This window comes from Azolla caroliniana, unplaced genomic scaffold (genome assembly GCF_043228905.1).
Source record: "Azolla caroliniana isolate FFs.n. ecotype wild unplaced genomic scaffold, voAzoCaro1.0.p SCAF_12, whole genome shotgun sequence".
In the NCBI taxonomy this organism is placed as follows: domain Eukaryota; kingdom Viridiplantae; phylum Streptophyta; class Polypodiopsida; order Salviniales; family Salviniaceae; genus Azolla; species Azolla caroliniana.
In genome coordinates, this window is record NW_028230447.1 from 20,233,974 (window position 1) to 20,294,921 (window position 60,948).

Consider the following 60,948-nt stretch of genomic DNA (forward strand, 5'->3'; position numbering starts at 1 on the left):
ATGGAATCATACATGGGAGCTAGTCCCACGGCCTCAACATCGACAAGTCATTGGACTGAAATGGATTTTCATGGTACACCTCTATTTGAAGTGCGCTTGCACTTGCTACTCGCAACAAATGGCCCATCTTTCAAATGGATGTCAAGTCAGCCTTCCTTAATGGTGACTTGAAAGAGGAGGTTTATGTTGGAGTCAGCCTTCCTTCCAAGGCAAGCCATTGATTGATCAGCTCCTTGGTCGACTCAATGTTGGACTGTCATTCTAGAGCTGGAGGAGGTGTCTTTCATCTTTATTATCTCTGTTCTACATTCTCTCTCTTCCTAGATTCTTCTCTCTCTAGAATCTGCAACACTTTAAATGTCTTTTCTCTCTTCCACCTTTTCCAAGATATTCCCTCTTATTCCTAGTTTATTGTACCTGTTTGGTAGTACAAGAGTCACTTGACTACCAAACAACCATTTCACCCACTTTCCCCAATTTTGTATAAATAGGCTATATCAACCCCTTTCGTAAAGACTTTTATTTTTGCTGCTACTTACAAACAAGTTCTACTCTTTGGTTGTGTCTCTACTCTTTGCAACCATTTTTTCTACTGCTGTCTAACAACCTTCTCACAGCTTGGTTGTGTCTATTTTGTTCCAACAATTGTTCTGTTGTTGCTATTAACAGCTTTTCTCACAGAGAATGGTCATGCTAGTGGAATCCCTAGAGAAGAAAGGATATACAGATTATGTCACATAGAGGTGGAGAATGAGTATCACTAGGTTGAGATAAGGGCAAAATACCAAGACATACTATACTAGGACCCTCTCCCACCCTCTTCAAACTATTAGATGCCCCAGATTTAAAACTACTAGGTAGATATATCTTAGAGCTCAAACAATATAGAGAGAATACGTTACAAAATGCTAACCATAACCTTTTTAATATTCACCAACATAACCAATGAATTTTTTCAAGTACTGGAGGGGACGATGAGCATACACACACCTGCACCACTCGGCCTCTCCTTCGTTGAAGCAAAAAACCAAAGAAGAACGAAATGCCCTTGGATGGTAAGCCTCAAAGTCACTTGTGTAGAACTAATTAAGAAGATAAGGGAACGTGAGTTACACCGCCTAGACACTATGTTCAAGGTACCTTTTACATTGGGACCACAAGCCACACCCACATTGAAACCCTTTGACCGCCCACTCCTTTTCGAGAGACTTGGATGGAAATGAAAATAGGCCTAGCACATAGCCATTTCGTTTATAGAATATGTTACACCATAACACCTTTTATACAATACTTGAACTCTTTTATAAAATAGGCTAGATAAGGATTCTCGTGCCCATGCTTTCCTCATGTTTAATATTAAACCGGGCATCGCTCGTCAATTTCAAGATACAAATGAAGAGACAGCCAATGAACTATGGACATCCATCAAAAAGAGGTACCATCGATCTAATCATGCTCAAATGATAGCTATTGAGAACCAACTAGCTAATCTCAAGATTCATGACACTCCCAACATCATGGATCAAATAACGCAATTTGTTACTCTCCTAAAGGAACTAGTTTCTTTGGGAAGCAAGTCAACTGAAGTTGAGTTTGTGCATCGTCTGATGATAAAGTTGCCTGAGTCATTCTCAGCATTTTGTGACACAATTTCTCTTCTTCCCAACACACCCGATATGAATACATTTCTTGGTATGTTACAAGATAGGGTAACAAGGAAGAAAAGCTCTCAAACTTCCAATGAGACACTTCTACATGCGAAAAGTAAAGGCAAGTGGAAGCAAAACGGTAACCCCTACAACAAACCCAATCCAAGACCACCAAACAACCCAACCTACGAGGAGCTGACCTGTCATTATTGTGGCTACAAAGGTGACATTCAGCCTGACTGTCGGAAAAAGAAAAGAGACAATGCCAAGAAATCTTCTTCTACCGACAGTCAACCTACAACAAAATCAAACTCGGTCCACTCAGCCAAAGAAACAGTTTTCCTTGGCATCGAGGAACATACTTCACATTTGGCTGGACCAACTACTTCAACCATCGATGAGTGGTTAGTAGATAGTGGTGCCACTTCACACATGACCTATGACAAATCCATTTTGCATGATGTGAAGCCTAGCTCTTCCCAAATCTCTATACGAGATGCCTCAAGCATTGAGGCTTCATGTGTGGGTAATGTGTTTCTTGACAATTCTTCAAGTGAAGAACCTGTCGTTCTTCAAGATGTGCTACATGTGCCTCGCATCTCTACCAACCTACTTTTGGTTTACAAAATCACCAAGCAAGGTTATGGAGTCTACTTTGATAGCTCAGTTTTGGAAGTGATTGACACCAACAGCCTACAAATTGTAGCTAGTGGCACACAAGAAGGGGGTTTATATCGCCTAAAAAGCTCCCATAGCCCCTTGGAAAACTCCAAATCTCATCTTCTTCAAGGCTCTCATGCCTTGGTGGCACAAGAAGATCCCACGTTGTGGCATGCTAGGTTTGGTCATCTCAACTATGACTCTCTTCAAAAGCTCTCCTCTTCCAACCTAGTTGAGGGTCTTCCTATTTTCGAATCTCCCAATACCCCATGTGTTGCTTGTCTTCATGGCAAGCAACATCGATAGCCTTTCCCTCATGAAGCCACTCACCGGGCAACATCTATCTTGGAGTTAGTGCACATGGATCTTTGTGGTCCCATGAAAACCACTACTCTTGGTGGTGCACACTACTTCATGCTTATAATTGATGACTTCTCTCGCAAGGTATGGGTTTATTTTCTTGTAGAAAAATCCCAAGCCTTCACAAAATTTCAAGAATGGTAGCTCTCGTGGAGAACGAGACATCGAAGAAAGTTCGAAAGATCAGGTCGAACAATGGTGGAGAGTTTATCTCCCAAGCTTTCCACCATTTCTACTCTCAACGAGGCATTGCTCGCCAATTTTCTACACCCAATACTCCTCAACAAAATGGAGTCGTGGAAAGGAAGAACCGGACAGTCCAAGAGATGGCTTGTACAATGCTATCTCAATCTGATCTCCCTCACTCATTTTGGGGTGAAGCTGTCAACACAACAGTCTACATCATCAACTGCTGCCCAACAAAAGCAGTTGCTGGAATGACGCCTACAAAAGCATTTACAGGTGTAAAGCCCTCAGTATCTCATTTTAAAGGCTTTGTTTGTGATGCTTATGTTCACATTTCAGATCATAAAAGGACGAAATTTGAGTCCAAAACCAAGAAATGCAAATTTCTTGGTTACAGCACACAATCTAAAGCGTACAAGTTATGGGATTTAGAGTCAAAGTCCCTAGTCATCTCTAAGGATGTTCATTTTGTGGAGTATCAGTCGGATGATTCTAGGATTTCACCTGAGTTCATGGTTGAAATCCCAGCTCCTCCTACTCAATCTCCTATTTTAGACGAAGATGCCTCATCTTCAAGCCCCCCATCTCCTCCTACTCAATCTCTAACTTCGCCAACAATTCAATCCTCTCCCTCAACTCCACTTGTTTCCCCTCCCTCTACAAACCAGCTTCCACCACTTCCCAAGTGGCTTCAAGCCACCATTCGATATTCTCATCTCTCCGATGTTGTACTTCATGAGTATATATCTGGTTCTCGAACACGTAAGTCACAACGGACTCCTCACTCATGCAACTTTGCCTTATTGTGCACTGTTGTGCAATCAAAAGAACCCACAACAACAAAAGAGGCCCTCGTTCTTCCAAAGTGGAAAGCAACAATGGAATTTGAACTTGATTCCATTGAGCGGAATCATACATGGGAGCTGGTCCCACGGCCTCTACATCGACAAGTAATTGGATTGAAATGGATTTTCAAGACCAAATACCATGTTGATAGTACTTTGGATAAGCACAAGGCACGTTTAGTGGTAAAAGACTACTCACAAGTCGAAGGAGTGGATTACGAGGAAACTTTTGCTCCAACAGCAAGGTACACCTCTATCCGATGTGTGCTTGCACTTGCTGCTCACAACAAATGGGCCATTTTTCAAATGGATGTCAAGTCAACTTGAGGAGGTTTATGTTGAACAGCCTCCAGGTTTCGAGATTTTAGAGCAGAAAAACACGGTCTAAAGATTACACAAAGCCTTGTATGGCTTAAAGCAAGCTCCCAAAGCTTGGCATGACAAAATTGATAGCTTCTTTCTCTCTCTTGGCTTTCAAAACTGTAATGCTGACAGCAATCTCTATGTTTTTTCCCAAGATAATTTGCTATGCTTGATCATATTATATGTTAGCGACCTTCTAATTACAGGGTCCCTTGCATCTAAAAATCGAGGAGGTTCGCACTGACCTGAAAACAACCTTTGAAATGACTGATCTAGGACTTCTCCATTATTTCATAGGTATGGAGGTCTACCAATCACATGGTGGTATCTTTCTCAGCCAACATAGGTATCTCAGGCAGCTCCTTGAGACCTATAGAATGTCAAATTGCAAGCCACTCTCCTGTCCAATGGATCCAAACTCAAAGTTATCTCGTGAAGACAATTCTCCCATATTTGAGGATATCACGAAATATAGAAGTTTAATTGGGTCCCTTCTTCACTTAACTTATACCAAGCCTCATTTGTCCTATAGCGTGAGTATTCTCAGCCAATTCTCAAGTGCTCCAAGACAAAGCCATTGGCAATCAGCTATTCGAGTTCTTCGGTATTTGGCCAACACACTCGACTATGGTTTGATTCTAGAAGGTCCACATCTGGCTATTGTTTTATGTTAGGTTCAGGCTTGATTTCTTGGAAATCGAAGAAGCAAAATTCAGTTTCTACTTCATCGATGGAAACAAAATATCGCGCCTACTTGGATACTTGCTGTGAGTTGCTATGGTTGATGCAATTGTTTTCTCACATTGGTGTTTTGCAAGACTCTCCTATTGCAGTTTTCACCGGCAGCCAAAGTGCACGTGCCTTGGCACATAGCTTAGCATTTCATGGTAGAACAAAACACATCGAAGTGCACTACCATTTTGTTCGTGACTTAATGAAATCACAAGTCATCAACTTGGCATATTGCCCTACTCAAGAAAATGTGGCTGAATTATTTACTAAACCACTTCCAAGGCAAGCCATTGATTAGCTCCCTGATCGACTCAATGTTGGACCGCCGTTCTGGAGCTGAGAGGAGGTGTTGGAGGGTGGCAGCTCCAGCCCTGCACTCTCTTTCATCTTTATTATCTTTGTACTATATTCTCTCCCTTCCCAGATTCTTCCCTCTCTAGAATCTGCAACTCTTTTAATGCCTTCTCTCTCTAGAATTTGTAATGCTTTAAATGCCTTTTTTCTCTTCTACTTTTTCCAAGATATTCCCTTTTATTCCTAGTTTTTTGTACCTGTTTGGTAGTACAAGAGCCACTTTCCTACCAAACAACCATTTCACCCACTTTCCCCAATTTTGCTTCAGATGTTCCATTTGCTTCAGCATGGACGGTGTGAAGAGATGAGTCTAGAGCTAACGCCCTTATTATATGCTTCATGGATATCGACAAGAAAAAAGCTTTCCTATCTAAAAGAATGGCATTCAAGGGTGAGAAAATATACTTAGATGACAATCTCACTCCAGCCCAAGAGGCACACTGCAACGAAAACATGTCACGAGTGGTTGACGCAAGAAAGGAAGGCAAATGGGTCGTATATAGAGTTGGTAAGGTCATTATTTCAAAGAAGAAACTTGCATGGCAATATATGGCCTATGAGACTATATGGAATTGCAACGGATCTCTACAGACAGATGTCGGATATTTTGAAGATACCTTCAAAAACACAGATATTGCTATGTATACTGAGACCCACCAATGCATGGCTAGCCAACTCCCTCATGTACAAGGATATAGATGGGAGTCAATATGTTGTCCCCAACATCAGACACTGGGAAGCACTGGAGGTTCAGGAGGAGTGGTTGTGTTATACAAAAAGGAGATCCATGATAGAGTGCATGTTTACATAAGGAGGTAGATCTACGATACATGCAAATACGAATCAAAAGATGGGATCTTAGGGAGCTATATATTGCAATTTGCTACTTTCCTCCTGCCTAGTATAGGTTTGCACCTCTCGGTGAATCACCATATCTACCATTATATGATGATATCATGAGATTTGTTACTATGGGGGACATAATACTATTAGAAGACTTTAATGCACGAACCAAGGATGAACAAACAACAATGTTTGACGCCAACGAGGCTGTTTATGGAGAAGTTATGGCAAAGGAGGTTGGTCTAAAGCGACAAGCTAAAGATATGATTGTTATAACTAAATATGGCAAACATTTTCTAGCCTTGGGAAGTGCGCATGGATTTGTGATATATAATGGATTGGCACAATGGCCTAGATCAGATGCTTTAACATGTCAGAACCCAAAAGGAGGTGCAAGCACAGTCAATTATCTAATGGGATCGCCATCTCTCATAACTGAAAGATAGTTCACTATATCTAGTAGACCTATTGGCTTGGCAACAGATCATGCATATCTACACTTCGAGATAAAGGATGGATGCACAAGGGATGTATATGAATAAGGAGAGTGGATTGGCTGAGTATCAATTTACTCGCGAGACAATTGATGTGTATAGTTGTGGAGTATACAATGGCATTCTAGATTTGGATCCTTTCGGACCCCTTGATGAACTTACCCAAGGACTGTCAAAATCATTGGATAAAGCAGTCATAAATGCCTTCTCCCCAAACTTGGTAGAGTAATACAAATTAGTTGGTATGATGCGGAATGTCGTGATACAAGGAGATGTTGGCAGCGTGAAGTAACTTGGGGCACTTATACGCACAAACAAGCGAGAGCAACCTTTCAATGCCACGTAAGGAAGAAGAAGAGATTGTATTTAGCTAAATTTGAAGATCATTTGTATCGCTTGTTTCTAGGACAAGAAAGTAAAAGAGCATGGAAAATGTTTAATGAGAGGAAACCTACCACACCAATGACCTCACATCAAGTGGCATGAATATGCAAAGGTCCTATATGATATCCCACAACAACCTCCTCTCCCCCAACCACATGGTTTTGGCCCACATGAATCCACCTTTCTTACTGCGCAAAATGTAAGGAATGACATTGATCGGTTACAATTTGGGAAGGCCCAAGATCATGATGGATTGGTCGGTGAACTCTTTATCTATGCCCATGACACCTTGCTCCCAATGCTAGCACACATCTTTAATAAAGCCATGTGTGAAGGTTTCCCTACTAGGTGGATAGAACATACCATTGTGTCGATCCTCAAGAGTGGAGACCCAATGATGCCAAGCAACTATAGGACAATCATGATTGGTCACTACTTGGCTAAACTATAAGGCTCGATTCTAGAATCAAAATTAAGTATATGGGCAAGGCAACTGCCGTTTTGCTAGACTGCCAGGCTTTCGGAAGGGTTTCACAACTTTGGACCACATATTCCCTCCAAGCCCTTATCGAAGAGGGCAAAGCCCATAATAAGAGGATTTATCGCTGCTTTCTAGATTTCCGAAAAGCCTTTGACATTGCCACGTTGTCGTGAAGATCCGTCAGTACGTGCGGATCGTGAGGCGGAACCGCGGGGGTTCTGGACCGGAAGGATTCAAAGTTTGCACTAGCTTTAGCGTGAAAAGATTTAAGATAGATTGAGAGAGAGAGAGAGATTGAGATTGAGATTCCAATTTTGAAACAGATTGAGAAAGATTGAAATGGAGAGAGAGCTTAAGATTGAACTCTTGACTTCAGATTTGAAGAACAAGATATACCATCAATTGGATAACGAATTTTCTTCTTTTTAAATTTTTGATTAATACATTGCTCCTTTTGATCTTTTTCATCCACTCTTTTATAGATGCCCCCATGCATATGATGCATGTGAGGGTACAAGACATGCATATAATGCATGTGATGCATGTTTGCCATTTGGCGCTCATGCATTACATGTGATGCATGAAAACCATGTCACTTAATCAAGCTCTAACATGAGAGTTTACATGTGAAAGTATAATGATAATAAAAACATTTCTAAAGACATGACTTGGCTTAGTGGTAAGTTCATTGCCTCCTATCTTGGAGGTGCAAGGTTCAAGCCTTGCTTGCATCCCTTTGATTACAAATTTCTAATAGGTTTTTTAGTCTAGATGATTTTGTTCGTTTCACACCGAAATCGTCATGATCAACCTATCCGATCGATCCATCTATCTGGTCCACTTTCAACCCGGTGATCCGGTCTATCCGTTCTGGTTCCGATTCCGTCGTCGTTCGGTGCCGGTGTTGATGCCGGTTCTGGTTCCGCGCTCATGCATTACATGTGATGCATGAAAACCATGTCACTTAATCAAGCTCTAACATGAGAGTTTACATGTGAAAGTATAATGATAATAAAAACATTTCTAAAGACATGACTTGGCTTAGTGGTAAGTTCATTGCCTCCTATCTTGGAGGTGCAAGGTTCAAGCCTTGCTTGCATCCCTTTGATTACAAATTTCTAATAGGTTTTTTAGTCTAGATGATTTTGTTCGTTTCACACCGAAATCGTCATGATCAACCTATCCGATCGATCCATCTATCTGGTCCGCTTTTAACCCGGTGATCCGGTCTATCTGTTCTGGTTCTGATTCCGTCGTCGTTCGGTGCCGGTGCTGATGCCGGTTCTGGTTCCGTCGTCATCCGGTGTCAATTTCGGTTCCGTCGTCGTCCGTTCGTTCCGGTTCCGGCTCCGTCAACGTCCGTCCGATTCCAATTCCGGTTCTGTCGTCGTCCATCCGGTTCCGTCGCCATCCGTCTAATTCCGGTTCCGGTTCTCCAAAACCATTACGAGTAGTTAAGCCACAGTTTAGCCCAAGAACATTCTGTGCTCCACTCATAGACAGAAAGTAATAAGTTCTAGCTCTGCTTATATACTGTGGGATCCTGATTTGTCTTATCTATGTGGGATATCTCATAGTTTTGTTTTTCTCTTCTTCTTCTCAAACTTCACATTCACATAACTTGACATTTAGTTGTCCGTTTCAAATGCAGTTAAGTACATTCGGAAGCTCTTGAAGACCTCCATCTTCCAGTACCAAGATATTAAGCTAATCTAAAATAGTATCTTCACTATTATTGTTTCATGTCTTGTGTGAAGTTCATGTCTTGAAGACCTCCATCTTCCCGTACCAAGATATTAAGCTAATCTAAAATAGTATCTTCACTATTATTGTTTCATGTCTTGTGTGAAGTTCATGTCTTGAAGACCTCCATCTTCCCGTACCAAGATATTAAGCTAATCTAAAATAGTATCTTCACTATTATTGTTTCATGTCTTGTGTGAAGTTCATGTCTTGAAGACCTCCATCTTCCCGTACCAAGATATTAAGCTAATCTAAAATAGTATCTTCACTATTATTGTTTCATGTCTTGTGTGAAGAACCACAATCGATTTTGTACATTCCTCGCAATTTTCACACTATTGCCGAAAATCTTCACGACAATGTGCTCGGCTTATGCAATGGCTAGAAGCCCTTGGTGTTCCTACAAATATGCAATGGGGAATCTATGCACCCTATGATTCTGTGTCAGGAAAAGTGCGGTCTCCCAAGGTTATGTAAAAGACAGTGGCCAAAACAATCGGAGTGAAGCAAGGGTGCTCACTATCAACCACTCTATTCGGTCTCTATATAGATGAGGCATCACATTACATAGAAAGATTTGAGGTTCGGGTGCATACCTAGCAGGTATAGCTATACAAATATTATTATATGTTGATGATATTGTGCTGATTTCTGACTCTCCAGAGGGACTATAAAGACATCTCAATATATTAAAACTATTTTGTACTGACAAAGGTCTGTCAATAAACATGGATAAAACTAAAGTGATGGTGTTCAACACCACTCAAGCATGGGTAACTAGATCAGAACCAGAATTATTCTTGGGCGAGGAAAAGGTGGAATACACACGCTCCTACACATACCTAGGAGTAACATTTACAGGGCCTAGCTTCTCTGTATGGGAGGCTGCTTGTGCCCGACTTTCTCATGGATATGCAGCCCTTGGTGCTCTCAAGAGACAATGTGCACATTTGCAGTTCCAAGGGCCACAAACTAAGTTGTGGTTATTTGATACACTTGTCACACCAACTCTTCTCTATGGAGTAGAAACATGGGGACCGAGTCTTAACAAGGCGAATCATTGGAAAGATTTAGAGAGATCACTAGTGTCAATGATTGCCCGCATGATAAGGAGCATCGGTGCGCCATGATATAATCCGGGCAGAGATGGGAGACACAAGTTACAATATATCTAACTTGAGAATCTCACATGTGCCAAAAACCAGATTCCCTTATCTATTTTTATCTTATTTACTTTTATATTTACTGAGTAATACTTATTCTATTTTGATTTGTTGTTCTCAAAGATGAGACAACACTTAAGATGTAATCTCTTGTTTGGTCTTATAGGCCATTTTGGCCTCTTAAAAGACGTCAATATATCTTTCTTTCTTTCTCCTCACATAGCAGCCCATTCCCTTAGTGTTTTGGATCTAACCACGCCATCACATCATCTCTCTTTCAATTGGTATAAGAGAGAAAGAGTTTCATCATGATGAATTTCTATCTCATCAGGTGATTCTACAATGTATCCAACAAAAATGCCAGAATGTATGCAATTGCATCTCACTACCACCATAAGCTTGGCTCTCTGAAAGCCTTGACACTTCTTTGAACTCACTCACACAAGGTAAGTGTTCAGGTAGCATCGCAAAATCATCATGCAAACATGAAGATATACAATGAAAATCTAGAGGAGGAAGAATATCGCTCACTTATTGCATGCTCAACACGTAAGGTAAGAAATACAATGATCATTAGATGGGCATGATAATGAGAGTGTCATACTCAAATTTCCACCAAGAAGGGTGAGCACATATGTGCATCCATTATTTTCAAATTTGAAAGATTTGTACCATATAGTACCCCCCTTCTTAGGAAGGAGTCACATACAAGATGATATGATGATTTGTTCCTACAAGTCAAAATTGGCCTCATCATGGACAATAAAGTATCTATTCTACATATGGCAGCTAGCTAGTTCAGGGCACAATTTAATTTTGCTTCATTTTTACCAGAGATTTTCACATGGGAATATTTTATGGTTCTATAGGTCATTTTGAACTTTGAAGACATAAATACGACAATTATATTGACGATATGGATACCACCTTTCTATGCCCTAAATGTTCATATTATATAGAACTGCATTTTCAATCAGATATAATGAGGAAAATGTACGGCTACTAATATGGAAAGAAAATGTAGGGCTATTAATATGGTCAGGAAAGAGTGCACTTATAAATCAAGGAAGCCTCGGAGTGATGCATGTATGATTAAGCAGCATACAATCCCCAAAGGTCAATAAAGGAACAACTGCCTGACAAGGTGAACACAAGAAACTGAAAAAAGAGGGTATGTGCGGGCATCGCTGCATGCATTTATGGGGACAGATAGTGGAAGTGGATCAAGCAAGGACTGTTCACCTGCCAGACAAAGGTCCTCACATTAAAGCAGATATTTGTGAACTGATTGTTGGCAGGGGTCTTTTCAGCATTCTTTCATCACAGGAGGACCCAAGACCCTATAAAAAGGAAAATGCAATTGAAGCTTCAAGAAGAGAAGATTAAAGGTCATGCTTGAATAAGCACGATCCTCTGTAGATAAGATAGAGTAAGAGGCTGACAGCATGTTTGAATAGAGAATGAATCTTTGTACATAGGAGAGAGGAGTGAAGGGTTGCAATGCATGCATATGTAATTGAGATCTGTTACCAGCTCAATAAGGACATGGACTTTGGGTAAAGAACATGGCCCTGTATGAAATATTTTGCATTGAGAACCTGTCTTGTGCTATTCAATATATTTCTTCAATGTTGAGACAACATGTGGGTGACGATCAAACCATAGGTATTGAACTGCAACCACATTTAACCAGTGGCCTGTTCTTGTCAGTTTTCTGCAATAAGGACCACGCCAAGCTCTGCCAGGACTAGGAACAAAAATAGAAGTTTGCCACCTGACTTACTCCATTATTACCAAAGAATCTATCACTCTGAATCACATGATCATTTGGTATTGAAAGTAAAAAACAATGAATAATTATAATTGGGAGGATGATATTCATTTATTGCCATCATTAGAAACTCCTACCTGTTCTTAGTTTCATCTCCATCCTTGGAAGAGCTTTGTCTTCTCACAAATTTTGAACAATGTGCACTTCGCCCATCATCCTGTATGGTCAAAACTAAACAATCAAACTGCTTTATTTAACGCAAACAGCCTAAGAGACATATACATATAATAGGAGATATGGAAGATGAACCTTAATTCCTCCCTTGAAAAAATGATGATACACTATCTGAGACAGGTCCAATACCTACAATATGACATCAGAATATGCTTTGTCATAGAAAAATCATGGACTTCTGGTCCATAACATCAGTCACAAGCTCGCATTGCTTTTATCTGTTTCCTTGAAGGTTTAACAAGAAATATCATATACATTATTCATATTCTTTTTTCAGGTAAGGTAGGATCTGCATATATTTCAGAAGTCTCCAATGTATAACTTCAATATCTATACAAAAAAAAGTGCATTGGAGTATTGGAAAGTTGTGGCATACTTCAACCCATTCACACTGGAATTCGGTATGTGGGGCATGGTAAAGTTTTACATGGAAGTCCTTTGTGCAGACTGCTAGCATGCAACTGCCACAAAGAGAAAAATGTTTTCTACATATCCTGTTCAAAACACTCATATTTTTTGGAATATCAAACATGGGGTTGGCCCTTACATAGCAGCAATAATCTTCTGTCCAGACTATATATATATGTTATTTCATACCATGATACCAAAAAGAAAAACATACCCTCCAGTTGGTGAAAATCCCTGGGGAGACCAATCCATACAACGAACCATAGCTTTTGTGTCTCTTGACAAACAAATTGGCAGAAGACAAGGTGCCTGTAAATCTAATCATATATTTTGTTAAATTAGACTTTTAGAACGTTAAATCATCGAAGGAGTTATTTTAATTTGTAATACAACACCAATTCTAACAGACAGATCGGATTGTTCAAGAAGTATGCCAATCAACTCTAGCTTGCAAGTCTCCACATGAACGCATGCCATGTTAGATACAGAAAATTCATGTGAGATGTGGCACATATGTTAATTACAACATTACATGTACACAAGAAAGTCAAGGGCCAAGGCCTAGACAAAGTGTACTAGATATCTCACAATCACAGCCAAAGCATATTACAATGTTAAGATCCACAGAAAATAGATCGATGCAACTAACAACTAGATATTCAGTTGGTTTTTGTCATTACCAAGACAGAACTGCTTTCTATAGTGTTCTTCGAAAAGAACACTCGCAGAGAACTCAGCTGGATATGTTATTCCAGAAAGAGGAAACAGGATCACATTTGTCAAGACACACATCTTATGGTCAAAATCCAATCGACAAGCATGTACCGCCATACTACACAAGACAGTTCAAAAGATTCAGTAACGATGAGGATAACATGCATTAAACATGTTTCAGCATCAGCAATATTTTACAATTCAAAAGAAAGTACTAGAACATGCTGTGTCCTCTAAGTGACCACCTTCAAATTGCTTCAAGTATATTGCTTTTTCATTAACAATATGAAATGCTTAAAGAGGATCTCATGGGAGAAATTATGCTAGCATTCACATTGTGTAGCAACAAAGGAATGATGACCCATATTTGCACATACTTTAGCATACGCATAAAAGATTGCTTTGCCTCTATAAGAATTTGCATTCCAAGATTTGACCTATGCCTTTGCAGGAGATGTGTATACTCGGAAAATATAAGTATAATCCATCTACTGACAAATTATCCACCTTCCTGCAGGAAGTCGTTCATCACTTTACAAACTATTTTTCCTTACAAATTTAAACATGCTTCCCGGCTAACTGGTTGCATGGATGCAGCTTTCCTGCAACTAGCTATCTTTTACATGGCCAACATTTTGGGCTCTACGAAGAATCAGAAATATCACAGCTATATTCACTACTATAAAATGAGTTCCAAGTTCAGACTCATAATCCTAGTTTCAAGTTTCAATTGAAGCAATATTTACCTCTTGCTGTTCATATGATATTGAAATTTATACCTATGCTCTTTCCGTGATTTTTATTTGATCAAAAGGATGTTGTAACTTTTGTCTATAGGCCTATGGAGGAGTTCACTTTATTTCAAAAGTTTCAATTACTCACAATGCACCATGGCTACCCACATTGATGCACATAATTATACATGTATCCTTGAAAACATTATTAACTTCAATGCATCCAAGTGTACTAACCTATTGGTTTAATTCTTCCAACCTTAAAGGGCTGTTCCAACGAGGCACTCACAGATCCACGAGGACCTTCAATAAAAGCTGGATTCTGTACAGGGAACCCATTAAGTTAAAACCAAGCACAATAAAAGGCTGAATACTTAATAGAAAAATATAATTGTATGCATAACCTTCTTCATTTTGATTGGTGAAAGCTAGTTTGCTAAATTGTATAATAAATTACATGTACGGTGTATTTAAGGCATTCTCTACAATATCATAAATACAAGAGAATGAAATACAATCACAGAGTTGACACAACTCAAGAAAATTACAATTGAATAGTCTAAATTGTTACGATAAATTAGGAGGAAAAGAAAGAGAAGAGCGGAGAAAGAGGAGAGATGTGAAATTTGAAGCAAGAATAAGACTTGAGGAAAAAGAACAGAAAGAGAGCTGTAGAAACAAATGTGAGGATGAGACAAGATGTAGCAAAAGTCAATTTGGAAAATAAAGTAAAACAAACTTGGGGATGTACTAAACAAAACAAGTATTTTCTTACTTTTCTTTTCACCTTAAATAATTCGAAACTGGGATCATTAGTTGAGTCTCCAGAAAAAAAACCGATCATCTTTATGCATAATACTGCCATATAAACATACCATACTTTGCGGTAGTATGGTGCATGGAAATAACCCTATGTGGAAGATCATGGTAACTTTGGACACCCTTCACACATCATGGTGATACAACATAGTCATATTTCAGAAAATGATTACACTTCAGCACATGCATTTGTTGCCTATTTTGTAATCAATTACTAAAAGGATTTATTGTATTTCATTAGGACTATTTAACCTTTGTATAAAGCAATAAATACTTTATATTTGAGCAATTAAAATTTGTACAGTGCATGTTACATTTTTTTACTTATATTTCTTGTATTTTTCCACATTATTAGTTCATTATAAAGCTGTGGGTGAGGAGTCCAACTATGGGTGGAGGACATCTGCACTCAACCTTTTGTTGTCTTACAAAATGAGGTTTCTGTATTAATTTGGTTCCTCTCCAAATATTCCAAAACTACCCAAGAATATGACCTCCAAGTGGATCAGCCAAACAGAGCCATAATAGTGAGCATCATATACAACATCCTCCCGCAATATGTCTCCTACGATGTACATTGTGAAGACACAGAATCATTGTTCAAATGTTCAGCTCATATGAAATTCCATGTTGTGGAAATTCTTGTTCCACCTGTGGAACGCAGCTTACATACACAACAACATGCTATTGGCCAGTATATTGTAGCCCTTTTGAATGTCATGGTCAAGCCTCTACTCATAACCCCTGATTAACCTGTTGGTTGGCATTGAATTCAACCTCTTCAAATTCTTGTGTCATAATTTTTATTAATCGAGCCCCTTGTATGTCATTACAAACCAGTCACTATCCTTTAAATAGCAAACTTGTCCCAATGGCTCATTTGGCGTCTAGTACAAGCAGAGGCAAAAAGATAACCCTTTCCCTTTCTTCAGCACCGAAGCTATACTTGCAGAATATTTCACCAAATTAATTTCTTGTGACCATAAGCCACCATATCCATTTTTATTAACTGAGACCCCTTGTATGGGTCATCACAAACCAACCTCTATCCACTATATATCCCGATGACCTTATCCAAATTAAGAGCGGCAGCAGCCAAGATGGCTAGTAGATCGCTATGGACTTCTGGACAAGCATATGTGTAACTATATCATAAAATTCAGGCTAGAGATAGGTCACTATGTAGAATGACTGAAAGCAGCAGGAGATAGGAAAGCTAGTATGTTGGTTTGTACTTCTGGACAAGCATATATGCGACTACACCATAGAAGTCATTATAAGGCAAGAGATAAGCCAATTTGCATATAGTTTGCACCAACAACTTTCTGGACAGAACATAGGATTGGATATTTATAAAGGAATTACATTATCTGAACCAAAACCTAATGTTCGTTCTACTCATGCTCTGGACATCAATGTCTCCCCTCTATGACAGTAGGTGGCCATGTCCAACACATGTGTTTCTAAGTCCCATGCATTGGTAAATCAATTTTTCCTAAACACTGGTCAAGACTATCACCTACAGAATATATTGACAGCAAAGCCAAAAAACAACATGTCACATATAAGACGCCACAATATTTCGGAGCCTGTATCTGGACGGGAGATATGAACAGGATTCTCAAAGGCTCATGCCATTAACTGATATGGTATGACCTAACAAAGACAATGACAATAAGAAGACCCAAGATCAAATCACGAAAGGATAAGTTTATGTGTGACCTAGCAGAGAAAATGACATGACATTCCTTGAAAGCTCAAAAGTCCAGATATGGCAATGATACAAAGTAGCCTTAAATAGTTCTAGATATAGCAATGACACAAAAACTTTTAGAATTTGAGCCATGTACCAATGTAGTATCAAGTATGACCTAACAAAGATGATGTGAATTGTGCTTTGGAAGTTCCGGATATGGCAATGTGTTATGTCATGACCCAAAAAAGTGTAACTTCATGCCACAAACTGATATGATTACAACTGTGACCTAAAAACACAATTGCACAAGAAGCCTTCAAGGCCCATGCCATCAATATGTTTATGGGGCTGAGCCAACAAAGACATGTCACGAATGGCTACAGTGGAAGGTCCAAGTGAATGCAAAGATAGATATACTAAGACATGGTAATTACTGTCTGCGAGGGACCAATCAACTCATGGGACCAAACAGCAAATTTAAGGGATTCAATCGTCCCAAAAAAGGTGTCAGAAGTGAGGCCATGGATTAAGATGTCTAAGATTCTCACTGAACCTTATAATGAGAGCTATACATCGAAAGTTCATGCTATGAACAAATACAATCACCGATGTGACCTATTAATGAAATACAAAACATGTTTCATGTTATGGACGAGAATGCCACAAAAGCGTTGTATTTCACGAGGGATTTGAGTCTTAAATTTAACCTTGAAACCATTGGATTAGACTTTCAATCCTTTAAGTTACAATGTGGCATCTTTTTTAGTGTAAATAATGGCTTTCATTGGAAAAGAAGAAACACCACCATGACTAGTAACTTACAACAAAGTATAGAAACCTTCTAAGGATCTAAATACTACTACTACGACTACAAACTCAATGCCACCTTACACACCAATTCAAATGTCGAATACAATGATATGTGACCTTGCAAAGTTCTCTCTCTTCATGGTTGAGATTTCATAACTTCTCTAGCATTGCAAATTGCCACAAAATAAGTCCTTTTAACTTTACAACATATTTTCTCACCCCCAACTTGTGAATAAAAAATGAAGGCATTCCGCATATTCCAATTGAACCATAGCCCCCAATACCTCAAGAACTCAAAAATAATTTGGAAATGAGGCATTGGTTCACTATTTTCCATATGTGCAAAAACTCAATTGAACGAACATAATGTGGCATCTTCAAACAAACAGCTGTCATCAAGACTCGGCGTGTTTTTTTTTTTGTTTGAACATATGATTCCGCATATTCCAATTGAACCATAGCCCCTAATACCTCAAGAACTCCAAAATAATTTGGAAATGAGGCATTGGTTCACTATTCTCCATATGTGCAAAAACTCAATTGAACGAAGACAATGTGGCATCTTCAAACAACCAGCTGTCATCAAGACTCCGCATCCGCGTGTTTTTTTTTTTGTTTGAACATATGATTCCGCATATTCCTATTGAACCATAGCCCCCCATACCTCAAGAACTCAAAAATAATTTGGAAATGAGGCATTGGTTCACTATTCTCCATATGTGCAAAAACTCGATTGAACAAAGACAATGTGGCATCTTCAGACAACCAACTGCCATCGAGACTCAGCAGGTTTTTTTCTTGTTTGAACATATGTACATGAAGCCCAAATTCCCTAGTTGTAAGAGGAAACGTAAAGACTACGTATACTGGAGAGAAAGAAAGAAAATGGAAATCTTACCAAGATAGTGATGAGTTGAGAGGTAGCCACAGCGATGAGGTTGTCCTCAGACCACTTGATGGCGTTAGGGTAAGAAGCAGCACCGACGAGATGAGCAGAGAAAGCAGCGAGGGGACCTCCGGCGTCATCGTCTTCTTCTTCCACGGCCCGGTCTTCCTTCAAAGAAACGCGAAGTTCTCCTTCGCCGTCCACCTCGTCCTCTTCTTCTTCCTCTTTTTCTTCTTCATCTGCAACTGCACCTGCATCTCCATCTGCATATCCTTCTGCCTCTTCTTCTTCATCGTTTTCTTCTTCTTCCGCCCGCGCGCAAAAGCTATCAATTCCGGGTCCGCCATGGCCGCGTCTGCGTCTGCGGCTGCGGCTGCTCTCGCTTTCGTCTGATTGTCGACGCTTTGGCGCCATGGAAGCTCGCTCTCTCTCTGTCTGTCTGTCTGTCTCTCTCTCTCTCTCTCTGTCTCTCTCTGTCTCTCGTTCCACAGGTCGCAGGTTCGAATCCTGAATGTGTACACTACTAATACTTGTGTGTCTCTTTAGTTAAAGAGTTAAATTTAGGAATCCTCCTCCATATCAAATTGGCCCCCCTTCTTCATCTTTTTTATCACTGTTTTTAGAGCTTCTTCCTCCTGTAGACCTACCCTATATTTGACCTCCCGAAGACGATAATAAAATCTACCTATCCATGCATTGGCCCACACCATGTGCCAATCAATCCTTCCGCTCTTCGTTCAGGCGACGAAAAGTAAACGTTTCCCAAACGGGCGAGAACCCGTCTCGGTTGCTCCTGCCCACTCGTGCCACGACTCCGAACATGTGGGCATTGGTGTGTGGAATTGCTCGATCTTATTGACTAGCATAACCATGGATTTTGAGTGTTTGAGCATGAAGTACGAGGAAAGGCACATGTGCATTTCCCCAATGTGCATGATTCTAATGTTTAACACAATTGTGGGTCCAAGAAATGTATGAGGATAGTCATCGATTAGGCTAAACCTAATATTGGGATGACATCTACAATGACAATGCTCCTAATTTGTTGATGTTTATGCTTGGAAGAACTCGATCAGAAGGTCATTTTAACATTATAGCTCATTGAACCTAAAGTCTACTCACATCTTGAGTTCCTTAACTTAGTTCTTTTTGTCCTTTCATCTCGTTGGACTCCAATTATCCCATTTTTTACATCACCGTCGAGTGTTTCGTGTTCTATAGTTAAAGTGCAACATGTGCTTTTCAATTAACGATAAGAGGATGGAAGTTGCATTCGTCAAAGCTTGACATTTTGAAGACTAACGTGTGCCTAAATTTAGGCTGAGTTAACTAGAAGACCACATAGAAGGTGTGCAAGTTCATATTCAATGCTCAAAGAATAACGCGTATTTGTTTATGTCTAATTAATCGAGTTGTGTGTACTCAAGTTTGATACTAAAACGAAAACTCTTATTTAAATTTTAGATATAGGTCCTCTATATGTTTAGCTTTAGAAGAATACAATGTAGAAGTTGGATGCTTTCAATTTCAATATTCAAAGATACTTGCGTGTTCAAACATTAATGTTTAAAGACTATTAGATGTTTAGATTGACAAGCGGAGGATATCAATGATGTGTGTTGTTTGAGTCCAATATTTGAAAAATAATTAATGTCTAGCTTTAGATTAAGTTAATTTACTCGTTAACAATCAAGTTTGATGCTTGAAGAGTAACACATGTTACATGTACTTCAAGGGTAATAATTTCCCAAATGAAGGTCGCAGCTGAACAAGAGCCCAAGCACTCTGCAGAAGTGGCTCGTGACCCACGATAGCTGAAAGCAATTGACCCAAGCCTTCGTCACAGGCTTGAGGGGGAGGAACCGAAAGAACCGAAATTGCCACGACGCAGAAGCTAACATCGAAAGTCACACAGAAGCCGACATCGAAAGCAGGACAATGCCGAAAGCAAACCGGATGTTGGACACCTCACACTTGAGCTTGAGGGGGCGTGTTGAGAGATCAAGCTCAACGTAGTTTAGTTAGTTAGTAAACCATGTAACTTCGTAGTTACTTAGATAGAATCTAGTTAGAAGTGTTGACTATAACACCTTAAATAAGACCTTTTACTTAAGTGGGATATTCTAGATCCTCCACTCCTAAGTACATTTAATATAAGAGTCAAGACTTACACCTTTGTACCTATATTCTCCTTACACATGTGCACCCTTGCACATGAGATCTATATATACCTCATTATAGGTATTTTTGTATTTGATGATGATGTTGCTAATTTAATATAGAGTTTATCATCCCCCATCTCGTGTTCTTCATAAGTGTATCTCCCTCTCCCTCTCCCTCTCACACACATATCACATAATCTTCCGCTTAGCTTAATCACATAATTAGGTACTAATTAACCCTTGTTTAATTACCTATTTCTTAACAGACCAAGTTGCATAGTTGTGTATGTCAAGCTTCTCTGTCAGAAGCGAACTTGCCATACTTCTGTCCATCTTTCGTTCTTTACCGGATGTTAGGGTTTGTCTTCAGTAATCGCTTATCGGCTGCAGAGGTTCTCAGCCCTCGCACTCTAATACCATGTGAAAGTAAACACGTGGAAGCTTATGACAAACTGGTTCCGCTGGATAACAACAGAGAGAGTGCATGTTTAATGGAAACCTTGCAAGACGCAGAGAGAGAGAGAGTAGAACCAAAAAACTAAATTCAAGATAATAACACTCTGTACATACAATGTGCTTAGTGAGGACTTTTATACAAGTCCTTAAAAGGACTGATAGAAGTACTGACAAGTACTTCAATGCCCACGTACTAGGCTATATTCGTAGGCCTCTAATGGCCTACCAGTTACAATCGGGTCCGTCTCTCTGATCCGGCTCTTGGTTTTGGATACCGATCCGGTTGAGCTTGTCCGCTCAACACTTGGCCAAAAAGGTACTGGTGCATCTTGTATTCCCAAGATGCAAAGTTCGATCTATTGAGTTTCTCGATAGGAAAAGCGCTTCCCATCTGAGTGTTTATGGTGTCATTTTCTTCTCTGTTGTTGAACCTGTTTTGTTTTACTGTTAGTGTGTGACACAACACTGTTGAACGAGTTTTGATTAGATTACCACACACTTTGATACCATGTAAAGGAATGGATAGTGTAGATGATCTTGTGCAGCGGAATAAAATTGTGTGTGTGTGTGTGTGTGTGTGTGTGTAAGACAAAGAGAGAGAAAGAGAGAGTTTAGATTGACAAAGAACAAGAAGCTATATTAGCAAAACTTGAAAGTACATCCAACAATTACTTGGTTACAAAAGAGTTGGTTTAAATACCAACTAACTTAGGGCAACTGCCATTTCTACTATTTACAAAACTAGCCTAAACCTAGAGTGTCCATTTGTGAAAGTCATTCCATTGGGGAAGTTGGGTTCGACTCTCAACAATTATAAATCTTTCCTTAGTATGTTAATGTTTTCATATATACAATTTACATTTCTATGGTTGTCCCCTTTCCCTCCTTTTTCTATTCTTAACCTTTGGCCACATCACAACAACGTAGGCATCAATGAAACACTAAAAAAAAGGGGCTAAATGGCTACCCAATGTGAAAGAGACCAAACTTCCTTGTAAATGCTATAAAAGTAACTTTTGGTGAATTTTGTAGTGCACCCTTTTTGAGTTTTCTCTCCTCGTATAACCTAAACTTGAGCTCTCTCTTCTCACACCTTAATCTTTCACTTGAGTGAGTAGAGTGATTAGATTTAAGCGCTAATTGGTTATACCTTAATCACTCCTTTGTTTTTATGTGTTTGTCAACTCGCATATTAATTGAGACAAGGTCGCCATTAACACATATATTGTCTGTCTTTACTTATATGTGTGTATGTATACTTTTTCAACTTTTATTAAGACTTTATTAACATGAGTAAGTGTGAGTGAGATTTCATGAGAATAGGGTTATGACTAGAGGCTCAAGAGTGATTGATTGGTGACCGCTCTTGTCCAGTTCACTACCAGTAGTGTATATGGCAATCCTAATCCTTTGGCTCACAACATCAACTTGGAATAGAAAATAGAGAAAAGATAGAGAAAGAGGACAAATACAGAATGTGTATGTATCAATATGAAAACAATTACTGAGGTCCTCCACACATAAATATGACAACACTTACCTGTAGCATAAATAAAGGGGAAAAAGCTCAAAATGACATAAGGTGCAAGTTATGCAAGTCGAAAACTGTGGAGATAACACACTTTACTACTTTATGTGAATTGGTCAAGTGATAACACACTCAAAGATATCCCACACTCTAGAATTGAAAATTACAATTCATACCCTTGTTCTATTCGTAATTATCCCACAAGTACTCACCATAAGATTATGAAAAACTATGGAAAACCTATCTCATGATCAGTTATGTCTTATGAAGAAGCATATGCACATGCCCTTCAACTCTAGACACATCACCCACCCCATCTCGACACTTCTCTAGCTCCCGGTTGGGAGGACTATTTGCTACCATGATGCCTATCTATTGCCACCATTGCATCACCACATTACTTCCCATGTTGCACCCCACACATTCTGATACCCTTTGATGGCCCAATCTTCCCCCAATGAATCTCCCTTCACACACACCACATCACGATACCGCAATAAATTTGCATTCATTATGCTCATCCATTGTGTATCTCATGGACAATACATCATGAATGATACATAATGGTCACCATATGTATCTCATTGATTATAAAGTATGTTTTTGACTGTGGTATTCAAGTCCAATTGTCAATAAATGAGGACACAATCAAGAGAGGTAAGGTCCACTATCAGGAGAAGGAGATTTTATATAGGTTCCTCTCTTATTCAAGTATTACCTACTTAGCTAAACGAGTCATCTCAATAATGCTAAAATATCAAACGCTTAAGAGTCATACATGACTACCAAAAAATCAAGCAACAAAATGTTCAATTTAAGTGAAGAGGGGAACATTATATTATTGCATGGTAACAACACATTAAATTTTATCTTTGTTGTCGTCATGTTTGTTACAAATATTTATATCAAGGTTCTTGTTGCCTAGGGCGGCATGTAACCGTCACTTGCTCTATGATAGTAAATGATCATCCTCTAATAAATATCATGTGACACATAATTAGGTCCTTGCATTGAGCTTATGCTTGGGTACTTTTTTTGTTTATAATTATTTACCATGTTTTATGTCCCTAGTGGGAAAGCCAACAATAGTTAGTCCATAATAAACAAATGATCACATTATTAAGTCTTACATTTGATTGATTTCTTATTTGTGCTATATAATCATATGTAAATATTTAACCAAATGAAAGGATTAGCACCAAGAAAAATGTAAATTAAACTCTATTATATGCTACTTAACAACTGTGTTTAAATCAAATGGAAACAACAAGTGGAACATTGAACAAAAAGGGCACATAGTAGATCACAAAATAATACCTTGCATAACACGTTTGAGTAATTTTTCGCTTCATCTTCCTTGCATGATTTTCATGCATTTAACAAGCATACAATTGTATACAATTGTCAAGTGGATTTGTGTACAATATATCCTTTCTTTTTCCTTTTATTTCCGTACATCACATGAACAACATTGGTAATATCTTACAATGCTGTGAAATATAGTAATATCCAACATTCTTTATGATTGCATGAAGAATTGAATGTGTTTGGCTAATGCATTATGTAAATTCTTCTTTTCGTATTTACACAATGCACCTTTTGTAGAGAGGAAATATCGTCCTATCAACTTTTGATCACCTCTTTATACGGCGTATAGATGTGGACCTTTTGAGACAAGGCAAATTAATGAAAGGTTTTCTAACCTTATTATGTTTTACAACATGAGTTTTTGATATTGTTTCAAATTGATTCATGGGCTTAGAGAATGACAAAAGGAATGATTCAATGTAACTCAATTGGTAGCCTTTAGTGAAGAAAAGTAGGAGTTCCTACATTTGTGTCAGTGCACTTCTTACATCATAATTGAGAAAACTTGTCAAATGGCAAGCGCCAAATATTGTTTTGCCAAATAAGAATAGTGTTGCGGGGACTTTATGAAAGAAAGCCACGATTTTCATGGCAAAAACTTTGACAATTTAGATTATGCGAAAGAAACAAATACATTGAATTGATTTTAAATTACCATGCACATTTGTGAAGGACTTCAATTTCAATTTAATAATTTTACTTGATTGGATATGATGGTTCACATGGCAAGAGTCCACTTAAAGTAGTGTCCTTTATATCTTCATGCTTTTGGCATTATTCATGGAAAAAGAACCACTCGAGTGTATCCAATGTTTGCCACCATGTTGTTATTTCCTAAAAAGCGCTCTTTAAACCTGTAAACTTTTAGATATGTGGGGAATACAAAATATTTTGCAGATAGAAAATCAATGGATTGTCGTATTTATAATGAAGGGCTTCTAAATTGATTGTGCATGGGGATATGACATTTTGTATGAAACACATGGCATGCTCTCATAATCAACATAATTTCAATTATAGTAGCTTACGAATATATCTAACTAATTAGATACAAGGAATGACTCATATGTGTGAGTGAACAACTAATCACTTGTAATAGTGATAGATATAAATGACTCTTTAAGTGCATCACTTCATACATGTAAATAGAGTTAACCTAGCCACAATTCTTAATACAAATGCATTCACTACTAACATTCGTTGGGTGTGTATCATATTGATAGATTGAATGATTAGTTGAGTATATACCTATATAGAACAAGAGATTGTAGAATGGTTGTGGCCATGGCCAAGGATAAGGTTATGGATGGAGAGGAGAATACATATGTGGTGTATCACATAATTTAATGATCGAGGTAGCACACATATATCTATAAGTGGTTGTGTTGTTGCTAAAGCAAGAATTCCAATTGATGAATAAGGCTACTTGATTGAAAAGTAAAAAAGCAACCTAAAATGTTTGGTTGGTAGTTTAGGAAGGTACAACATTTATTGGCGTTTATTGCTCGACTTGCCAAAAGGGTAAAAGATAATTAGCTCTAGCACACAATCTACTTGTAACATCAACACTCCCAAAGTAGATAGGAATTCATGAATGAATGGCATTACTACCAAATTGGGGAAATAAGGTGAAGTGCAAAAGAACAGTAATGGAATACCTATGTGCAAAGCTTAGCAAGTTGCAAATGAAAAACTAAGCTCCATCTATAGATTTATCCTTCCATAACACATGGTCAAATGAAGATGTACATTAATGCTTTGAAACATTATAACGAACATTAAATAGTAGATAAATAGAAAAGGCTTCATAAAACATCACCGTCATCCTATGCATGCATATACGATCATGACATGCGAACAACGTAACACAATGTTGTTAAACTATCATAATAAACATTATAACGAACATTAAATAGTAGATAAATAGAAAAGGGTCCATAAAACATCACCGTCATCCTAGGCGTGCATATACAATCATGACCTGCGAACAACGTAACACGAGGTTGTTAAACTATGCATACAATTTGCCAATAGGAATATGTGAACGAAATCTAGCCACTTTCTTGACGAAGGGAAAAACGGGGTGGGCATGCCACAAAACTAGAATGCTTAAATATAGAGTTTGTGAATTTACGGACAACCTACTTATGATTTTACTCCTTGATGAATGATGCATCCAATGGTGTATAAAGAACAAGTTTCCGTATCAACAAAAAATACATGATAATTCTAGTACATTTATCACATATAGGACCTAAAGTCATGTGTTTGAGATTGTTTAATGTTAAAAATCACGGTCGGTCTTACTCCTCGAAGTTGGGGGGGGTTTCAAAGCCTCACATGAATTCATCTTATCGATAAGTGGTACCATTCATTATCGGAGGAGACATACACTACATAAAGAAAAAGAAGAAGTAAAGGAGGGGTATCAATTGAGAATAATGAAAAGCAAAGGTTAGAGAGGGAAAGAAGAGGTATGTTCTTTTTTCTTTTTAAACAAGGAGGGGTATCAGTTGAGAATAATGAAAAGCAAAAGAAGAGGTATTATTATTATTATTATTGGCAAGGGTGGGGGGTGTTAGAGGGGTAACTGAGGAGATAAAGGAAAACAAAGGAGGGGCATAAGTTGAGAATAATGAAAAGCAAAAATCCAGAAGGGAGAGAAGAGATATTTGCTTTTTTGCCTTCTTTTTTTTTTTTAGGTGGGGGGAGGGGGGTATTTGAAGAGATAAAGGAAAAGGAAGGAGGGGGTATCAATTGAGAATAATGAAAAGCAAAAACCTCAAGACGGAGATATAAAGGAAAAGATAAAGGAAAAGGAAGGAGGGGTATCAATTGAGAATAAAGGAAAGCAAAAACCTCAAAGAGGGAGGAGAGAAGAGGTTTTTGCTTTTTTTGCTTCCCTTTTTATTTTGTTGGGGAGGGGGCTGGATAGAGGGGTAACTGAGGAGATAAAGGAAAAGTAAGGAGGGGTATCAATTGAAAATAATGAAAAGCAAAACCTTCAATGAGGGAGGGAAGAGGTTTTTGCTTTTTTTGCTTTTTTTGCTTTTTTGCTTTTTTTGGGCAGTTTTGATTTCCTGCACGTATATATATATGTATGTATATGTATATGCTGCATTGCTGTAGCTCGTTTTCAAAAGCTTCAAATTCTTTTCTCAGAGAGTGAGACACACACTCTCTCTGTCTCTGTCTCTGTCTCTCTCTGTCTCTCTCACGCACAAACAAATGGAATGGAATGATTCTCTCTCTCGCTTGGCTCAATAGCTATGGATCTTCTCATCACATAGATCCTCACTGTATTCACTCAATGGGTATTTGCTATAGCACAAAGACGTCTGAAGAAGAAGTAGATGAAGACAAAGAAGAAGAAGCTGAAGGAGAAGGAGAAGGAGAAGGAGAAGGAGATGGAGATGGAGATAATTATGATAAAGAAGAAGATCATGAAAGCTTAGAAGAAGGAGAAGGAAATGGAGATGGAGATGGAGATAGAGGAGGATTTGCCATACCCTCGGAATTATTAAACCTAAAGAGTAATCAAATCCAAGAAACCATTGAATATGGGCGATCAGAAAAGCAGAGGAAATCTCCTTCCTCCTCCTCCTCCTCCTTCTTGAAACGGTCTTCACACTTCAGAGTATTTTCTTCTTCGTCGTCGCCATTCAGACCTTCACCATTCAGAGCTTCACCTGGAAATGGGTCCTCTGTTAATTGTATGAAAAGGCCATTTCCTCCGCCCTCTCCATCAAAACACATTCAAATAGCTCTGTTGAATCGCCATGGAATTGAAACAGGTCTTCCGAAACTTGGATTGAGAACAGAAGAACAAAGTTATGAGTCGTTGTTTGGTTTTAGTAAGAACTTTAGCGTGAATTATGATATTGGCCAAGAGATTGGAAGAGGCCATTTTGGTCATACTTGTAGAGCTAAGATAAAGAAAGGTAGGATGAAAGGCCATGACGTTGCTGTGAAGGTTATCTCTAAAGCTAAGGTATGTGGTTTTCTTTCTTTGCTTAATATGCTTTTGGGTCTTTCCAACCCCCTCTATGAATTGATTCCATGGAGTTTTTGATGTGTATGCAATTATGTTTTCATATTGAGGTTATGTTGTTTTTTCCTTTTCCACATTTAAGACCTTAGAGTATTGACGTGAATGATTTTTGTGTTGTTAGTTTTTTTGTTTTGTGGATAACCATATAAATTTTCTCCATTTGAAAGATCTTGTGTTGTTTGGTTGATGTCATATTGCATGTTTGGATGTGAAGAGCCTTGTGTGTTTTAATTGATTTACATTGTTTATTTTGATGTTGTGTATTTGATTGATTGAATTATGTGCTTTAAATCTTGTGTTGTTCAATGGGGTTATAATATTGTTTTCGTTACCCATGTATCTAAGAAAGGGAGCGTTTTTACATGAAGAATCTTGCATTGTTTGAATTGAGTTATATTCTATTTTTTATGTGAATGGCCTTGTTTTGAAAAGTCATTATTATTGTCTTCTTTAGCTATATATCTAAAAAGGCCAGAGCTTTGATGAATAATATTGTGTTGCTTTAATGAGTTATGTTGTGGCATATGAATGGTACATGTGTTATTTGACACCTTTTCCTCTCTCAATCTTTCCAATTGTTGATCTCAACATATTTCTCTCTGTAATCCACCACAGATGACCACAGCTATTGCCATTGATGATGTGAGAAGAGAGGTCAAGATATTGAGAGCCCTCTCTGGCCACAAAAACCTAATCCGATTCTATGATGCATATGAGGATGATTGGAACGTGTACATGGTCATGGAGTAAGTTTGTGTGTTTGATAGAAGACTTTCAAATTTGAGTTCTCAATCTGATGAAATACTGGTGTAGTGTGGTTGTTTACTAATTTATTTGGCACCTCTCTCTCTCTCTGTGCACAGATTATGTGAGGGCGGTGAGCTGCTCGATCGGATACTGGCAAGGTATTGTTGTACCATGGAATTAATTGTCATTTACATGCTGATTTTACACTGGAAATCACTGGATTCCTGCAGATATTCTAGTGTGAGTCTCATGAGAGAACCAATTGTTAACACAAGTAATGCTATTTTTTAATACCCTTTGAATTAGATCTCACACACCAGAAAATTCATACTGATGCTCACGAACACGGGAAGATGCTGCACATTTGCTTACATTCATGCATTTGTGTTTCAGTGCTATCTACTTGCAGAGGATCTCAAATGGTATAGTTTTTTATTCATACAATCAATGTGTTTGTGCCTTCAGAGGTGGAAGATATTCTGAAGAAGAGGCGAAAGTCGTCATTGTGCAGATTTTGGATGTGGTGACGTTCTTTCATCTTCAAGGGGTTGTGCATCGTGATCTTAAACCAGAGGTACCTTACACTGATAATGGCTGCTCAAATAAAATTCTCCTAATCTTATATGTATCAAGTAAGCTTTTAATAACTGTATTTATATAACTTTCATCAACTATACATGCGTCAAGTAATCTTGTATTGATTGTATATGTACCAGAAAAGCTTCTGTTTATTTTATGCATATCAAGTGAACTTTTTGTTGAAGGTATATGTAATGCTTTCTGGACTCTTGGAAAGGTTCTTGCCATTCCTAGTGAAATAGATAGATTTGTAATGGCTATTTGATATTTTTTAGCATGTGGGAAAGCATATGAAAACTATTCAGTTCGTGTACAGAACTTTTTATATACCACCAAGGAAGAGAATGCGAAGCTTAAGGTCATTGATTTTGGGCTATCTGATTTTGTGAGGCCAGGTGAAATAGAAGAGATCTTAAACCCATTATTGTCTTCTTAATCAAACCTACGTGAAAATGATCAAGCTTATTCGTGGTGCTCTTTTGCATATGTAGATGAGAGGTTGGATGACATTGTTGGAAGTGCTTACTATGTTGCACCTGAGGTCCTTTGGAAGTCATATAGCATAGAAGCTGATGTATGGAGCATCGGTGTCATAACATATATTCTACTATGTGGTAGTCGGCCATTTTGGGCACGTACAGAATCAGGCATATTCAGGTCGGTCTTGAAGACAGATCCAAGCTTCGATGAGGTGCCATGGCCTGCAATATCGGATGATGCAAAGGATTTCGTAAAGCGTCTTCTGACAAAAAATCGGCACAAGAGAATGACAGCTGCTCAGGCACTGGGTAAGTCCTATCTTTGGCTTGTATGTAGCAACTGAAATTTTCTCTTCTACAACTTCACCTATATTTATGCCAAATCATAGCATATTATCAATGCATTATTGGGAACATAACATTTGAGTTACTGTAGCAAAATCTTTTTGTTCAATGTAGGAATGCCTGTTTTAAGGATTTTCAATATGAACTTAACTATGTGTATTTGTTCTTGTATTGGATCAGCACATCCCTGGGTTCGTGGATATAAAAGTATACCGCTTGATATATTGGTATTTAGATCTGTTAAATCTTACTTTTGCTCCTCAACTGTTAGACGAACAGCTCTGAAGGTAATGGATAAGAAATTCATCTCCCTTGACATGGTAGCATGTATGCATCTTTTTATGCCATATATATATCATAAACAAAAGTATCCAGTGATGAACAAGAGGGGGTCCATAAAGTCTAATGAAGACAGGAATCCATCCTTCAAGCCATGAAACCCTGCAAGAACATTACTCTGAGCCAATGCCAATTTCTTTGTAGTTTGATGGTATTATTTGTTCTATTAACTTCCATGCAAGGAATATTTAGGGCTTTTATTTCGATATATGTATGTACAAAGTATTAAAATCTTGATTTGTAACCTCTCCTATCGGTGTGCAGGCCTTCTCAAAAACATTGTCAGAAGATGGCTTGTTTTACTTACAAGCTCAGTTTCTTCTCTTGAGGCCCAGTAAAAATGGACGAGTATCATTTGACAACTTCAAATCTGTGAGTGCTTGAGCATGACTGCATCTTTTTTGGATTATATTACGTGGGTGTGCAATATGTACCTTCAACTGTATTTGATGAAATGTGATCATCACTAGCACAATCCTCACATACTCTATGCTTTTTTGGAAGTAGGCTCTTATGAAAAATGCAACAGAGGCGATGAACATATCTAGGATACTTGAGATGATGGCATCGGTATGTATTTGGATGTTCGCTGTTTGTGTATCTATAGGTATGTCTATATATAGAGAAAAACTCCAAAGACATCCCTCACACTATTTGTTGGTATTTATCAGTATACCCATAGTTATTCCAAAAGTTGTGGTAGTTTATGTATGACAGAGGAGTACTTTTTGCAATTCTTCAAAATGGAGAGGGTATATTTGGGTGGGTGATAGGCTTTGTGTGGATTGATGGCAGATGAATAAACTTCATTTCAAGATGGACTTTGAGGAGTTCTGTAGTGCAGCTATTAGCACACCTCAATTTGAAAGATGGGAGTGGCAAGTAGACAATGCCTATGAAATCTTCGAAGATGAAGGAAATCGGGTTGTGATGATTGAAGATCTTGCTAAGGTAAGATCTACATCTTACATGAATCAGTCATTAGATAATAAATTAGTAAAATCATACACACATATAGTAAAATAGCTAATATAAGGTATTCAGCATTTGTTCTTCTGATACAATAATAACTATCGTCTTGCTTGAATTGAACAATTTGACCATTCTTGAACAGTCTGACAAAAAGATACACCAATTTTTTATTACTAAAAAATTGTGGTATTTGTTTTTCTTAATTTCCTTTGCCCATGAAAATTCAGCCAATTAGATTACTAGAGAAACAAAGCAAAGTCCCAAATTTTTCTCCCACACTTAATGGGCATTTGACATTTTGCATTGCTTCAGGAACTCGGTGTACCATCCACGCTACCAGCACACCTGGTTTTACGTGATTGGGTTCGGCATAATGATGGGAAATTGAGTTTTTTTGCTTTCAAAAACTTGCTCTTAGGAATGTTGCCACAAAGTAGACCTTGCTAATACTATATATCTACCTATCTATATATATGGTTATTGCTTCTAAATGGGGATATATAACTACACTTGGATAAGCTGCACAACTTCCTAGTGGCTAACCAATTGTTACCTAGTGGAGATATATAACTTAATTTGGATAAGCTTTGCCCAGATTGTACTTAACTAACCACTTGCTACTAAATAACTTCATCAGGACAAGCTCCCCCATTTTGTAGTTAATTAACCAGATATTGTTGCTAAATGGAGACATAGAACTAAATTTGGAGATGCTGCCCAATTTGTAAATAATTAACTGAATTGGTTGGTAAATAGAGGTACACAAATAACTTCATTTTTAACCAGATTGTTTCTAAATGGAGCTATACAATTAACTCCATTTTTTGTTGAGAAGTTGTTGCTAAATGGAAATATGTTAACTTCAGTACTCCCTCGACTTCAGGATATGATCAGACATAGCATTCCCATTACATTGCGAAATTTGCATTGGATTACTCCCAAAGAGCTTCTTTGTCAAGTGGTTTTGTTGAATTTGAGGTTTTCACACATTGGCAAGATCATCACAAGTTTTTCCTTTCATTCAATATTGCAGAAAACCATCCTGGGAGCCTAGAACTCTTGAATTTTTATACAATTCCAAGAGTTTTCTCTACATCCTTTATATTCATTATTTTCCTTCTAATTTGGCTATTTATTTACATACCCAAACTAAATCCACAAATTTACTCGTACTAATCACTGACAATGAAGATACTATTATGAAAATATGAAAGATTAGCCAGATGTTGCTAGTTATTTGATAAGCAATTACACCCCTCAGCTGAGTGAGAAGATGAGGGTGAGAAGCATTATGATGTAACCAATGGTTAAGGATTTTGTATATTAAAGAAAAAATGTGATCAAGTAAAGAATTTTTTTAAATGAAAAATAAAAAAATATGCTATGACAATAATAAATTCTATATTTAAAAATAAGAAAACAAATGTATTTAATAAAAAAACAAGCGAAATTATGAGATTGAGCATATGTATGGATAACTTTGAAAAGAAAAAAGAAAAAGAAAAAATCAACTAAAAGAGATCCATATTTAATGAACGGAAAATCACAAAATTGAATGAAAATCATCTTTGTGGAGTCTTTGATGGTAAATTTGAACTCATCTTTCTTTTATGCCCAAGGTTTACTTGAAATGTGATCAAATGTGAACATTTGACTCAACATTGAAATGTTTGCCCTCAAGAACCTAGGGTTGATTTTGGCATCATCTTCAACAAAATTATTACAATTACCATCATGACCTTGCAACTTGTCGGAAAAAATGGGCTTATTCTTGGACAATTTTAGCTATAGTATGGATGGAGAGAAATAAACATGAGGTGCATTTCCCACCTTGGTCTCAAAAGCTTATATATTCTATGTGAGTAGGTAGATAGAGGATATTTTTAGTGTGGAATCTTAAAGTTACACCACTTGTGCCCTAGTCTAAGACTTTGACAATAAAATAGTCTTAAGGCATGGCAATAAGGTAGGGTGATGACATCAAGTATAGTTGAATAGATAGTAGCTAGCTTCAAAAAACCTTGCCCTGCTATTTGTCAATATTATGGAACAAATGATGGTGCAATTTGAAGTACACTTTCGTGTTCAACTATGCCTCCTACAAAGAGCCTCTTGTAAGGGATAGGTTGATTGGTGGAGCTCATGTTCTTGAAGGCAAACTTTATAACAAAAGTACACTAGTGAGTGTAGTATGTGTGATGAATAGCCTCTAGATTGAGAGGATATGGCATGATTGCACCAATGAAACCAATGGCATAAAACGAATAATACTCGCCTTGAAGAACAACATGGATGGGTGCAAGGAGTTTGGACATATTTTGATATGGTAGATGATGTATATAGCTTGCATATAAAATTGTTGGAATTAAGTTGTAGAGGTTTAGGAATATATTGGGTTATTCCAAAAGCTCATATTTAAAAAGTATGTGGCATAGGTAGGCCAATATTGAAAGTGTCATTTCATAACAAACATCTTGATCTTATGAACTTTCTCAAGGTAATGACATGACACTAAATAGGCCAATAAGATGGTTGTACTGCTAATTACGCAAGTCTTTCTCGTCCAAATATGCAAATGCATTACATACTGTTACTAAGTATTAATAACATGCATATTTGTATGATAGATGTTATAATTGTGTTATGTTTATGACTTTGCCACAAGGCATTGAGTGTTGTTGGGATGTATGCAAATTACAATGCCCCATATCTTTTTCGAAGGTTGTCATTCTTTTTTCAATAAAGACACCAACCTCTAGGGAAGCTGTACTCCTAATAATATATAAGCCTACACTATATTGTCCACATGCTCAATTGGAGGGTCGATCTAGAGTCATCGAATATCTCCATGGACGATATCTCTATGACAAAGATCACAAGTCTTGGATTGGTGTGACTTTGGAAAATGTCCTACGTCAAGAAAAGACAAAGAAGATTTCGAGGGTCAGCCTAGTGCATCGTAGGTCCGTATTCGAGTTAAGAAGGAGAAGACGCGCTAGCAAGTGAAGAAAAGTGAATTCGAGAAAAGTGAAAATTTAACTCTATAGAAGGAAGGGGCGGGGTGCTTTACTCTACCGATCTATCATGAGGGAGTGATATATGTATGTATGTATGTATGTAAGTGAGTGAGCGCATTGAAACGAAACAAACTCTTATGTGTGTGTGTTAGTTGTGGGTGTTGTTGGGGTTGATTTTGGGGGAAATATATGCATATAAACATAATTTCATAAACATACACATACATTATACATTATACATTATACATTATACATGATACATGATACATTATACACATACACATACACATACACATACACATACACATACACATACACATACACATACACATACACATACACATACACATACACATACACATACACATACACATACACACATATACATTATATGTATGTAATGTATAACAAATTGTTTATTTCTTTATTTCATAAATATGTTTTTAAAAGGTGAGTGTTTTATTTAGGTGGAGAGGAAATAAAAGGTTGGAGAGAGAGAAAGAAAGAAATATTAACGTCTTTTAAGAGAGAGAGAGAGAGAGAGAGAGAGAGAGAGAGAGAGAGAGGAAGGAAGATTTGGTGGGGATGCTCCCAGCAGGGGGGCACGGGAGGGGGGGGGGGGATGGGCGTCAGATTTGACGGCCGTTTAGACGGCCGACGCTTCGGCTTCCATAACGGCCCCCCCTCAAACGTTGACGGCGCTTGCAGCTGCCGTTATAAAAAAAAAAAACACATCAATCAAAATAATAATAAACATTTTGCCCACGTGCTTTAAAAAGTGGTGATGTTTTGGAGGAGAGAAGGAAAAAAAAAACGATCCTATTATTAATAAATAAATAAATAAATAAATAAATAAATAAAACAATTTTGCACTTTATTTATTTTCCACATTATTGGGGTGTGTGTGTGTGTGTGTGTGTATTGTATGTGTATGTGTGCATTGTGCATGTATGTATGTATGTATTGTATATGTATGCATGTATGCATGTATCCATGTATGTTGTATTGAATATTTATTTATGTATGTATGTATGTAATGGATGTATCGTAGGTAGGTTAGGTCGGTAGGTATGTGTGTGTGTGTGTGTGTGTGTGTGTGTGTGTGTGTGTGTAATCTCATGTACGTGCATATAGTTGCTAGTAGGGCTAGGCCTCGATGGTGAGTGTTTCTTTTGGTGATCTTTAAGGTTTTTTTTTGCTACGGGGTCATTGAGGCGATGGAACATACCGTATGATTGTTGTGCCCTTAGTGCGACCACATTTAGAGAGTTGTGAATTGGCAAGCCGGATAGTTAAAGAGCTACACCTTTCAGGCAGAACATTCGATCATGCATGCCATTTAAAACCCCTAAACCCTGGACGTTAAATGGAACATTTGAGGCTTCATTCGCACATGCGTGCATTGTGCAGGTATGTTTGTAGTTGAACCAACTGCAACGCTATCAAAGTGTTGGTTTAGAATACATGCAGGCGAACATTTTTGGATGAGAGAATTCACATTCTCGAAAGAGGGTGCTTCGGATGCCCGAAACGGATACGATAACAGGAGCATTCTGGCCGAAGGCTTTCACGGGCACTACATGTGTGAGGACGAAGCATAATTCGAGAACAAAAGACAAGGCTTGAGAAAGTCTTGACGGCATGAGTTGTGTGTCATGTGGATTGCTAGAGTACATAAGGTGGTAGTCGACAACGGCGAGGGGTCCATCTCTTTTCTTTTCTTTTTGGACCCCCTCTATCCGCGTAATAGATTTCATTCTTAATATATATATATATCTTTACATATACACATAGATATGATCTCTCCCTCCTTATCCTAGTCCTTGGTGTATATCTTATGGGATCCTTGGGGTTCTTTAAGTTTTCTTTCTTTCTTCAATTCCTTCTTCCAATTTACATCTGTGGCCCCTTGACTTTTGGGGGCATTAAGGCAGGGAAAGGGTTTTGTAACGCCCAACTCCACTGAAGAAGCTCTTTTAAATGGGGGAAACCTCCAATATATATATATATATATATATAATGCATGCAACCCAAGAGGGAACAACACTACCTTGTGTCTCTTCCCATCCTACACACACACACACACACACACACACACACACACACACACACACACACACATCACATCACATATATAGTTGTACCCACACCCCCCCCCTTCATTGTCTCCTAAGTAGCCCACATTCTCTTCACAATCATCATTTTCTTCTTCTTCTTCTTCTTTTTCACTACTACACTCTTTAGTTCCTCTACTTGTCCCCATTGTTTCTTCTTCTTCTTCACTACACACTCTTTAGTTCCTCTACATTGTGTCCCCATTTGTTTGGCCTCATCATTAGCATATATTCTCTCTATCTTAGGTTACTACAGTACACCAATGGCTCCCTCATCTTGTCCTCGGGATCCCTCGACCCGCTTCTCCAAGAATCGGCTAACGGGCCATACCTGTCATTTCTCTCCACGGGCTCCTTCGCCCCCGCCCCGACCCCGACCCCGACGCGGTGTCCACATCATCCACATAAAAGGCCCTAGGGTCGTCACGACCGACCCACGAAACTTCCGTAGCCTCGTCCAAAACCTCACCGGCTTGAAAGCTCCGAGTAAACCGAATTCCTCGGCACCCCACCACCCCGTGGACAAACAATTGTCGGTGACATCTACAACCCCATCACCAATGTCTAACGAATATCCGCAGTTAATGCCATCATTATCAAAACAAGAATCGCCCATCACAACTACAAATAAGCCAATTATACCTCCATCTCCATCTCCATCTCCATCTCCATTCAATTCCATTTCCTCCTTTTCTAGCCAACCAATGGATCACAACATATGCCCTAATCATAACACAAACAATGTTTTCATTAGTTTCCAACCTAATCATCTCCACATGGGCTTAAACAATCCATCCAATCCCAATATTAACAACATTGCTCCTCTTAGTGAACCAATAACTCCTCATCTTCCTTTGCTACTAACTCCTCTGGCTTTTCAAGAGCAATTGCAACAAATTAACAACAACATTAATAAAATCCCCAACAACAATAGTAATAATCTTCACTCTCCTAATACTAACCATTCTAATCCACATCATGTGAACCATGATCTTGATACGGCCTTCCTAATATGTGATGATGATCATGAATTGGGCTTCTCTACATCAACACCCAACATAGTAGACTGCATTGAGATGAACACATCCCTAAATAGTATGGGTAGCTCTCCAACCAATTCTTTAGTATTCTATGGTCCAGACAATTCTAGTAGTAGTAGCACTAGTTCTAGCACTAATGAGCTAAATGTAGAGAATTACAATTATAGCCCAACAATGGCTAGTCCAAGTACAAGACTGGATGATGATGATGGTGATGATCATGAGCATGACAATGATGAGAGCACCACAGAGTGGGACATTATCTATGGACTCTTATGTGATATTCCCACCAACATTGGCAACAACAACAACATCTATAACCCAACTATTCCTTCCCTTCAATGTAACTTCAATGTCACTACTACTAGAGACTTCACCACCCCTTGTAGTACCACTAACTTTGGCCCTAGAGACTTCGCCACCCCTAGTGGTTGTCCCTCGTTCACATCCTTGGTCCCTACTTTAAAAGCCCATGAGAACACCATCACGAGTTGTCACTACTACTCGAGCCGGAACATCCCCGCTCGATTTTTGTAGCCTTCGATTCATTAGTTCATTGGTAATTGAAAGCAATACTCAATTAACTTAAAATTCTGCCATGAACTCTCCCCTCTCTTGTGTCTTATGTCTTGGTGGGTGGGGGTGACACTTGGATCATTGGTTCATACCCCCCGTTGGTATTATAATTGGTGACACATATTCCAAGACACTTTTGCATACACATTCATAGGTCCATCACACAAGTTATGGATTTGTTTTTCATTCTAAATCTCGACATCCAATGGCAATGGCCATATATATAGTTACATCAAACTTTTTATAAAGCTTGAGTTTAATTGGTTAAAATGCACACTCAAAAGCCTAGTTTTGATCTTTTATTCACGATGCTCCTATTTAAAAGATGGAATTTAAGGTTTCCTTACCATTATTCCACAAATGCGCGTGAACTTTATCGCCATACGTTATTCATCCTTGGTACTGACTTTCATGTTGAATAAATTCACGAAGTTTATGTGATGATCAAAGTCTATCCAACTTTAGCCAAAGATAATCCATTTGTCATGGAAGCTTACTTACAAAAACCTTTATTATAAAGTCTACTAAGTTGAGGGAGCAAAGCTTAAATATATAAAAGTTTATGAATCATTGTACATATTTGAGAATAAAGTCACTTGATTGAGTAAAAGTCTTTAATCCTTAAAGAAACAACATAAAGATATCTTCCTCCATTTCAAGGCATGTTATTTTTCCTTTTAAAAAACAGCCTATTTGTTAGATTTCTTCAATGGTTTTGTCACTTGTGTTCATGATACAATAACCTTGCATAATGCACATCGAGGCTTTCATCACTTGTGACTCCCATACGTCAAATAGAAGAAGATATATGTCAAAAAGAAGATACTCCAGTTGTGCCTAGTGATGTATAGTAGGGCCTTATATTTACCATACTAGATTGAGGCCCACATGCAATATGGACTAGAGGTCATATTTCTACATACTTTGTATCATCCCTACAACTCTTCACAAATGAACAATTACTTGTATTAACTCTCGTAATGTAAACAAAAACATGTGTGCTCCGGTATAGATTACACAAGCTTCGAACCCATACATACATATATATAGCCTCTTTAAATGAGTACACTAGGATATACTCATTTGGATTCGCCGATCAATGCCATTGGGATGTAGCTTAAGGCTTAGTCATGAATTGTAAAATATAATGACATATAGTTACAATATTGCAAAGAAAACATATGTGATGTGTGGAGGAAATATAATTATAAATTGTTCTCTCAACTCACACCCCATCCCACAAGCATTAATCTTCTTCGCTCTTTTGGTTTTCACAAAGCACGACTATTCTTTCCTAGGAAGTTTAAATGTGTCTCTAGCAAGTCCAAGGACAATCCTAGTGTTCTCAGTGTAGAGAGTTTCCAATCCACTTAGTGCGGTTCATGCATAATTTCTCTTTCCAAATCATTCACCTCTTTTCCATGTAAGTGTAAGTCTTGAAGTAGAAACAAGCAAGTGCCACCATAGTTATCCGGGACAATTTTGCTATAAGTTGATCATTGTGCATTAATGCACCCCATGTTCATCGAAGGACACACCTCAAGTTAGGAATATTTTCAAAGCAAGCAACTTATAATAACATCACCTAGCCTCGTGTCCCATCTCTAGAGGCTTTGAACTATTTCTTAGATGTCTTACATGTTTCGATGTACATGAAACCAAAACACAACTTCCTCACTGAAATCATGCATATGAAATGATCATGATCACATGACAAGATACAATCATCCAATGCAATGAAGTTATAGTTAACGAAGAAATTTGATTATTTTTCTTTGTGTGCACATATCTATATATGTCAAGTTAGCATTTAGATCAAAGCATTTGTATGACAAAAGAACTCGTATACCAAGTGTCGTGCCATGGCTACTAACCTCCGAGGGCCTGCTTTACTATATGTAGTTGTGTCTTTCGTGTAGAGTACATATGTGTATACTAATTTGCTTGTACCACGAGTTGGGCAGATGTATTTAATATGTACTCCAAATCACTTCTATACTTTCCATGAGAACTTAATTAGCTTTCTTGTTGGCATTCTAGATCCAAACTCAGCTTGGTGTGAAATGGCTTTCATACTTTCTTATGGTGGTCACTACCTTAGGGTTTTAAAAAAACTTTAATTCCTGACCTAGAAGGAGATGATCATTTCCCCTGGTTTGCTCCTAACTTATATGCATGCATTCATTCTCCACAATTAGGCTGCTATCATACCAATCCAATTGATCCTGTAATGGAAACCATGGGGAATTTCATTTTTGGTATTGTATGATGTAGAAGAGATTAATTCTTAGTTTGTTGATAATGCAGGAGTTAATCTATCATACCGATCCAAATGATTCATGTAATGGAAACCATGGGGAATTTCAATTTTGGTATTGTATGATGTAGAAGAGATTAATTCTTGGTTTGTTGATAATGCAGGAGGAGTTACCCTATCATACCGATCCAATTGATCATGTAATGGAAACCATGGGGAATTTCATTTTTGGTATTTCTATGATGTAGAATCTGAGATTAAATCCTGGTTTGTTGATGAGATTAACAAAAAACATATAACAAGTTTTCGGCTTGTGCTTACGATCCGAACAGATCTTCTTCCGAGATCAGATCTCCTTCTACTTATTGTTTGGGTGCTCTAATCATGCTTTTTAAGCATCTCGTGGCTGACCATGATTCTGTTTGATATGCAACTTGTGATCTTGATTTTAGCTCTCTAAATTTGGCCAGTCTATCACCATGGCTGCATCGATACCACTACTACTACTACAAGAAGCATGTTTGCTTCACCATTCTCTCCTGGGGAAGCTTCCATAAGATCTGTTGATTGTTGTGGCCATTGTTTTGGGGCCGTGATTGCGATGGGTTACACCATTGCCAGATTCATTCTCGATCTCTACTCAGTTTTCCGGAAATTTGTCATTTCTCTCACTTTGTATTAAATCTGATTCTTAATCTACTTTTTCATTCATGTCTCGTTCCATCTCCACAAATTCTTCTTCGATTCTGAGTAAGAATCTCGCTTGAGTCACTTCAATTCCTTGGCTTCACTCAAGACTGAAGAATTTGTAGATATTGAACAAGGCATGAAATTAAAAGCACCGGACTGCATTTCCAACCATTTCCTTGAAGCTTTGAGCAAAAATTTATTGAGATAATAATTTATCCCTAAAATTTTACGGCCTGATTCCTTTTCAAAACAAGGAGCAATCAATGATTTCGCCAGATTTTCTTGCATCTCGTACCATAACCTGCAACCTTCTCCTAATTTCTCGAAGGGTTATGTATAAAATCCTTTTATTTGTGAGATTACTATTCTTTTTTAGTATAAGAAATTTTTAGTTTAAAATAATCATGGAAAATCAAATTCTGTATGGATTGATTAAATGCATGATCATTAATCGTGATGATCAAAGAAATGCTAATTAATTAGTACAATGTGTTTGGAGTTCTTATTGAATCCGTGGATTCGGGATTGCTAAATCTTAATCAAAATGTTGATTCTAAGTTTGCTCAATTAGAGGCACTTCCATCAATCATGCCAAAATTTCCACTTCTAATCTTATCGAAACCGTTGACTCTTAAGTTGCTCAATTAGGGCTCACTTCCATTGATCATGTGAAATCTATCACTTCTCTAAGTTGCTCAATTAGAGCTCACTTCCATTGATCATGCGAAATCTATCAGTTCTAGCACTCTTTAGCTAATAGAGTTAACACTATGCTAGAATATATAGTGTTTTGCATTGTTCATTATTGTCCTTTTGTCCATCCATAGTGAGAACCCACTTGCCGTAGTTCGACCCATAATGCCTAAGACAACAAGATACATAAGCTAGCAACATGTCAGTTGTCCGATGAAATAAGTAAAACTTGGTAGATCCAACTTAACTATAAATAAAGAAGCATCCAAGCACAAGCCTATGTATGGAAGGACCTAATTAGCATGGTACGGGTCACATGGTATCTATTAAATTTCAATCATTCACATTTTTCTAGGCTTGCATAATTATAAATAGAAGAGTACCTAAACGTAAGTCTATATATATGTAAAGACCTTTTATGGGTAGCATGACATTTATTAGAGGACAATCATCTGCTTTTCAAAGTAAAGTGATGAATGTGCCACCCCACCCTAGACAAACAACACATTCAAGAAGATAAATTGGGTGTTATACTCAAAGATGTTTGTTACACTAGAAACTATAAGTAACAAAAAAAACACATAATAACTCAAATAATAATATACATATATGAGAAACCCAACATATATTTACTTATATATGCTACATAAAGCATTTTATAAATATGAGCCATTTAGGTTCTTTGGTGTTGCCAATAGTGAAGGTCATGTTTCTCCTAGTATACAAAGAAAGAACACAACCAAACTGAGAAAATTTATTTTTTCTTTTTTCATCTGTTAAGTTGCACCATTCACATTGTAGGGTTTCATAAACGGGCTTCTATTTCTTTTTAACACATTTCACATTCAAATGGACCTCTCAAATAGCAGCAAAATTTCTGTGTATGTTCACCTGAAGTATGCAATAACAATTCCTCTATTATACAATGGGCATCTACAGCATCCCCTAATACAAATGTATAGCAAAATACCGTGCCAATGATACACAATAATATGACCGTGTGACCGTGACTCGCAACCAAAATAAAAGATGTTGATGTTGCCCAATATACAAAAATATGTACTGACTAAAAGAATTGCAAAATAGATTGACAGAAAAATCGCAAAAGCTTCAATGAGTAAAAAAATACAGAATACATTGACAGAGGAATCATAAAGCTTTGATGGAATTTACTCAACATTCTATGAGAATGTTGCTGTACAGTTAACAAAAAGAACTTAATAATGCTGACCTTTCACTATGTTAATAGTAAAGCTTCAAGATAATGATCTCTATCATTCCTAAAATATTTCATGTTCATATGAGATGGAATAGACTATGTAAAGAATTTACAAAACATTACACAAGCTTACACATTTTTTCTACTTTTTTGGGGCTATAAATGCCCTACCCTTCACGATGTGTTCCCAACCGATCATTTGCTCACAAATATCACATTTCACATATGCATTATTCTTTATATCCGAATTTACTAGTAGTTCAGCGTGGACTTTAGTTGAGCAACTAGAACGCAGTCCTCCTTGGACTCGATTGGCCCAACTGTTTTGTACACAGGTCATAGTACATTGCGTACTAGGTTCGGACTCACCATCTACCCAATCAGGAATCGTGTTCTCGGTTATTCTTTTGAACTTCTCCCATGCTAGATCTTGCTCTTCCAATGTAAGCTTTTCTTCCTCCCTATCTTCCAGTAATGTATCATGTTGATGTATCCTCACTATCCACCTACAACATGCCACAACGATACATCATCACTCAGTGTATGCTTATCTTAGATCTTTCTACATCAATATCAAGAATACATATAAAAAATCTTGATACATCATCAACAACAATACATATCACAAATAAACAATACATCAGCATCAATAATACATATCACAAAGATAAAAGCAAATCATTTGAACAGATTTTGAGGATATTCCCTTTTATAAGGAAAAAACATAACATGGATTTACTAGCTGTGCACAAAATTAATAAGAATTTGTAGGGTGCCATAATTCAAGGATATTTCGTACTTGGGCGAATGATTGACCATCAACTTTCTCATAATATCATCCTCTGGAGCATCCTGATCTGAGCAATGAACACCGAGATCATTACTATTACTACTGCACATCTCATTTGATCCATCTTCCATATTCTGCTTCTCCGAAAACTCCACCACATCATCATCCAACTTGAATAGAATCTTCAGTTCTTCCATTTTTGAATGCCGTTCAACTTGTTGGGCATCCAAAACTCTTGCAGCTAAACCTTCTTTTGCCACCTAGAGAACATAGATGTGAGTATAATCAGATATGGAAATTACTGATTCAATTTTAGCTTGTTGTTGGGTTTACAATAGAATAGAATGCATGAAAGGCATTTCCAATATAATCATTGTTGTTGATATATAGTGTTCTTACCTGCCGTTTGTAAATTTTCTCCTCAGCTGTGCCATATGCTAACAGTCGGTATACGAACACTGGCTTCTTCTGACCAAATCTGAAGAGCAATCATTTCGAAACACGTCAACAAAAATCACCATTTTGTATGAGACTTAGCGCTCGAAACTAAACGTTACTGCATATCTAACTGTTAGGCTAAGTATATATGTATCACGCACCATCTATTGACAATTTCTCCAAAACGTACGGTTTCACAAATACATTCAGATTTTGTCCAGTGTGAGACATTAGTTACCTCCATGCTCGAAACAGTGCTTGTATGTCATGTGTGGGATTCCAAGACCCATCTACAATCACAACCCTATTAGCAGCTTGTAGATTGATGCCAAGAGATCCAGCTTTCGTAGATATCAAAACACATTGAACCTTGAAGTTTGTTGGGTCATTAAAACGCTTCACCAATTTCTGTCGATCTCTTGCTTTGGTATGACCATCAAGTCTGCGAAACATTAAAAGCCATGAAATGAAAGTGATATTTGAAATAGACACAATAAGCAATCATTGAACACAAAATAATATGCCCAAGAGTGATGCAGCATATCTTCGCATTGAATACAATTGTTCTTATTACTCAAAACGACCATAGTACCTTCATACTGATTCCTGGGTAAGAACCTAATCAGCTCAACCAGAATCTTAAAATAACTGTCTTAATCAGACAAAATTTATGACTGCTCTTCCTATCTACTGACAACTCCCAGTGCAACAACAAAAGCAACAAGTTCAAATGTGGCAATTTCCTACGAGAGATGGATAGTATTTCCTTTGGAATAAGCATTGTACTGCAAACTGAAAACAAATGTCACTATAATTCTGGACAATTCTCATTTTCAAATTTGCAATATACCTGTACCACTCCTTATCTTTTCGCCAAAATCCAACTTTTCCTCCTGGTCGAGGAATTTTTCCAAGAAAGCTTTCAATAAGATTTAAAGTTGGAAGGCTTTGACTAAAGACAAGAACCTTTTCAGACTTGGCTGAGCTCATTGACAGGATGTGTAAAAGCAAAACAAACTTCCCGCTGTTTTCCAAGACCTCATGATCCATGTCATTAATCAAGTCCTTGCACCAGTCAAAGCTCTCAATCTATCACAATAACGAAGGATTAGCTTTGGTTCTTTTATCTTTAGGATACAACGATCCAAAAGCGAATGAAGCTTACTATCCTCATAATATCTGATTCCATCCTTTTGGAAGCTTTTTGACTCGTCCTTTTATCTACAAAAACATGTAGATAAGAAACTGATTATCTGATTCTCTGAGAAAATATCTTTTTCCTAGCAAAAAGAAATTACAATCTGGATGGTGCAAAGCATGTTCAAATGTCTGAAGTCTGTATCTTTTGTAAATAACTCCATTTCATCTCCACACAATTATGATGTGTGTGTGTGTATACACATACATACGATTAGGGCAAATGGAACAGTCCAGAACAAGGGCCCTCAAGACCATTGGCATAGTTTATAGATAAAATTGAAAGTTTTAACATTCGGTATTATGTAACACACTGATGAATGTGGTAAGCACCATTACAAATATATATATATATACAGATACATCGTATGGTAACCTGGGAGTTTCAGATGAAATGGAATGTTAGGGTTAGGTCAAGAGGAACAATCCAGAACAAGGCCCCCCCAGACAATTGGCATAGTTTATAGATAATTTAAGAATTGACCATTCTGAATTATGCCATGATGTGATACACTGATGAATGTGCTAAACATCATTAGGAAATTAAATGAAGAATAATTGGATAGCTGGAATTATTTCACATTAATTATACCAACTAAAATCAAAGTATACTACCAACTAAAATGATTGATCAAATTATGCCGATGGATTGATTCAGATGACGTTTATATAATTCTAATAATAAGTGGGATGAAGATTTGATAATTAGCAGGTGCACAGGCAGTCATTCTGATCATTGATGGAACTTCATGTAATACTACACGAGTAAAATTGTACATCTCAAACGTTTGCCACAGAAGAGACCATATACCATCTCTCTCTCTCCCTTGTGCACATTCAATAGAAAGAATAAACAGTGCTATTGAAATTGAATGGAGACTATTTACATATATGTATTGCATGAGTTGTTCCAACATTATTTTGCCTACAGCCTCAATAACCAGAAACCACTTTACCTAGCTTTTTTAGGCCATTGCTTTCATCCTCACTGGAGAGTCCATCTTCAGACAAAATGTCATCCATACTATCTTCACTCAGCACATCCTTTTCTTCCTTTGCCAGAATTAACAGATTCGGATGGTTCCACACCTGAAATACAACATTAACTAGATTCTAAATACATACCTGCATATAAAAATAGGTAGAACACGCTAGCCAGTAGATGTTACCTTTGCGAGAGCATGATATGTTGGAAACAGACATTTGCGATACTTCGCAGCTAAGGGAGGCTGTTCATTAGAAAGCCAAAAATACTGTACAAATCTATTGTACAACGCACGTTGCAACAGTGAAAGTCTGACAGATAGAACATATATAATTTTCTTCGGAAGCTCTTTCTCGACAACATTTACGCCCTTTCTTTGCACAAACCCCATTAACTGTTTGTGTAGCACATGTGTTCGTTCTTTCATACATCTAACATCATATTCAGTTGAATCTGCATGCTGACCATTTTCAATTGGATTTTGGAACCTGAACAGATATTTCGATCCTCAGTTTTTTTTTTAAGTTGTTTGATAAAACATATTGCAGTCTTACTGAAGGATTCACCTATTTTTGAAATCTTGAGGCCTTCCTAGAAATCCTTCTCTTACAAAATCAACCATCTGGAAAATCCATCAAACTAATTGTTTCAAGGAATTCCTTATCAACTTCTTGTTACAGTAACTAAAACATGCTTACACAATAGTATTCCATCAGGTTATTTTGCAGTGGTGATCCAGTGAGTGCAATACGCCTCTGAGTCTTGACTTGCTTTAATGCCTGAGTGATATCAGCCTTCTTGTTCTTTATCATGTGAGCCTCATCACAGACAAGTATATCTGGACCAGGATTCTGCCACATGATTTATAAGATTAAGGGAAGAATTGGACTTTAATTTATTATTAGCCAACCTATGCTATTCCACTAATTAGGCATATCTACAGGTATCAACTAACACAGTATTCAACAGTCTCAATCAAGAATTTTCACAGGCTATTAAAAGCAATGGACACATTGTTGTAGCTGGAATGTGTATGTGCTATATCAATGTTATGAATCTTACGAATCATTTAATGTATATCAGAATAACAATGTAGCCCAATTCTGAAGGAAGTGCTAAGTGACTTAGGTCTCAAAATGGAAACAGTAAATATTCCGAATACCTGCAGTGATATGTCTACTGCCTCCCTCTCAAAGTCATCTTTAATATGTTTCGCTGATGACATTGTCCGGAATGCAGTATACCCAATCATCATAACTCCACCAGTTTTTTTCCATAAATTCAACAAATCTTTTCTCAAGTTCCTGCATGAAGTAACAATAACATGAACTTCTGATGATAAGCAAACAGTAATAGTTCCCCAATCACCACAAGGAATGCCTCCAAAACACTAGAAGTAAGACATGACTTTCCAAATCCATCAGTGTTTGCGATAGAGAGAAAAATAAAGACACGACTTTCCAAATCCATCAGCATTTGTGATACAGTGAAAACTAGGCCACGCAATCTATGTACATAAACTAACAAAATCAATTGGGTCCCCTTACCATGTCTTTCTTATGAGCAATGGGCTTGTGTTAACTGTACCTAAAGGTTCCTCAGAATCACATGTGGCCTAATCCTGAAGTAAAGACTTACAAAGATACCTCATGGTCCCACAAGAAAATCTCGGCCATAATGAAAATTTTACACAGCCACCACAGGAAAATCATCTCATTCAGGATGCTGAGTATAGCTGTGCCCTATACCATATAAGACTTCCAAGAGTAAAATCAAAGAAACAGGATGAGTGCCCCCAACCTGCAACAAGAGCATGCCATCTTTTCTCTGCTGCATTGAAAGAGCAATCCAACTCACACAGTACAGTTTTTGACATATTTCCCTATGTCCATGAAAATCAGTATTTTGATGTTTTATTATTACATTCGGAATTTCATCATATCATTGAGATGACATTTTGTTCAAAATAAAACCGTTCATAGCCATAAACATATAACCGTGCACACACACATACATACACACTCAAAATCAAGATTAAGAGTGAAAAACTAATAAGCATGCTTTCGAGATCTATGTGGGCTGAGGTTATAGCTTGCCAGAAAAAACTACAATTCATGAATTGCTTATGAAAGTAGGAATTAAGATATTTTGAATTTGATAAAGCAATTGAGATGAGTTTATATGTAAGCAAAAAGCTCCCAGACATAAACAAGTAAAGATACCTGCTTACTTCATCCAGAACATAGACACGTATTTTTTTACACTCCGGAGGTTTCCACTTCTCAAATTCATCTGGCCAATTATGTAATACATTGACAGGTGTCACTATCAAGGCTGTCCTTAAACCCAGATCTTTCCTCTTCAGTACCGTATATAAGAAGGCAATCACCTGCAGGCAAGTTTCTACTTAAGCGTATGCCCACCAATCCAGAAATTCTTCATAACTTTCAGAGCAAAGATATATTAGAATTGTAGATACAAAATAATTAACACGCTTACTTCTCAAAACATGTTACCTGTAATGTTTTACCAAGACCCATGTTGTGTGCCAATATGCAGCCATTTCCTGGATCTCCTGATTTAACTTTCTTCACAGACTCAATGCAGTTCTCCCACATAAACCGCACACCTTCAATCTGCACAAACACTGATAAATTTTGAAAAAGGAAACAATAGATGTTACACTGCATATGTATCCCTTTTACTCTATTTACAGTTACATTGTCATTACAGCACAATCAGAATAGCCTCTTCATATGTGATCACTGGTGATAAATCGCTGCTAGTGGTTTAGAGGTTATAAACTGGCCATTATGTTGAAAGCGGGAAACTAGGATGAGAAGATTATTTTCAAACAGATTCAGTTGGGGTTTCACAAAACCAGCAAATTACAATAAAAGGTTTAGGCTAGAATTAAGATAGATAAATGTTTCAGGCTTAGATATGTATATGCATACATGCCGCTCGAAGCAGGATTTTGAACATGAGAATATGCAGGTTAAATGAAACCAATTCATCCTAAAAGAATATGAGTTATAAAAATAAATGGAGAGAAGATTCAATTGGGGTTTTACAAAACCGACAAATTACAAAAAAAGAGAGATAAATGGTTCAGGCTTAGATATGCATACAAAGACGATATGAGTTATAAGAATTAATCAAGAGAAGATTCAGTTGAGGTTTTACAAAACCGAAAAAGTACAAAAAAAAGAGATAGATGGTTCAGGCTTAGACATGCATACACATACATATACCCAATGCCAGCTTCACAAACATGTATTTCTATTCTCACTCAGTGTTTCTGCTGAGCAATAATGTGATATTCGATTACATGCACCTAATATGCAGTTACTTGAATGCGTTTGCTTCTTGTTTGTCTGTCTGCTTAACGTTTTAGAAGTTCATTTTCCTCTAGAAAGTTTCGTTTGTACCATCCAGTTGAGCCAATCCAGACCAAATGAAACCAAAATTAGTTTGATATTTAAGTCTACTTTCTGGCTGAGATTGAATTGGGTGCAGTAATCAAATTTCTGGGAACTGGTCAAAAATATGTAATTGCACTGTGAAGTTTAAGAATTTGGATGATTCCACCATCACAAAATGCATGTAGAATTTCTAGTACGAAAACATAACTCTTCTAAATATCAAGTATAAGTCAAAGGTAAGGTATTAAAGACAGGCTTTTTTACATTTAATCCAACAGACTTACATCGATGCATATAGTCATACTTAGCTCTTTTCAGAGGTCAATGCTAGAGAATTTTCCTTGGTTTCTTAATGACAGAGACTTCATGTGGATGCTGCAAATAATATCCGCATTGAAACATAAATTGTTTGCTTTGTATTATTAAAGTGGAGCATATTCTAGGTGGACTCCAGGTTCTATTCTATTCCACCAATGTCCATGATAAAAAAGGAGTCCATGTTATTTGACAAAACGTAAGTACAATCAAAGCACAGATAGAAAACTAACCTGATGAGGTTTTAAGAATTTTGCAATTCCGAAAGGAATTAAAACCTCCTCCTCATCTGCATCCCTTGCAACATTGATCGGACATTCTTGCATTGAGGAGCTCATTGGCAATACGCTACTATTTGTAGCAGATTCACGCAACCTAGCCAATCGCTCCTTTCTCTCCTATTTGACCATTTAAAATCATTGTTCAGCCAATAAGAGAGTTGTTGTGAAGTAAAATAAATCAAAGTTCAAATAATATACAACATGTACACATATTTTATGAATTCCTGTAGGCTCTGGAACTCACAAACAAACCCCATGTCAAATCCACAATTGCTTAGGTTCAATTGTGTTTCCAGGAAAAAATTCTATATTTCATCATGTTTTTGGGAATCTTAAAACCATTTGCATAAATCTTACGTAAAAGTACTCACAACCATCTCAAGCTTTCTGATTTGAACATCTTCATTACAAAACATTGAAGGCCACTAAGAAAACAGAGCATGTATCCCTCTATTTCTAGACATTTATGCCAAGGAATGCCACTGCGCACTTTCAAAATACTCTGATGTACTCAAATTTGGCCAATCTCTTAGGCAGTGATAGGTGTCTTTGTTTCTTTCCATCAACAATAGTTCAAGGATGTTAATTTCATCAAAGTTATCTAATTTCCTCTTGTCACTTCCTGGCAGATGCAGGTGGCTTTTGATACAAGGAGACACTTGCAATATTAAGTAACTTTGGGAATTTGTACACACAAACAAGCAAGACAAACCTTCCAACACCTTGTGGGGAAGAAGAAGAGATCATATTTGGCTAAATTGAACCACATGTGTACCGTTTGTTCCTCGGACAAGAAAGTAAAAAAGCATGGAAAATGTTCGATGACTAGCAACCTACCACACAACTGACCTCGCCTCAGGGGTTGCATGAATATGAAAATGTACTATATGTTATCCCCATGCGGCTCACACCCACATGAATCCACCATTTTTACTCCACAAAATGTAAGAAAGGAAATTTATCAGTTGCAATTTGATAAGGCCCAAGATCATGATGGCTTGGTACATTAGCACTTTATCTATGATCGACACACCTTGCTCCCGTTGTTAGCACATATCTTTAATAGAGCTATATGTGAAGGATTCCCTACTAGCTGGATAGAACATACCTTTGTGCCAATCTTCAAGAGTGTAGACTGATGATGGCAAGCAATTATAGGAAAATCATGATTGGACATTAATTCACAAAACTATATGGCTCAATCCTAGAGTCAGAATTGTTTGTATGGGCAGAGAGGAATGGCTGCTGTTCAGCTGGAAAAATGGACTTTCCTAAGGTTTTCACGACTTTGAATCACATACCACAGAGGGCAGAGCCCAAGGATTTATTGCTCCTTGGTGGATTTCCAAAAAGCCTTTCACATTCTACCACATGCACAGCGCATGCAGCGGCTAGACACCCTTGGTATCCCCATAGATATAATACAATGGGGAATCTATGCAATGTTTGAATCCATTTCAGAAAAAGTGTGATCTCCCAATGGGTTATTAGCAGCTGTGGCTAGCACAATTGGAATAAAATAAGGATGCCCACTATCACCACTCTCTTCAGCCTCTAGATGAATGAGGTATCGCATTACATAGAGTGATTTGGTGGTCTGGGACCATGCCTAGCATGTATAGTTATACAGAAATTACAATATGCTTATAAAATCGTGCTAATCTCCTAATCTCAAGAACAAAAAAGACATCTAAACACCTTAACCATTTTACAAAGGTTTGTCGGTAAGCCTAGATAAAAGTGACGATGCTTAACACCAATCAAGCATGGGTAACGAGGTTAGAACCAGAATTTTTTGGACAGGAAAAAGATATGCACAACCCTACACATACCTAGAAATAACATTTATATGGCCTGAGTTCTCCTTATGGGAAGCTGCTTGTGCTTGACTTTCTCGTGGATATGCAGCCTTTGATTCTCTTGAGAGACAACGTGCACATTATCCGTAGAACATGAGCATCGTGCGGATTTTCACAGGAATAAATTATGACTAAGCTATTGCGAGCTTTCTTAAATGCATGAAAGGTTTCCTCTTCTAATAGCATGATCTGTAATTCAAACACTGATGCCATACTCTAAAACTCCAATCAAATTTATTACAATTAACTAATCCATGAATATAAGGTATAATACCCTTTCAAGCTTTTGTTTGAGTATAGTAGACTCTTCAAGCTCATCATCATCCAAAATTCTGCGGAGCCTTTTACGTCGTCTCTCATTTGTTCTGCATAAGACAATACAGATCACCAAATAGAAGGCATGTATATAAGAGACAGATATCCATAAAACATTAGCCCAAATGCATCATGTTGCAAAACTTTCATCATCACTCTTAAACATTAACAGATAATGCAAGCTCTCGTAACATCTGTGAGGGGAACAATGCTATCTTACATGCGTACTACTTATCCCATATATCGTGATGGCCTAGAATTCGTAACATACACACTATTTAAGAGGCAACACCTAACTGAATGAATAGCAGATGGCCTAAACTATTTTAACTCTGTGTGTGGCTAGCGATACTCCTCCATTTCAAGTTTCAGATCTCAAAAACCCTCCATCAACTGTTAGTCCGTCACTAATACACGCATACAATGACCTTGCTTTATCGAAGGCAAAAACTCATATGTGAATACTGATGTTCTTGGTGGTTTAACAGCATTCACAATATCAACTACAAGTAGCATTCTCAGTGGTACAACCAAATCAAGCTATTGAAAATCAATTAAACAGTATTCTGATTCTCATTCAACATTTGGACAGTAAGAAACCCCAACATCTATCCATACCTCAATTCAAAATGATCATCATCATCCAAACCACCAAAGTTTGATGATGAAAGCTCATTTGCTTTCCTGAAAGATTCTATTTTAGGCTTCATTACTTCATTATTGCAGCAGTAACATATCCATTCTTCGGTAGACATAATTCTTTCAAGCTCCCCTGCCCCAAAATTGAGGGTTATGCATTCACTACAAAAAACTTTATCACAGTGTTCACACATAATTACATTTCCACCGCATGCACACCAGCAGCATTCATTATATGATCCCGTTGAATCCTGCAAAAGACAAGGTATGTTATAAAGCTTTATAAATATATAAAGAACTCCAACACTTTATGAATTAAGCAATAAAATATCCACTTTTAACCTTAGTAAATCGAGCCTTTGAATATGACTGTCTGCAAGACCGGCAAACAATAACAGATAAAAAAGGGTGCTTGTGCACCTGATGACAGTGTAACTTCTCGCCACAAACTGTACACATGAAGTCTGTGTCCCCCTCTTTAGAAATGATGGCAAGAGCATTACCATCTTGGCATAAATTGAAGCCATGTGGGACAATTGCAAGTTCTCTGCTTACTTCAATGTCCTTGCAGAAAGACTTCCCTTTATTATCAATCTCCATTGGAAAATTACTCATACCCATAGATGTTCTAGTTTTGTGTACACCATTCTCATCTGGGAAACTAAATTGATTTCCTTCTTGGCAATATGCTGGTTTCCTTACTTCTTTTGGAACTTGCTCTTCATCACTCTCAATGTTGATGATAATTCTGTCGTTTCTCAAACAGTAACTGGAATCTTCACCTGTTTTGCACATTTGTGATGGTTCCTGCGGAACATCCTAATTCAAGAACAGAAACCTTAAGAGCATATAAAAGCATCACACTTTCTTATTCACTGCCATTTGTCTAATATTGCCTAACATATACCATTTGTGAGAGCTTGACACCTCCATTTGATGCAGCGTTTGAAGCCTTGGTCTGCTCATTAGCACCTTCATCAAACTTTTTTTGAGGAACAAATTAGATTAGCTATTTTTACCAAAAACTCAAGCAGTTACCAAATCATACAAAGGCTTTCAAACCTTAGTTTTCTTCTTCCGCTTGCGCTGCAATATAAAACGGTCGATTATTCTTGTTTTCTTGATATCCTCCTCTTCCCCAACCTGTCAGAAATTATTCATTGCATGATAACCGTAAGCAAACAATGTTTTAACACTCATATACATATCAAAAGACAAGAGGTTAAACATATACTTTTCATATACCTTCCGGATATTTCTTTTTTGTTGCTCTGTAAATCCAATTTCCTTTTCACTGGCTATGGCTGCCGCAGTAAGAAAGTCTTTCTTACACTTATCCAGGTCTATTATTTCTTCTACCTGCAAAAGAACATGCAAAAAACTAATAAGTTTTGCACATAAACAAAGTTGGCACAACATTTTGGTTTGCAAAGTTATCAATCAATTTTCCACATTAACTTTGAGAGCAATTTGTAGCAATTAAATTCAGAAAAAAAAAAATCACAGATAATCAACTGTCCTAGCGATCCACAAGCAAGCAACATAAAGGGGATGGAATGAATGAGTTAAATAACTGTATCATCAAAAGCCACACATATACATACATCATCAATCCTTGTTAGACAAGCTCCATTAATAAATAAAGGCATCCCTAATGGTGGGGGTTGAATCCGGAAATATATATATGCATAGTTGCTATTGCAACTGAAATGTAAGGGATCAACATTGGCAGAAATGGGGAGAACATGATCCCAAATGTTAAAAATGAGGTTCCTTTTTATTAATACACTGCTCATACAACCTTCAAAATAGCTAAGATACATGTCAAATTTATAGAAATGCATTGATCAAGGAGACAAAGAAGAAAAATCATAAATAGATACAATGAGAAATTCATTAGCTGAGGTAGTTTGAGAAGAAATGCTAAAATCAGATAGTTTGGAAAAGATTATTTCATTTCTAATGACATAATAATTGCAAATAACTTAAATATATAGCTAGGTAAGGCAACCAGTATTACTTTGTCCGCTCCAGGTACACCAAGGAGTGCCGCTTGCTCTGGTGTAGCAGCAAGATACACAGAGGCCCATGACTTGGTTCCAAAGCCACTCCACTTTTCTATCTCTCCTCCACTCTCAAATAGATCATCCATAGACTCCCATCCATCATTACCCTCTGCTTCCATCTTTGAGGTAGCCGAAGTAGAACCATCTAAAATCCTTTTCCTTAGAAACCCACTAGCTCCTTCTTCCATAGACTTTCCATGATGCCTTCAAAGTTCCAACATAACAAATTTTGATTTCACCAAAATGAAAACGAAAGGTATATTAATGTCTCTAAAAAACCATAACGACCTACATGACCTAACAAAGATTACAATTGATGATGTTCACTTGCCATTACGAGTAGCAAAAGAGAAATCTCTTTCTACTCTAGCATCCTAAAGTTCAACAGCTTGAATATATGCAATAATGAATGACTAATGTACATAGAAAGGAAGAAAGATTATATTCATGTCTCCTAGAGAGACATCTGGCCTATGAGATCCAAAAATATCACAATCACAATGTTATGCAATACCTCATATTTTAAAAGAATACTCATCATTGAAGGAAGAAAGTACTTCTTTGAAGTGTGAATCACCTTTTCACTGGTCTACGAAGATTCAGATCTTGTTCAGCTTTTCTAATGGCAGTAGAAACTTCATCACTGGCATTCAACCCAGCCCAGTGAGTCCTTCTTTTCCATGCTTCTGTACTACAACCTTGAGGTGCTTGTTTCTCGATCCATTTGAAAAGATCCGAAAGATCTACTCCAGCTGCATCAAGACTTTCCTATGAACACTTACAAGTTAATGATGGTGGAAGAATAGTTAACCTTTAGACCATACTCAAAAACAAAATAAAGTTAAATCTCTCATTGGTAAACTAACTTGTAGAAGGCTGCTCTGATCTTCCAACTCATCAAGTGTTACTTGCCATTGCTCTATGTAGGTGTGCATCTCCTCATCAACAGCTCTATCAAGCTTCTTTTTGCCAAAAGATCGACCAAGACAATTTAATATGATGAAAATGTGGATATCTTCCCAAAAAATCCTATAGAGTTCAATAATGTGATTTGTTCAACCTCATAATTAAGAACATTTGAAGAGAGTTCTTCCTTGATTTCAACCCTAAGAGCAGCTAAAGACTCTTCTTCAAGCATTTCCTGAGCTTCAGCTGCCTGTTAACACAGGCATCTAGTTAATAATATTTTGTACTACATTAAAACAATTTCAAGAACAGGGTGCCAACAAACCTTGCTCTCAACTACCAAAAGTTCATCTATAAGATCTTGAACTTCATCGTCTGTAAAAGCAACCTACATTTGAGTGAAACACATAATCAACATTCCAGCAATTCCCTTCGAGAATAAGCAACGACAATATAAAATCAACAGTTCAATGATTCTCTTCAGACATCAGCAATCCAACGATTTATTTCATGAGCAATAACAGAATCAACAGTTCAACGAATCTCTTCAGAAATCAGCAATCCAACAATTATTTCATGAATAGCAATGACATAGAAAACCACCTTCCTGATCATTTTCGTCATGAATAAGGATGCCTCAATACAAAATCCATGTTCCAATGATTCTCTTCATGAATAAGTAATGACATTACTAAATCAATGTTCTAATGATACTCTTCATGAGTAAGCAATGGAAATACAAAAGGATCCCTGAGTTAGACTAAATACCTCTACCGTAGAATCCTCCTCTTCAGATGAGTATGAATCTTCATCAAACTCACTCTCCTCATCACTGGTCTTTGTTTCAAAATCTTCTGATTGTCCATCTTCAACCATTTTCTCTTCAGTATGGCAGAAAACTCATTTAACTGGTATTAGCATCAATTCACTGCAATTACAAAAATGTTGAGAAAAAGATGATGTAAAAACACTTAGTGGAATGTCCCCAAGGATAAACCAAGTTTTTATTAATCCAAAGATCTGGATTTGAATGTCACTAATTTATGAAATGAATACAGAGTGCAGGGATTGAACTCGTGATATCTTGAGGCAACATTCCAAAGTTGTGGATTTCTATTATCAAGGATGGTTGAAACTCTTTATTCTAGAGATATGCAGATTTAAAGTGGCGTTCTTGAAGAGAAACAGATCAGTATGTAGAGAGTCTATACAAAGGCAGACGTCTGACTTTTTACAAACCAACCAACAAGCATCTCAAAGAAGGATAGCTGGCTCGGTTCAGATGCATGTAGAAATATGAGGACTCAAATAGTAGAAGGTGCCTACACCAGAGAATATATGGTATCATAGCTCAAGACCAAACACGACCTACTTGTAGATTTTCACTATGGACATCCAAAACATGTATTGCCATCCTATAAGACTTCTCATAGACACTGGTATTCCACTCACTGCCTAGCTCTCCCAAATTTATTTTTTGTATCCCTGGCATAACACATCATGTAGGTTGTAACCACGGTCCCTATATCACTGTGCTTTGATCATAGTGTTGTTTATATCAGGTGAATTCCCTATTTGAAGGTGGATGTAACTTCATTTCATTTCCCTCTGTAATAGACCTTATGATACCTTTGTGTTGATCTACAACTCTCTGAAGGGCCTACAAAGATATCTAGATGCTTTAAAGTCGTTTTGTACAGACAAGGATTTGTCAGTCAATCTTCAGAAAACCAAAGTCATGGCCTTTAACACCATTCAAGCACGGATAACAAGATCAAACGAGGAATTCTTGGGAGAGAAAAGGTTGGCATACACACGATCCTATACATATCTAGGAGTAACATTATCAAGGCTTTGGTTCTTTAAGTGAAGTTGAATAGAGTGATCCAAGCTGATATCGTTAAATTGGAAAGTGAAAGAACATGCATCAGCCCCACAAGATCTTTTGGTAGGAAGACTGCCCAGTACAAGACACCGTTATGTGGCTGGATGGACTAATTATCAGGCCTTATGTGGGTACACATCTATCTCATGCACTCCGTAAAGTGACAGGAAGCTCAGGATCTCTTGCTGGACAATATCAGTACAACCACAACAGCCCATCAACATATGCGAAATACAACTTGCTCATCAACATATGAAAAATACAACTTTCTTTAACCACGTCGCTGCTCAGGCTACAACTCAATTAAGTAGTGCACGCGTGGATTCTCAACCAAGACACTTGAAAGGGGTTCCAATAGATCAGGCAATCGCAATGTGTTGTACACGTAAACCCTAACCCCTAAACCACAGCCTCATCACCCCTGTCACCTACAAATAAACACCATTACCACCCGGCACTGAAGACGGTTCTCTCGCTTTGGAAAACTCTCCATATTGGAGCACCCGATTTTGGAGATTTTGCAGACACAAAAATTTCATTGATAAAAGTTTTTAGATATATAGAATCTTTAATATCATATTTTTGGTTGTACTTATTTTGTTTGTTGTTCTCAGGGATGAGAAAACATTGTAAGATGTAATCTCTTGTTTTGTCTTCTACCCCATTTAGCCTATTTAAAGACCTTAACATAGCTTTCTTTCTTTCTGTCTCTATGCATTACAGACATGGATCTTCACAAAAAGGACAGCCTACTTCGGAGGATGCAGGGAATCAGCGAGCATTACCATACAGGTTTCAGCCAGCAAATATCAACACCATCAGACAAAGTTTATGCAATGATTTTTTCCAACATTCTATTCATGTTATGTTCTTTCAAAGCAACATTTCTTCACTTCCCACATCTTCTATCTCTAGTTTTCTACTCATGGTAACTCTCTCATAGTCATGTTCTTTCAACTTTCTATCGGATATCACTACGCATCGACTTAAATGCTGGTCTCCTAGCTCTAGGATTCTTACTTCCTTTTTTCGTTGCATTATATCTGAAACTTCTATGATTTGACACATGATGGTTACAGCTTTGGTTTTAGTTCTATATTTTTTGTTTCATTTTGAGGGTCATGCCCACAGTATAGCTTTGGATGTTCTGGACTAATGACATTATTTGTTGTAGCAATTGTTCATTTTAGGCCTCAAAAAAATGCATTCGCTCATTTTTTATTTTTTGTTACTCTCCTAAAGTTTTTATCACACGATGATAGTAACTTTGGTCCTAGCACTACGATTTTCGTTTTATTTTGGGGTTGATGCCCACAGGTACTTTTGGATGCTCTAGAATTATGTCATTGTTTCTCATAGCAATCACCTATTTTCGGCCTCCAAACAAATGCATTCGCTCTTTTTATTTCTTCTGTTCCTCTCCTTAAGCTTTTAGCAGGAGCCATCAGGTGATATTCAAAAGCAGGGAAATACTCAAAAAACTGCCTTTCACACTCAGAATTTTTTTCTCTTTCTCTCTTAACTTCCGCTCTCCATACCTCTCTAATGAGTTCATCGAGACCGCGGGGGAATCAATAACTGAACTACATCTCTAAGGTTTTCTTCTCTCTCTCTCTCTCTCTCTCTCTCTCTCTCTCTATCTATCTATCTATCTATCTATCTCGCTCTCTGTATGTGATGACATTTACCTGCGAGCGAAGACGTGGGGATGGCTTTCGTGTGGACTAATCGACAGGGAGACGAGGATGCAGGAACAGAAAAATAGGGAAGGAAATGAAGGAAAGGCAGTGTCTCCAATGGCGGGCGTGCTTCTTCGTCTTCTTCGTCTTCTGCTTCTTCGTCTTCTTCTTCTCTGTCATAGCTCCGAGAAGGCTGGAGATACCCCTGTGTTTTCATTATTTCCATCTGATGCCCTCGGTCAACCACTTCTACTTCACACGTCTCTCCTGTTGGAGGGTTTCGCCGAGGGCATATGGAGAAATAAAAGGAAACCTTATGATATGAATCATGATGAATGAATGAGGCATGAAGAACATCTCCGTCTCTGCCAGGGCCTTCCCGTCCCCCAAACAAATAACACTCCCGAGAAATAATTCGCCATACCTTCGAATGTTATTGTTACACGGGTGGGCTCTATGCATTGGCTCAAGCTGCAATCGACAACGGAATCGAATCACGAAACCAAGGGTTAACGGTTTAAACGATTCGGTTCGGTTCATGTTCAAGGTTTTTTAAACGGTTCGTTTCGGGTTGGGGGCCAACTGTTCAATTCGGTTTCAATGGTTTGACACCGTGGTTTAAACGGCTTGACAATTTAAGGTTGCCACTTGATTATTTTCTTAAATATTTTTCTGAGAAACCTTTCATTTTTTACGCCTAAATTTGACATTTTAGGAAAAGTCTTTAAATTTTTTAAATATTGGAAATTATTTTTGAATTTTTGAATTTTGACCTAACTTGCAAACCGAAACCATGGGTTTTAACGCGTTGGATTTTTTGCAAGGTTCAGTTTGAAGGGTTTTGGTCTAAACAGTTTCAGTTAAAATGGTTTCATGGTTTTGTATAAGTTTCTTTTCTTTAATAATGATTTGAGTTTGACACTCTCGAACCAAATTGAACCGAACCGTTGCCGATTCTTATGCTCAAGGTGTCTAAGTTTATGATTATGCGTCGTGAATCGACACATCGTCCATCAATCGTGGAATTGGACGAACAATCGGGAGGTCATAATGCTTCTCAATGCGCTCTCATGTTGTCTAATCCCATAAGAACAAAAGTGAGTCTCAAGGACTTATAATAAAACGAGTGCCGACATATTTACTATTGTATCCCCTCATATTCAAATGCTCGCAAATAATTGGGATCGAGATTTCATGAGTCCTTGAT

The 60,948-nt window shown here is 37.6% G+C and overlaps 3 protein-coding genes across 3 annotated transcripts in view; 1 reads left to right on the forward strand and 2 right to left on the reverse strand.

Moving 5' to 3' along the window:
* Positions 1–18,771, reverse strand: part of LOC147857434 (uncharacterized) — a 25,301-nt gene extending 6,530 nt beyond the window's left edge. Inside the window, exons 1-6 of the mRNA XM_087328163.1 lie at positions 18,342–18,771; positions 14,356–14,440; positions 12,885–12,987; positions 12,639–12,723; positions 12,338–12,391; positions 12,166–12,245 (exon numbers count right to left, since the gene is read on the reverse strand). Of these exons, the coding sequence (XP_087184289.1) occupies positions 12,166–12,245; positions 12,338–12,391; positions 12,639–12,723; positions 12,885–12,987; positions 14,356–14,440; positions 18,342–18,743 (809 nt within the window). The 5' untranslated portion in view covers positions 18,744–18,771. The remainder of the gene's footprint in view (positions 1–12,165; positions 12,246–12,337; positions 12,392–12,638; positions 12,724–12,884; positions 12,988–14,355; positions 14,441–18,341) is intronic.
* An 8,746-nt stretch (positions 18,772–27,517) lies between these two features.
* On the forward strand, positions 27,518–32,478 carry LOC147857435 (CDPK-related protein kinase-like). The gene is made up of 11 exons (XM_087328367.1): positions 27,518–27,834; positions 28,510–28,640; positions 28,758–28,799; positions 29,107–29,215; positions 29,537–29,615; positions 29,712–30,008; positions 30,225–30,331; positions 30,648–30,755; positions 30,891–30,953; positions 31,179–31,334; positions 31,668–32,478. Exons 1-11 carry the CDS (start codon positions 27,559–27,561, stop codon positions 31,800–31,802), a joined length of 1,503 nt encoding a protein of 500 aa, XP_087184493.1. The 5' UTR covers positions 27,518–27,558; the 3' UTR covers positions 31,803–32,478.
* Positions 32,479–42,571: 10,093 nt separating this feature from the next.
* LOC147857436 (protein CHROMATIN REMODELING 20-like) lies at positions 42,572–59,859 on the reverse strand. Its single transcript, XM_087328164.1, has 28 exons — positions 59,751–59,859; positions 56,946–57,105; positions 56,503–56,565; positions 56,332–56,427; positions 56,138–56,233; positions 55,849–56,039; positions 55,226–55,475; positions 54,451–54,564; positions 54,268–54,348; positions 54,113–54,187; positions 53,548–54,024; positions 53,185–53,456; positions 52,526–52,616; positions 50,345–50,509; positions 48,888–49,007; positions 48,594–48,760; positions 47,534–47,675; positions 47,070–47,222; positions 46,938–46,993; positions 46,556–46,859; positions 46,343–46,475; positions 45,355–45,410; positions 45,040–45,278; positions 44,428–44,631; positions 44,151–44,229; positions 43,761–44,011; positions 43,331–43,467; positions 42,572–42,687 (listed from the first exon to the last, which is right to left on the reverse strand). The coding sequence occupies exons 2-28, from the start codon at positions 57,051–57,053 to the stop codon at positions 42,572–42,574; spliced, it is 4,236 nt and encodes a 1,411-aa protein (XP_087184290.1). The 5' UTR covers positions 57,054–57,105; positions 59,751–59,859.
* Positions 59,860–60,948: the final 1,089 nt, after the last annotated feature.

Excerpts from the sequence above, each read along its gene's own strand:
- LOC147857435 (XM_087328367.1), top strand. The coding sequence starts at position 27,559 with ATGAAAAGGCCATTTCCTCCGCCCTCTCCATCAAAACACATTCAAATA. Across the intron at positions 30,009-30,224 it reads GACAGCTGCTCAGGCACTGG|CACATCCCTGGGTTCGTGGA; the intron begins GTAAGTCCTATC and ends GTATTGGATCAG. Across the intron at positions 31,335-31,667 it reads TGATTGAAGATCTTGCTAAG|GAACTCGGTGTACCATCCAC; the intron begins GTAAGATCTACA and ends GCATTGCTTCAG.
- LOC147857436 (XM_087328164.1), bottom strand. The coding sequence starts at position 57,053 with ATGGTTGAAGATGGACAATCAGAAGATTTTGAAACAAAGACCAGTGAT. Across the intron at positions 56,428-56,502 it reads TTTTGGTAGTTGAGAGCAAG|GCAGCTGAAGCTCAGGAAAT; the intron begins GTTTGTTGGCAC and ends CTGTGTTAACAG. Across the intron at positions 45,279-45,354 it reads AATCAGATATTATGAGGATA|ATTGAGAGCTTTGACTGGTG; the intron begins GTAAGCTTCATT and ends TTATTGTGATAG.